Source organism: Kryptolebias marmoratus, linkage group LG7, assembly GCF_001649575.2.
Source record: "Kryptolebias marmoratus isolate JLee-2015 linkage group LG7, ASM164957v2, whole genome shotgun sequence".
Lineage (NCBI taxonomy): Eukaryota > Metazoa > Chordata > Actinopteri > Cyprinodontiformes > Rivulidae > Kryptolebias > Kryptolebias marmoratus.
In genome coordinates this window covers 7466823-7530133 of record NC_051436.1, presented here as the reverse complement: position 1 = coordinate 7530133, position 63311 = coordinate 7466823, and the positions used below count along the sequence as shown (strand labels likewise).

At 40.3% G+C, this 63311-nt stretch overlaps 1 protein-coding gene across 4 annotated transcripts; it reads right to left on the bottom strand.

The window, feature by feature from the left end:
- Positions 1-2727: 2727 nt before the first annotated feature.
- Positions 2728-50044, bottom strand: ppargc1a (peroxisome proliferator-activated receptor gamma, coactivator 1 alpha). 4 transcript variants are annotated; one of them, XM_017414481.3, is made up of 13 exons: positions 49789-50044; positions 46789-46968; positions 29893-30084; positions 26973-27098; positions 25222-25564; positions 23305-23350; positions 23027-23100; positions 18432-19650; positions 16277-16369; positions 14372-14492; positions 11987-12108; positions 10358-10509; positions 2728-6070 (listed from the first exon to the last, which is right to left on the bottom strand). In XM_017414481.3, exons 1-13 carry the CDS (start codon positions 49834-49836, stop codon positions 5967-5969), a joined length of 2820 nt encoding a protein of 939 aa, XP_017269970.1. In that variant the 5' UTR covers positions 49837-50044; the 3' UTR covers positions 2728-5966. The 4 variants fall into 4 exon arrangements, 3 of the variants coding, with proteins under 3 accessions (XP_017269970.1, XP_017269969.1, XP_037832513.1); XM_017414480.3 differs by having other exon boundaries at positions 29893-30087; positions 49789-50043; XM_037976585.1 differs by lacking the exons at positions 25222-25564; positions 26973-27098; positions 29893-30084; positions 46789-46968; positions 49789-50044 and adding an exon at positions 24262-25215.
- Between the last annotated feature and the right edge of the window lie 13267 nt (positions 50045-63311).

Genomic DNA, 63311 nt, shown 5'->3' with positions numbered 1-63311 from the left:
GCGGGTTTTTGATGTTTGTCTCTTTCTTACTGTTTATTCATTGTCACATGCTGTTTTTATTTTGTTTTTTAATTATGTAAAGCACCTTGAAATGCCTTGCTGCTGAAATGTGCTATACAAATAAAATTTGATTGATTGATTGATTGATAACATTAAATCTAAAAGATAATGGAATTGGTGGCACATAGACACTGCTGCTCCCATGTTTGTAGGGCGTGGCATCCCCTCAGGCAGGGATACAAGGGAAAACTCACAATGATGGCTGGTGTGGAACAGTAATACAGGTATTGTAATATCTTCTGTGGCAAGTCAACCCACAGCTGTTGTAACTGACCCCTGAGATTTGGATTGAAGTTAATACCTGAGTTGAACCCAGCAATTGGTTCATAATTTGGCAGGCATTGTCTTGTTGATGCTGTACCAGATTGTTGTTTCAGGAGGGGTAAGACACGTGAACACAGGATGTCACTGACATAGCGCTATACCACTGGAGTCCTTGAATGGTTTGTTATTATGTACAATTTATTATTATTATTATACACATTAACATATATATATATTTATATATATATCTTTTTATTATTATTATTAGATTTATTCATTTCTTTTTTGTCATTGTCACAAACTTTTATTTTTTTATCTGTTTTTGGCAATTGGTAATCTTATCAATATTCTCTCTGCCTGCCTTTTAGTCAGACACAAGTGTCAGCTAATTTTAATTATTGAAATAGAATCTTTTATAAATGTTAATTCAACATCATAAATGCTGCGTTTTTATATATAAAGAAGAAACTGGAATATTTAAATAGGAAATCTTCTAGCAAGCAGAAATTTAAGAATTCAGAAATCTTTATAGTAAAGTACCAGTAGGGTTCCTCATGTTCCACCCTGCGGGTTTTAATTAACCAGGCTCCGCTAGTTTAATCTTATTACCAAAAAGTCTGATTTTTCTTTTCCTCCCCCCCACACCTTGCCTTGCTTACATAATACTGAGACAGACATGAGGGGGAACAATGCCTCTGAAAGAGGATATCTTCATGAAAAAGCTGTCGGAACTGAGCAGGCTTTTCATTTTTACGTTGCTCTCAACTGCCTGGCCGCTGAAACGCAAACATTTACAGATTCTTGTCACAGTGCTGGAAACTAAGGCTGTATAATCAGTGCCATTTTGAGGATTTCCTCAGCATCCAACGATGCAGCTGCAGTTAGATGCCAAAGAAAATATAGAGATGCAAAACTCAGCAGCAGCAACATTTCAGTGTTTGTCCCACAGAGAGCCCGACCCCATCAAACCGTATTATCTCCACTTACTTCCAACTGGAGAAGAGATAGCTGCTTATCTACTGGTTAAAAATAAAAAAGACACATAACAGATAAAAAAGGTAACCTATCATGATGGAAAGAAGGGAGAGGTGGGGTGGGGGGCAATGGGGACCATAAGGATTTCCAGGGACAGTTTCATTCTGTGGAAAGGGCAAACAGAGGGAGACCTCCTGCCACAATTCAGCAGCCAAGCTGAAATGAAAGCCAGACGCTCTCTTCTCTGGGGCTAAACAGCGGCCTTAATAAAAAACACAATCAGACCCCCAACCTTAAAGTTTAATGTACATTCTTCCCATATTTCTCTTTGCACCTGTAGAAAAAGGACACAGTGGAGGCTCCGGATGTGATCCCAGCTTCCAGGCTGGAATATGCGGGTTATAGAGGGGGGAGAAAAAGTGGGGGTCATTATCGCCATAATGAAGCCCCACAGAATATCAAGCGCACCATCAAGTTGCTATAGCTCTCCATCGTGGTAATGAAATTGTTCCCTCCAACTTTTTTAATTAACTTCCATGCTCTCGATGTGGAGTCAAATTGTGGGCACAAAGACTGTGGTGTTCTCTCGCAGGTGAATTTCAAAGAGGCAAATGACACTGAATTAGGCAGAGTTAATTTTTTCAGATAGACACTCCGGAGAGACAGATGTTCTGAGGATGGGATTGTGTCATTGTTCTTTATTATTTACCTTTCATTTAAGACTCAGTTGCAAAGTGAGCCTAGGAGGGGGAGATAAGACTTAAATGGATTGCTGCAGTCTTATAAAACAACTCCAAACTCAAATATTTCATAGCGGTATTTTATAAACCTATACATTACCATCACTTTGGCATTTGGATTCTTTCAGATATAAACTGAATGTGCTTTAGATGTAGAGCCAAGAGCAGGGGATAAGGTCAAACACATGGGCTACAAACTGGCGTTGGTTTCTTGGAGATTTAAACTGAATCTGGAAAGTAGCTTTTTTATTTTTTTTATTTTTTTTGCTGCTGCAGCTTGAATGCTGCATGAATCTGTTAGATTGTCAAAGAAAATCTCTGACTTCACATTTACTGACAAAGAGGAGGAACTAAACAGGAGTGTTTGTTAATAATACCCTCAGAGTTCAGAGATTTTAAGGTATTTTACCTACAGTGTTTGTACAACTGCCTCCATGCTTATTTCAGACTTGACTAGAGAACAATGTGTTTGTGTGATGCTCTTTATTGAATGACTACTTTGAATGTTTTCTTTAACATAAATATTTTTCTTTGTTTATAGGAAAAAATATCCACATAACTCCAGAATTCAAACAAAAACATTAAAAATACCAATGTTGTGCCACTAGGTGGCGAGAATGTCCACATCAGTGACATATCAAATACATTTTTAGCTTGGCTAAATGTTTCCTCAAAAGAATTGTAGCCCTTTTTTATTTATTTATTTTTTTACATTGTTTATTGTTTTATCTCAGTTATTCTTTTCAGCACATGATCGAAATTTGATGGATAAATTAAGACAGGTGTCCAAAAAGTCGTAAAAACAGCTCCACCGTTTTTATTTTCTAGGGAAAAAAAGCTCACCAAAAATTAGGTTTTAAAAATCACCACCATGAGAAATGTCCGTCAAAATCTGTTTTTGTCACTAAAAATGTGAATGAGTCGGTGCAAATGGGGATAAAGCCTGAGTGAAATTTGTACAACGATGCTTGATGCAGATACCTTTTATCATATGAAGATAGAAAATGTAAAAGCCACTAAAGGATAAGCCTGTTTAGTTTTTTGTTTTTTTTTGTTTTTCAAACACATTTCCCTTTATTGGCATGGTGAGGCTGATGAGAATTGCACATAAAAAATAAAATTCACAAGAAAGTAGTACAATAGGTAGAACCACAAAGGCATTGGTAAGGACCTGGCAGAAGGCAACGTGGATAGGACACAGACAGGTAACAATCCAGAGCAACAACCCCCACCCCACATTCCCTGAAACACACATCTCTCTCTCACACAAACACACACACAAACACACACATTTACCAAAAAAAAAACATTTTGTCCTTCCAAAAGAAACATGATTACCCAACAAATGTTTAAGCAGTGGCAACATACTCAACAGTTCATATTATTAAAAAGTCCGCCCAAGTTGAAATTTGAACCAGGAGGTGTTATAATATATTGCTACTGGAGGCAATTTACAAAGCTTATTCTTTTTTTATTACAATGATTAAAGCCACATCTATCAAATGGGACACGACACCATTACCCAAACGCTATACAAACAGCAAAAATTAGGAAGAAAAACTATGTAATAAACAGGTAAAGGTTCTTTTTTTTAACCAATTTTTGTTTTCTTGCTTCACAAAACCCCTTTTTTTGTCTTCACAAACTAGCAAGCCTATGATCAGCAGAGCTTTTGTAGCTGCTTCTCTCATTACTTGGCTCGCGCTAAAAACAGGATATTAATTGAACCAGAAACCGCAAGGTTACCTTTTATGTCATGTTGGCGGTGCTGTGAAATCTGGACTTGGAGGGGGGGAGGAGTCGACAGGACGCGGAAGCCAAAATGTCAGTTAAAATTTGCCCGCTAGGAAATTCAAAGTAGTTGGGGCTGTAATCGAACGCCGTCCCATAAACAGCCATGCACTACACAACAATCAGTTTGGACTTGACAGTTTCACACACAGGTTGGAGTTAAGAATCAGTCACGTTTGCACAGATGTCACAACATGTGTGTGTTACAATCACACAGACTCCAATATACATCTTAAAGGGACGAGCAGGTGGGATCACTACGTGCAACATTCACCTCACGTCATGTAGTGATGAAATGGACTTTACTTTACTGGAATCATCCCAACAACCAGCGACTGGGTAATGGGTCAAGTCCAAAAAAAAAAAAGGAAAAAAAAGGAAAATAAAATAAAAATCACACAACATTAGAAGCTAAAATACAACTCTGAAAAATAATTTATTGCTTTTTATATACTTTTTTCTTTCATTAATATTATCACTGTTATTTATGTTCTTGTATTACTGTGAATAATATCAGTGGTATATATATATATATATATCTATATATCTATATATTCTTTTTTTTTTTACATCAAATACAAGATTTTTTTAAAAAGTTCAGAAAAAAGGAAACTGTAAACTTTTGTTTGGCATTCAAACAATCAAGCATGAGTGGAGTGATGATGATATTTATACAGTTGCACAAAAAAAAATAAAAAAATAAAAAATCCTGCAAAATCATTTTATTGCTTCATGTTTGGTGTAAGTTATGGAAACTCCTCCAGTCTTTTACAGCAGATCCATTTGAAATTGGAGACAGATGACCAAAACAAAACAAAAAAAGTCTGTTAGATCGATTAGCTGAATGTTTTGATTGTTTTGGAAGGCATAGAAGGTAAAATCATCCCCACCAAACCGTTTACTGTACACCCTGTCTCGTGATTGAAAATTAAATAACACAAATCAAATGTCCCAACATAAATAGGAAAAAAAAATTATGAGGTACACCATGTAAAATGGAGTCCATAAATATATATGTATATATTTTGATTAAAATCTTAAAATAAATACATAGATATGTCTGTGCTGATTTGAACATCTTAAATGTTGGTTTAATGCAATCACAGAAACTTTAAAAAGAAAATAAAATTAATATATTCTTTCAGAAAACAATTAAGTCATGATAAATAATTTTTAAAAATGGGGTCTTTTTTTATACAATCATGAAAAACGTGTTTAAAAATGTATTTTACACTGGCTGTATAAGCAAAACACTGATTATCAACAGAGAAAACTATACATGGTTGACTTTTTTCCCCCAACAAAATAACTTAAAAAAGGACTTGTTTACATGCTCCTGCAAAATGAGCAATGTCTTTACTTTTTTGTCTTATTATTATTTTTTTTACAATCATATCATGTCTTTCAAACATCATGTAGGTGTACAATATGTTTTACAGTATTGTAATTACTACAGATCAACATTCGGAATTAAGAAATTTTCTTTTTCTTTTTTAAAAAAAGGCTGCGTTTTACAGTGCATAGCTGTAACAAATAAAGAACTTTGATATGTACATAAAATAAAAAATATTCCTTTTTTTATAGTATTTGTAAATGCACAGCTACATTTTAAAAGAAAATGTAGACAACAATATTACCTTCACAAGTTTTTACCTCCAAGGTACAATTCCCTATATTCTTGTTTGTAATGTAACACCAGATCCAAACGCCAGACTTAAAAAAAAAAAAAAAAAAGAGGTAAAAATCAACAGCAAAGAAAACAAAATCTGGCTGAACAAGCTGCATGTCTTCACCCCAAAAAGAATTATGGGTATTGTAGTACTTGGAGAAAAAGAAATCCTAAAAGTCCTTCCTTCTTTCACTGGTTGTATAGCAGTAGAGTGCATTAAACCAGCTTCTGAGAATCCACTGGCTTTTCTCAGAACCGAATGTCTCTTTCCCAGCTCTTCAGCAGCCGTGTTCATGTAAACTTTATTTTTAATATATTCATTTCTACCGATGCAGGTCTATATATTCTCAGATGCTCTCGGGCAGAGCGTAAAACTTCTGGTAGTCTCGTTGTCGAAGGAGCGAGAAACAACAGTGAGGTATAAGAAGTTCCTCTTTGTGACGGACAGCGGGCGCCACAGAGCCGGGTTACCTTTTCAGGCTGCACTGGGCCTCCCTCAGCAAGCTGTCAAAATCCATGGAGTCATACTTGCTCTTTGTGGAGGCTGGATCAAAGTCGTCCGAATGGGAGTCTGGAGAGGGGGCAAGCAAGGTTGTGGTTAATGTTGAGCAGAACAGAGTTTCTTTGAAAGAAAACAAAGGCTTCACTTTGTTATTCTCAGAGGAGTTTATGGCCCGAGCTCAAAGAATATTCTGCCTTTACACCGATATTACTCGGTCATGTGGAGCTCCAGTCTCAGTTTGATAAGTTTCTTAACTGTTCAACCTGAGACCTTTACAGCCTCCTATTTGTCTTTGGCACTACAGGAAGTGCAGCGATGCCAAACTTCCACAAAATCATAAAGGGTGAAATGAAAACTTGACTAAATTACAGGTTAATGCACAACCCAATGTATACCCTCCTTGACCTAAAGGGTCTGGCTGGCTGCAGTAAACAGTTATAAAAGAATTGTTAATCAATAACTACAAGCTTCAGCGGCACCATAACTGTTTAAAATCAATTTACATGCTATATATTGAAGAATTTTGTCAAATACAAACACTGGAAAATGTCTGTAGCTTTGCTGAAATATCTTCAATGTATTTTGACTTGGTAAAGTCATAGTTTGTTTAATTGTTTAGGACTCTTTTGTGAAGACAGCTAGTTGGACATAATGAGTTCAAAACAATTTCTTCAAGGGGACAATGAAACATACCACTTACAAATTTTTAAAAGCATTTCTAAAACAAATTATGCAACACTGTTCATACACTGAGACAGGCTCACCATTTGGCAAAATAAAAATCAATAAAATCATAACAATTTAATTTGTTCAGCTTAAGTATATTTGTTTGCTAGTTGCTCAGCTTGGATTTATTTTTAAACTAAACAGGTTAATATGTCAATACAACCTATATCTACAGTCACTCATAGTGCTTACATGCAGGTAACTTCCTGACAAATGTTTGATATTTGAAATTGTAATTATGAAGGATACAGGTGAACAGTGGAAATGGAGAGTACAGATAAATGACTCCCTAGTTGGCAAGACACAAGTCAATATAGTTTGTTTTATATAATGCACTGTAACTCCTTACAAATGGTTTGTTAAGTGTTTGCAACCTAATTAATAACTGCATTATTAACTATTAGTAATTTAAAAAGTACCCATTTTGTAAAGTTGTACCAATATATTATTACAATATTATGTTGTATTATTGTGTTTTTCTGTTACTTCATAATAAATTCATAGCTGTTGAGAATTTATTCTGCAGTCACATTTGCACATTGCATATCTCACACAGTCGGGGAATCTGGATCTCATGCAGGACACAAAATGGCTCTAAGTAGTTTTTCTTTGGGTCAAACCACCAATTACCATGGTACCTTTGTTACACTTGCAATTTTCAGCCTCCCTGTCATCATGAAGTAATGAATTAAAGAAAACTAAAACAGATACATGGACATAAATATAAAGGGTCAAAGTGCTTTTAAATTACTGTACACAAAAATAGTAAGTCTGTATGCTTTGCATAGTATTGTATAGTATTGTATTGTATAGCTAATCATGTGATTTTTATCCTTATGTTTTTTTTTGTGAAGGCAACTATTGAGACAAAAACACTGAGTTCAATACAAATTTCCTCAAGAGAACTACGAAGTCTATCGTATCATGTTCGGTTATATTGGTTTGGGACATACTGCATTGTATTTGTCTAAATATTTATGGATCTTTTTGGTAGGTTTTTGGGACAACACTAAGTTCAAGATAATAAAATATATTGTATTGTATCATATTTGATCACAGTGATAATTACTTTTTTAATCAGTTAACTACTTCTCTTCTACACCTTGTGAAAGCATAGTTGTCAAATGTTTCATGTCTCCAACTGATAACAAAATTTGGTACACAAAATGTAATGCATTTTAGTTCATCTGGAACAATACATACTACAGAATATTCACTAAAATGAATGTTAAATGGGAGCACGCATGTTGAATATGAAGTGCAGGGCAAAAGCACGCAACCTTGGGACAAAGGCAACCGGTTCTAAACTGTTTCCCTCCCTCCCTCCGTCCATCTCCTGTATGTCCTGTTTATCTCGATCAACCTGATAATACATAAAAAGTATCTTATCTGACCCAACAGACAGCTTCACAAATGAGGCCCCTACAGGGCCCAGCAGCACACTTCACGAGCTTTGAGAAATGGGAATGACCATGGCAGCTAGGAGACGCCAGTTGTGATCTAAAGCATTGGCCGAGGGCTGGATTGTGTCTTGCCGCACACCTTGAGGGATGAAAAATACTCAGGTGCTCTACTTAAAACTAATGGACAGTGTCTCAGGGAAAAAAAAGAAAAAAAAGAAAAAAAAACGATGAAGAAGGGTTTGGATACCACAGTACTTGAAAATGCTCCTCTCAATCTCTTTATACTGTGATATCAATATGAGGGCGACCAAAATAGGCTGTTCTTGACAAAGAGGCAGCTGAATGAAGGCCTTTCCATTTCAGTAGACTGATTAGTCAATCTCAGTATAATGTCTGTCCTCAAGGCTTCAGGATTAGCAACTGTTTCTGCGTGTCATGTACTCTCTGAAAAGGCTAATGGCTTGAAGTATGTGCTTGGAGAAGGCATGGTAACTGCATCATTTATTTAGAAAAGTGCTCTTTTTTTCCAAAATCACCCACTGACCCTCTTAAAGCAGTACATTTTAGATTTCTGACCTCACATGTTGCTGCTAAAATGTCAATACTCATCTTATGTTCATCATCAAATGGAAGAGATGATCTTTTGTTGCTGTGCAAGAACCCATAATAATGGGGCCTATCTTATCACCTTAAGTCGTCACACAGCTAACAGAGGAAAAAAGAAAGTACTTGACTTTCTCCATATGTCAAAAGTGGGGCATCATGCAAAAAGAGGGAAAAAAGCCTCAATATTGCTGATTGCTTGCATTATTTATCAAATGCATCACTCAGCCTTCTGCCGTATCCTTTCCAGTTGGATTTCTCTTTGAGTGTTTGTGTATGTTTACCCCAGGGAATCAGATGAATTCTGCTGTGCGGCAGTCTGCCACGAGTCCTACACACCCAGTAAAGGCAGTAGGTTTGCGTAGGCAGAAGTACCTACCAGGTATAGAAGCAGTCAGAAGTTTACATTTAAGCACCATGGATATGAATGTCATATTAATTTTGTTTTTTATATGATTTATTTAAAACATCTTTTTTTCTATGGTGGAATTATTGCAAAATAAAACTTTAGTGATTTTAAAAACAAAAACTGGATGCACAAGTTTGAATTTATGTGGAGTTTCTCTAAACCACACAAGGTATAAAACATTCACCTAAATATTTTAATAAGTGGTTCTAAAGGTTGTCAAATGTCATTTAACTTCACAAGTCCAAGGCCTTTTAACTAGTTAATATTGATTAGAGCTGGTAGTTTATATTTGGCAGCATAAAGAGGACTTGTTTAACATCACTCAGTGAAGATCTAAGGAGTAGAAATCAGTTAAGATGTTCAAGAACCACCAAGGGTCAAGCCTGCCATGACCTGGAAACTGCTGAAACACTAGTGTCCCTGTCCACAGTAAAGCCAGTTTACAGCACCATGGACCACTTGCATTTCACGTCCAATTCTTGTTTCAACAAATTACTGAAGTTGCATGTTGTATAATCATTCTACCCTGGAAAACGAATGGTTAAAATGAAAATAAATCAATAAAAACACAAAATTAAGATGACATTCATGCCAATGTTGAGTGTATGCAGACTTCTGACAACTATATGTGTGACATCAAGGCTCAACTTTTAGACTTTCTCTTAACGTCATCCTTTTTACACCAGCTATATTCTTGACCTTTTTACCTCATCTCTTTCCATGTAATTTACCTCCTCGCTCTCCTAAAAGGATTCCCATATACGTGCTTATGTCGACACAAAAAACCACTATATACATGGAGGCACAGATGCTTTTAAGAGCTATCTTGCCCTCTGACGTCTTGATGCTTTTCATACCAACAAAGTAAAAACATGCATCCAATGTCCACGTGGGTAATGGAGTCTGCCTCATTTTTCTCAAGATACCATGGCTACTCACAGGGAGGAAATGGAGCTCTATTCTCAGCATGTTCACATGCTGACCTTTGCCCTTGCTTTGCAATCTTGAACCACAAATGCCTTGTGGAGACATTCAGTGCTGCACGAATTGGTTTCAGCACAGAGAAGGGGGTGTTTTGATCTGGAAGCATCACTTAAGGCTTTTTGCGATCTTATTTTGCCCATGCCCTTTTCCCTTTTTTGTTACTGACAGTATTCAAAGCACTCAAATATACAGCGCAGCAGCCAACAGAGTGAACAACAAAGCTGCACTTACCCAAGTCTGTGTAATGTGATTTGCAGAGCTGCTTTTGTCCGCCGAAACACAACTCAAACTGAGGTTCGTTTGACCTGCGTAAGGTGTGTCCGTTCTCAAGGGCGGCAAAGGCGTCACAAGTGTAGCGGTATGTGATGAAGCCGAAATTGTCCCTGGACAGGAATAGAAAAAGACACGTCAGTACGTTGCTGTGGGGTAACAATGACTCAACAGAAAGGCCTTGTCTTAGATGACGATCACACTATTTATATGCAAAAGAGAATCAATAAAGGTGTATCTGTTGAATCTCTTGTGGGCATACAAGTAGATGAATCAGGAGACACTGCAAGACTGCAAATATCTGTCTCTGTCATCCGCCTTAAAGTTTAGCAGGTACAGCAAAAGATATTTGTCAAATGCAATTAAAGCAATAGTTCAGATGTTTTGAAGTGGGGTTCTGTGGAAAGGTTATAAACAATTAGGAACCTATTTGTTGTCGCTAGCTTTTTGAACAACCTCAGTTTAGAGTTGCAGTTTAATTGTAACCAGATTGACAAGCTAATAGCTAGTCTGACTGGGACCCATACCAACTTCAATTTCCAAAATTTCCCAAAAACTTTTGGGACTTGTCAACATTCATTTTAGGGAATTCCTGCCTGTCTATTTTTATGTTTTTCTGACAGTAGTGAAGTCCTCCTGGGTCTTCTTCCATGGAGCCCGTTATAATTCAAAATGTGATGGATGGTACGATCAGAAAGTGGAGTACTTTGACTTAGAGTTCAGCCTAAATGGTTTTGGATGGTTTCCTTGGCTCTTTTTCGACCCACCACACTATCCGTCTGATCAACTTGGGGTTGCATTTCCTCTTGCATCCACATCCCGGGAGGTGCAGTCCCATGAACCTTGTACTTTTTAATAATAATGGCAGCTGTGGTCAGAGGAACATCAAGCTGCTTGGAAATAGTCTTATAGCCTTTACCTTTAACATGGATATCTATAATCTTCTATCTGAGCTCCTCAGATAGTTCTTGCCTTTGCTTTCCCTGCTCCATGTTCAGTGTGGTACACACAATACCAAACAGTGGCATGTTTCCCTTTAAAAAAAGCTGAACGCATGATGAAAACCTTAAAAGCACCTGTGATACTAATTAAAATCAAACTCTTAGTTTGAAGCATGAATATGATGCAAGGATTAATAGTCTCTTTAAGTGTACCTACAAACTTGTCAGTACAAGTGAGCAGATTAGCATTAGGTTATTATTGCAATATTATAGACACATCTCTCCAAATTATACAATAGATTTTTTAATGCCCATAGACAAGATGCCCTTCTAGTGTGCATTTTAATGCCTATATTTGGTTTTATGGGTTTTAAACGAGATACAAATTTACACATTCACACAGCAATCCCCCAAACTGAAACACGTTCCCATGACTATGGGTCAGAAATCAACTCTGCTTCTCTAAACTGATCCATCTACTACAGGTAAGATATTCAGTGTTCACAATGTTTCCACGGAGTCCTAATTCAAAAGATCAGAACTTGAAGAAATGAGGTTTTGTTAGTAAATCTAAAATAATCGTCACCCATCCAACCAACACTAATGCTAGACTGCAGTGAGGACGCAGGGAAAAATCCTGGGGCCTTACCCATCATCCCTTAAGTTCACTGCACATTCTTCAATTTCCCCAAAGACTTCAAAGCGGCGCTTCAACTCGGTTCGGCTGCAGTCGGACCTCAGTCGCCCCACGTACACCACCCGTCTCTCCTCCTGCTCGTTAAAGGGAAAGACAGAGGTGGGCAAGAAGATTAAAAAGGGGGGAGACTGTTTTTCCCCTTCCCCTGTCTCTTTCTTCTCCAGGCTTTAATGAATTGGTCTTGATCACTCCTGTGGATACTGCTGCTGCTGACTTTAGGACCCTGTTTTTTTTTTGTCCTCTCCTTGCTGTCTGCTTGCTTGTGTTCATCTGTGATTGGTTCAGTTTGCTTCCTCTTATCTGATGAAGTAGCAGCTCGGGAGCACCTTCAATCTACCTTGACAGTACAATTCCTCTTTCTCTCTGCAACTCATCAACCAGAGGCAGAATGATTTTTATCAAATGATGCCAAGTCTCAAGTTTGGGACTGCAGCTTCTTGTGTGAAGTCTAAAAATAAAGCCATGGGGGTGACTAAGTCATATATCAGAAAGGCTTGGCTTTTTTTTCCTTGCAACGTTGGATAAAATACAAAGAAATCTTGCTTGCAAAATGAGAAAGTCTGTTAATATTAAGAGAATATTCATACCCAGGAGAACGGAAGCATTTAAAAGCACTGAGCCACAAGGCAGAAAACCATAGATTTTCCTTGAACCTCAAAGGACGTGAGGGTCAAGTTGGAATAATTTTAGGAACAAACTGCAGAAGGCAGCAATTATGGCTTTTGAATGGTTTAATTGCATCTGCTAATCATCTAATACAGTTAAGCCCCTGGGCTATAGTCCATCACTAACATTATTTATTTATTCATTCATTCATTTACTCGCCACAAGTGGGGCAAGTCTTCCGAGGTCTGTTGCAAATTTTAAAAGCCGTCCTGAGAATAACAGTAACATATATGTAAATGAGTCGCCTTTCTCTAAACTCAAAGTTCACCTTTGTCCGCTCGGCTTACGGCTGAGAACAAATTAACCACAGATTAATGCTTTTCCCAGTCTTTTTTTACGCTTACGTACTGTTTTAGACAAAAAAAAAAAGTCTTTGCTGAATTAGGGGTTTTGTTGCTGACAAATGATAAATAAGTGGTCTTTTTTTGATGGCACCCTGAGGGCTGCTTATGTTTTATATATATATATATGTGTGTGTGTGTGTGTGTGAATGAATACAGAAGGAGGGGAGAAACGAGGCAAAAGCAAAACGAGCAAGACAGAGAGACACTTTCTCATCTCCAGCCTCCCAAATCTTGTTTGACAGCTTGAGCTTGACTGCTCATGATTGTTTGTCTCTCCGTCTCTGGGAAAAATATATGCACGCTGAGCCGAGCTGGCATTACTGTATCATTTAATGTGTGTTTTATCAACGGGTGGTAAGGAGCGTTAGCCCCACTGGAAACCTGAGTAATTTCCCACTGAGACAAGGAGAGCAGAGATAAGTCAGAAATTGTGATATTCACTGATTTGTTCTGAATTTGGAAACAGACACCAATGAAAAATGGTATCTGTTCCTTGAAGGAATGCATACCACCCACTTCCTTTTTTATGTTGGAAAATGACAGAGTTATAGTTGTTTTGGTCAAATGTTGGCATTATCACAAGATGTTATGCACAGAGTATGCACTGCGAATGACTCTCAGGTGCAACCACATAAAACTTTAGCTCAAAAACTGTAAAACTGACTGCATTATAGCCAGTTTTGTGTTTTCTAAGGTAAGTTGGCTGTAGCAGCCATCTTAAATCGGGTTGCCTCCAGAAGGAAATCAGTTTTAGATATACACCCAATAATTACTTTGTGCCAGTTCCAATGAAATTTGTCTAGTCATTTATGCAATGTTTTGATAAAATACAGACGCACACACAAGCACATATACAGACGTGGGCCTTTCACCTTTCAGCAGCGGGTGATAAAAAAGAAAGATCTCAAAGATTCAGTGACCATTTCCTCTTCCGTTTTTTTAACCTCTCTTTTTCTTGTTCTGCTATTTTCTATTTTCTGCTGTTTTAACCCCTGTGGTGTGATTAATACGAGTTGACAGTGTTTCCAGACGACAGAGATGTTAAAAATATACAACCCAGTGATAAAGAGGAAGGGCCTGTCGCCTGAATCATTCAGGAACTCACTTTGTATGTATTCTTTCAGTGGAGAAATGCTCTGGCACATGGCATGGAGCTTGAGGCTGTCTCATCCTAAGTGATCTGTGTGTGTCTGTGGGAAGGTTCTGTGCCACATCACTGATTACATGTGCTCCTTTATCAGCAGTGGTCAAGGAAAATAAGACGAGCAACAAAAAGAAGAAGAAAAAAACCCAGCTGTTAGAGAAAATGTGACTTTAGTTGACTCACTATTGCTTTTTGCCTTTGCTTTTCTCTCTGCTCAGCCCTTTCAAACTCCCGCTTCTCGTAATCCAGGCGGTACTCCTCCCTCTTCAGCCTCTCGTGCTGGTACTCCTCATAGCTGTCATACCTGCGGAGGAAAAAGATATGTACGACATTGATCACTGTCCTCCCCCGTCCTTTTTAAATGCGTCGTTCCTGTCGATGCTTATGAAGAACAATTGCTGGTATCCACCAAGGACCAAGTCCCGTGACGGCTGAGGAGTTGGTTGCAAAGTAAAGGAGATGGACGTGTTAATAAGATGTCTTTTTCGCCGTTTCTAAGAACGTGGAGCCTGCAGGACAGGCCCGCGGGAGTGCCGGCAAGCGGCGCAGTCGGGGACCCAGGCAGCTGCAGCTGTCAGCACAACTTCACATGTCATTACTTTCTGCTTAGTTAGGGCTTCATCAAGAAGGAAAAGTGCTACTTTCTCCTCCTCCCCCTCTCTGCCCTAGACTAGCACAAGACATGTCCACTAAGTTTTCCACTGATGAGCGACTCTCGGGCTTGTCGGGTGTCATTAGACACGTAGGAGCCAAATCAGCTCGGAGCGCTGAGATGGGGTCAGTCTGTGCCAGTACTTCTCTGCATATGAAATAGTCCTGTCTGCAGTTGCTCAAGGAAAACTACAGACAGACACTCAGATGAGTAGAAAGCTGGGAGCATCAACTCATGAGTGTAGCATGAAAGTGCAACAGTAAGATGGCAATTTTTTTCTTTTTTGGGGGGTTACAAGTTACATGATCTGCTTAAACAAATTTGCCATTAAGGGATGGTTTCATTCTGGCAGGATTGATGAGCTAAAGGCTAGTCTGAGCAAGGCCCAGACCTGAGTGGACTGCTGCCTCAACTCATCCATCAACACAGCCAATTTTCTATATTCTACATTCATGTTCAGGGTTGCTGGGAGTTGGTGCCTGCCCCCAACTGTCATTGGGTGAGAGTCAGGGTACATCATGCCAGGAGTTGAACCTGTGACCTTTTTGCTGAGAGGCAAAAGTGCTAATCAGATGCTCCACTGTGCAGTTCACAATAAAAACAGCTCCAGACTCAAAATTTTCATAGCTGTCCATGCCAATGCTATTTTATAAACTTTTACACTGTTGTCAATTTTGCATTACGCTGTTATTTCCCTTTTGTTGTCTGAAGTCATCTAATCAGAACTTTTTATTGGTCCCCAGTCTCTCTTCGGGACCAAAGTTTTCAAGCAGTAGCTTTTCTTTTTTGCAAAGTTTAGACACTGTGGAAACCTAAAAACCAGCCGAAGACATTTTTCCTCCAAGAAGCATTCAGTTAGACTTGGCCTTTTATAAATGGTAAATGGTGTTATGTAAATATACTTTTACTTAATTAGTTATTTACAAAGAATTTTATGGTTATTCGGAAACACAAATAGTGTCAGTGGCAGCTAGCTATAACACTTCTGGTGCAGCCCAGGATACTTCCAGCAAAAATATTATAATATTTCTAAAGGAATGATCATGCAATGCAAAATCATTAGTAGTGTAAAGATTTATAAAATAGCATTGGAATGAAATCTTTGAAAATCTTGAGAATTGAGTTGTTTTAAGTTTTTAAATCAACTTGTCAATACAGTCAGAATTAAACAATTTCCAAAACTTTAAGATGTCAGTTGTTGCTGTTACAGCATCTCTTGATGCTGTAATAGTAAAGACATTTGGAAAAAAAAAAAAAGTATTTTCTAAGTGATTATTAAAAAGAAATTTCATCACTTTCCTTCATACCATCATAAAGCTTTAGAATTCTGTCAGAAACCTGCGCACAAACATTTGCCCTTACCTGAAGCACATAACATACTAAGGTTAACAATGCATATTAAACAGCATGCTAAATAATTGATTTAAAACAATTACCTTGGCCTGCGGCTGTGAGGAGATCGAGACTGAGGGTGGGGGCTCTTTTGGATTCTGGAGCGAACAGTGTTCAAATCTGAGCTGTGATGAGACCTGAAGTAAAGTAGGAAGACACAAAAACAGGAAATATTTTTGAAAAGCACAATGATATTCATCTTTTCAGTTAGAAAACGTTCAGATATGTGCTTTCTATTACTTTACTTTTTAGGGTTTTTTGAGCTATGCAAGACATACTACCTCAAGTGTTAATACTACAGGAAGTGTTTTGACTACAACTCATGACTACAGTAGGTGTTCATGATTAATACCTGAGCCTTTTTTAAACACACCTGAACTGGCTTCTGCATGTACCTACTATCTATGTTGTATGAAGAAGTGGTCAATAGTTTAAACCCCGGCGGCCTGACTGTAGCGCTTATATGCCTGCACGCTTTGAGCTTCTGATGCTCAATTATTGAAGTGTTCCTGAAGAAGGAAGGCCTGAATAATGAAAAAGAAAAAAGTTTTGGAAGCTAAGTGAAGCAAAGCAACACCAGTTTTGAAAGCTAGAGGATTATATGCTGTGAAACTAAAACAAAGAACAGTGGTTTTGAGAATCAGTCTGCTGAAATGCTTTTTTCTGATTCTTGCATGACTTTGCTTCTTTACTTGAACGCCTATTCAGTGTTTTCACAAAGCTTGTCAGTGTCAGATTTTGATCGAATGCCTTGAGACTATTACTGCATAATTTGCGAGCACGTTGGTGTGGAATAAAGAACAAGGGTCTGAACAAGATGAAGTGATTCTATTGGCTCCGTGGAGTAAACTGACCTTTCAGTAATCATGCAAACAAAGTGAGTCACTGCAGTGGAGTCTGACACTGTGAGGGGCTCAATGAGCCGCTACTGACAAACTCAATTTATTCATATCATTCTCAGTAACTAGTGTTTGCTTTTTTTCCTTCTACCATAAAAAAGAAACTCCCTCAGCTCTGATCAAAGGGAAAGATGGGAAACGTAGTTCTCACAGAGGGCCATGTTGATAGAGTTTTTTTTTAAAGGTGTTTGGAGACTACATTCCCACAGACTGGATTTGGCTTTTATCTCTAGAGATGTAAAAGAGGAAGGTTTGCCACTCAGTTAAAACAACAGCTGCCGCTTAAAACTATAGCCCTGGCATCAAAGAAAAGGAAAAGTAAATGGGAGCAAGAGAGTGAGTGAGAAGGGACTGTTATTAGAGAGATGCTTAAAAAAAACTCCCTGCCTAGAGATGAAAACTCATCATGTTCAAACGTCTAGCGCCAGAAGCAACTTATAGTTGTTTTTTTTAATTTTAATTTTGATTGTACTTTTGATCCTTTCTTTTTCCTCGATTGTCAGAACAAATTTAAATATAACCTGTTTCAGATTTTAATAAAATAATGCCATTATGGTTAGGAAAAAAAAACAGAAAGTTAAAAACTCATGTCTGAAGTTGGATTATAGTTGCAGATTGAGTTGTTTAGAATAAAAGGGGGAAAAATTGCAAATCTTTTAAAAAGGTGTAGGTGAAAGAGTTCTTGATGCTAAACAACAACCTGATACCAAGTTTGAAAATGCAGTTAAAGAGTCTAAGTTCTATCACGCCTCATGCTATGTCTGAAAAATGATCAGACCCATGTTATGCTCTAGAACTAGACCCCCTGCCAGCTCATAGCCCCATGGAAATGGGATGTTTAGGGAGCAACTAAAGTGCAAGTGTGTGTGGTCCTGTGTTTCTTCATTTTCGGGTTTGTTTCTTGCTCACAGACACTTTGACACCTGGCCAAGCTGGAAAATGTAGCCCTATGTTTCCATAGAAAGTCAACACCTCTACCACTGAGGTGTTGCTGCTATCTGAGAGTAAAAACAGTATTTTGTTATGGTGAGAGTTAGGTTAGGATTTGGGATGGGTTCTATGAGTTCTTTATGTCAATCAACAGTTGTTATTTTCCTTTCAGCTGCTCTCTTCTTCAGGGGTTGCCACAGAAAGTGAACTTTGCACAAAAGATCTTTGCGCCAGATGCCCTTCCTGATACAACCTGGGCTCGAACCTGCAGTCTCAGGATTACAAGGCTGCAGTATTGATCACAACCTAGCGCAGCTCCCTATATGTCAACTGAGATTACCCCATAAAACAAGAAAAGATGCCAACTTACCAGGAAGAAGGACGTCTGTCTGGTGAGCTGGACAGAGAGCGTCTGCGGTACCGTGACGAGGAGCTGCGGGAACCAGAATGAGAACGAGAGCGGGAACGGGAACGGGACCCGCTGCTGGTCCAGCAGAAAGGTCTGCTGGGTGACAAGAGAAGGGAGGAAGGTGGGGAGACAGAGCCTCGTGAAGGGGAACAACTTGATGGCGGAGAACAGGAGGGAGAGCGGGGAGAGCAGTCGAAGAGTAGGTCAAGGGGGGTTCCCTCCCATGGAAAGACGAAGCGACTCTCATGGCCCTTGTCCAACTCTAGCTCATCATGAAAGGACAGAAATCCCGGGGGCAAGTAGCTTGAGCCAGACAGCCTATAGGAGTAAAAGTCATTCTCTCCCCCTGCAAAGGACTGAGGGGCTGTAGGCTTGCTTGATTTGTTGTTTGAACCTCTCTCCTGCTCACCCTTGTTGTAGAGGGCTTGTACGGGAGGGCCAAAGTGTTTGTTGAGTTCTGCTCTGATTTCCTGGTCACACAGGAGCTTCCGACTGGCTGCAGAAAGATGTAGTTGGTCCCTAACAGTGGTAGCACCTTGCGTGGGGATCTCAGTGGTTTGTGTAAGGGTTGACTCCCCTATGCCCCTGTCACAACCTCCTCCTCTTTCCATAGGGACAAAATTCTGCTCTTTAGTCAAAGGGCAAGGTGAAGATGATGATGTAGAACAAGAAGATGATGAATACGATGTTGAAATGGCTGAGTCCTTACATTCAACATGCCTGTTCTCCACTTTGCTAGCACTCGGTGTAAGAGCAGCAGTGGCACCTAGGGCGAATGTCATTTCCACAGCTGTAGTCATGGAAACGGCTGTTGTGCCCCCATCCTTCTTGGTACAAGCTGATGCCTGGCAATAGTCATGGTCGCTGTGGCGACGAGAAGCTGCCCGCTTATTGTTGCCAGTGCTGCAATGCTCCTCAAAACCACCTCCCACTGCAGGGAGGTTGGTAGATGCTTTGCTCAACTGCGCGTAGAGCTCAGTCTGTTCGGGACCCTTTCTGATGGGACCCCCGGCTGAGGCACCTGGGGCCGGGGCCAAAGCACCGGCACCCAACTCACTCAGCCTGGCTCTTTTGCATGTCAAGGCTGAGGAGGAACATGAGGACAACTTGGTTTTCAGAGATGCTTTGAAAGGATTCTCTTGACTGGCTTTGTGTGGGGGCGTGGTAGGTGGTGTCAGACCTGTGTGGAGGGAGGAAGAGACAGAGGTTGGGTGTGAGCAATAAAATGCAAATTGACTCATATAGACCCCTCACCAAGTAACCCACTCCTCCCATTCTTCCTTCACCCTTCTATAAACTCCCAGATCAGTTTATAGACAGCAGACACAGATACATGCCTGATTAAAATATTCACTTTTGCTTGGTCTAATCCTATTTTATTGCAATCTTGACGGATTAATGTAATGCTTGGTGTAACTTAATATGGCAGAGCTGTAATACGGATGACTTGCCATTGTCCTCATCTCTGACCTTGAAAAGATCTGTTTTAAAGAAAGAAAAACCACAGCGGGGAAATGTAATTCATCTGATAGAAAAAGACCCTAAATGTATGATATATTTTCCAAGAGCTACTTTGTTGTTTCAAGATTATCAAGCAACATCTGTATTTTCTGTTCAGCACCATTGGAGGACAATGAACATACTTTTCCTAATGCACATTTTGGCATTCCTGAAGATGTTTGCCATTTCATCGAAACATTGGAAGAGCTGGCGTTTGAGTTGACATTCTTCACAAATGTCCCTACTGCTCGCGTGCCCCCCCCCCCATTCCTCCATCTCTTCCCTCGCCTTCTACAGATTTATAACCAGACAGATGGCAGTTATATGGGAAGTCCTGAGATGAGCCCACTTTATAGCTTTGTTACCGCACTCACACAAACAGCCGACGCCATTACTTTTATTCTCTCGTTCCACCTCTTTCTTTCTTTAGTCTGGTGTTCCACCCTTTTTTCTCTTCCCGTGTCTGCCATCTTCCCTGGATCAATCTCCATCCCCCTCCCTTTCTGTCATTCTTCATCTTATCCCGTTTCTATCTCACACAGAACAAATGTGCCCACACACAGAGGCACACTTGTCACCAACAGTCTCTCACCGGAGTCAAACTCAGGCACTTTGAAACGCCTACGCTCTCCCTTCTTCTTTGCCATTCCTATAATCCACATTATTTTGCCGCCCTTGCTATTGAATTCCACCAAATGACAGCTATTAGTATCAAATCTAGTGTTAGAATATACACTGGTGAGACAGCTCGGTGTGAGAGCCTGACACATAAATGTGTTTGTGTCTGAAGTAACTAGTTTGAAATGCATGAGCCAATGGGTTATCATCATTGTCTTGATGTGACTGCGAGCACCTAATATCCCCCCCCCCCCNCTTACTTTTTTCCCTCATCAATCTCTTTTATCTCCCACAGCTGATTGTGACACTGTATATACGCATTATGCCAATTAAAAAAGGAGCTTGGAAAAAGGAAAAGCGGATGTTCGACAATGCCTGAAAAAAAACTGTTTCATCAACGAAGCACCATCTGTCCGAAACCATTTGTGCATGGGATCATAAACTAGGAGCCATTAGCAATGGCGGTGAAATAAATCAGAGTTAGATAAATATGTGCCTCTCAGTCAAACTTGCAACTGATGGATGATTTGCAGACACAAACACCAATCATGCAGACACCAGTGAGAAAACGGCAGAACGAGTGAGCGAGAAAGAGAGTTTTATACTCTCTTTTTATTTTTTTGTTCTTTCCAGTTATAAATCGCGAGGAGACCACAGAGCGAATAACAACTCCAGGCTTAAAGGGTTGATCCTGCAGTAAGCTATGCAAATAGCAACACACAGACCACCTCTGTCATGAGATACAGTAATTAAAGACAACACAGCAGTACAGAGTAAATCTATTAGCTAGGCAGAGATTAGACCTGAACAGTTGCATCCCAAGGGGCTTCTCTGCCTTTTGTAGCCTTTACAGTGCCTCTCTGAGAAGGGTCAAACACACACAAAGGCTGCAAACGTTACATTTATTTGCTCTTTAGCATAATTTGGCTTGTTATAATTTGTAATAGTTGAAACAACTACTACACCAACTGGTCATAAACACATAAACTATGTGCAATTGTCCTGCCATTAAAGTAGAACCATGCACTCTACCTCTGTCTGATTATCTGTAACACCACCCTTATCCCTATTGTGATGGAATGTTACTCTAAATCTGCAAAGGACGTGTAACAGCTTACACCAGCGGTTACTAGGATCTATATCCATCTGTCTCATACAGCATGAGCCTCAGAAGGTAATCTCTAACTACGAATTGGGGCTCAGTAACGCTAAGCTTTCTGGACTAATGACTTTCCTACTAATATTCAATCCCAAATTTGCCCAGAATAGAAAAAGTCAGGTGAAGGGCTTTATGTGGTTGAGCTTGTGAAATGGGTGATGAACAAATGCATAAATTTGGCCACAGGTCAAACAGACTCGCCCACAGGCAGTAAAACAAGTGGAAATATTAACTGAATGTGATTGCCCCATAAGCTTCAAGGAGTACTGCTCTTTCCCTTAAGTGTCAACAGGTATCCCGTTTGACTCTGAGAGCTTGTCTCTACAAAAAGGGGTTAAGCAACATTTTAAACAAAGACAGTTTAAACATTTTAAACAAAGACAGAAAGAAAGCGGGAAACCTCTTGGGTTTTGAGTTTCTACCCCCCACAAGAAAAAAGCTGCAGGGGACAGACACAAAGTAAATCCAGGGATCATTTCTCCATTAACTGGTAAATGAATACCCAAAAGGACCCGCTTCAAAGGCTAAAGGGCAGCCAGTTTATTGTTATTGACATTAGATGATTAATCATGGATAAATGTGTGGTTGGAACAAAATAATTTAAAAAGATAATTAGATCACTCCCAACTTTGCAACTTTTGGACTTTGAAATTTTATTTTAATTCTTCACAACTGCAATATGAAATTATATTGTCATGAGTTGTTTCTGGACCAAACCGTTATAAGGCCTCTCTGAGAATTATAGCAGAATTATAACAATGGGTCTTTTAGTCCCACTATGGACAACTATATGGACTTAAGTGTTTGTTTTAGTACTGCCAGGGGGACACTGATGTGAAGACTGATATGTCAGATCAATCTACTTTGTTACTGTCAACACTTTGTATAAAGCTTGCACAGTAAGACATGTACAAGGTCTTTACAATTACAACTGTGTGAGACATCTTTTACAAAGCAAAACAGGTTTTCCATTTTTATTTCAGTTTCCCTGTGATGTGTAAGCCAGGTAATTTGTCAGACAGAGAATATTAGGATCTCATAGAAGATAAAAAAAACATTAAAAAAAATATGTATGAATGTTCTGCTAATAAACCATGCAGAACATCAATAAAGAGGTGTATACAATTGATCTTTGTTTTCATTTTGAACTTTGATTTAAAACAAAGCTATCAAGATGTTGGAAAAGCTACTATTAACCTTTAAATATCCAAAAGATGCCAATGAAAATTTTATGGTATCAGTGGTTTAGATTTTAGACAACCAAAAAAAAAGTGCTTACCTGGGGTTCCAGCAATCTCCACACTTAATGTGCGTTCAATGGTTTTGTTCTCAAATGGTGATCCTTTGTGGTCACTGGAAGACATAAAAAAAGAGAGACTAAATTTGAGTTCTTGGAATAAAGTCTTTAAAACACTTTTGTGATCTAAGAAATGGAAATGAGTCACAAAAAATGCCTCAACTTGGATTTTAGATTATGTTTTTGTTGGCTTTGTCTGTTGCTGTACTTTGTTGTTGCTTTTTGCCTAGATAAATGTGGAAAAACTTTCTCACACTTACTTTGGAGACTCTGGGGTCAAAGGAAGTGGCAAGGTGGTTGGTTTGGCTGCAGAACACAAAGGAGCATGGGTAATTATTGATCTAACACTTATGGCAGAAGAGAAAAAGTCCACATTCTGCAACATTTAATCTCAAATTGGCTCAATAAATACACTTATTACTTCAGAAACACCAATCCCTGTCTTTTCCCTGACACTATTACACAAAGTAGAGTTGATTAAATTGACCCCATGTGAACAATTTACTCTCTTAGGACAGACTGTTGACTATGTGAGGCAGGGTGGACTGATGGTTTCACAGGTGTCTATACACAAAACAGACTGCGCTTGACAACGAACAGATCATAATGGAATAAAAAACATACAGAGACAAATGCTACAAAACAAAACACGTGACAGTGGGTGAGCCCCTCCCTACACAAAAAAAGTCATGATCGCATGCACCAAAAGCAGAAGGAGGGGGGAAAAAAGAAGGAAGAAAGGAGAGTCAAAGAAGCTTGTGCAGTTGCCCGAGGCTTTGGCTGACTTGTGGTTCAGCTGAGAAAATGTGGCTTTGGTAGCACAATGCTAAAGAGCAGCATCTGGGCTCTGAATCTGAATGTACATATTCAGAACACTCAGCTTGATCAGCCAAAGAAAGTTCAAGAATTCTCTGTAAATATAGTTTCTATAGCAGCAAGACAAGGCTCACCCCCTTTTTCCACCCCATCTTGTTTTTTATCCCCTAAAGTGCACTCTGAAAATTAAAGAAAAAATGCTTCCGGGGCTGGCACAAAAGCGTTGGCGAGCAGGCTGTTTGTGGTCATTGGTGTTTGCATCCTCAGAATGAATGTTAGATTCAAATTAGATTACAGGTTAGTGGTGAAATCAAACTCGGAAGTGGTTAAAGCAGCATAGGGAGAAAAAAAAGAGCAGAGATAAGGCCAGTGTTGGGTGGGGGGGATGCAGTCATGATTACCTAACAATGGGTGGCCCTGGTCATCGGGGTGCTCGCTGAGTGCCTGCCTGTGTGGGTGCCCTTGCCCTTGTATGACGCAGGGAGGGGTGGTTTCTGCAATGCTAGTTTCTGAAATGAGTGGGCTTGGTTGGCCCTGTGAGAGCACCACTGCCGGGCTGCCCATGACATGGTCATCATCAACATCATCAACAAAACCATCATCAGAATGGTCAACATCCTTCCCATAGCCCTCCTGATTTGGCCACCCCAGTGTTAGTTCAAAGCCAATATCTAGCCCTTGATCTAATAGGCTGTTCCAGCTTTCTAGGTCTAATGCAAAAGGTGACAAGAGTTCCGGCTCTTCAGCCTGCTTTCTGTAATTAGTGGTCCTTCTGACTTCCTTCTTTTCTATCTTAGAAAAAATCTGAACAGGGTTCTTAGAACTCTTACCAGCTGACTTGCTCTTAGTGCTATGTAAAGGGTTAATTGAGGTTTGGGGTAGTTGGGCCCGATATTGAGTGGGCCTCTGTTTGGAGGTGAGAAGCTGACTAAGTAAAGGGTGCCCCGGCTTAATGCCTCTTTTCTTAATTGTCACTGAGATCTGCCGATGTGGTGCACGGCCGACACCACTACTGTTACTGCGGCCTTGTCTGCCAAAGCCTTCACTCGCCTGAGTGGCGCCTGCAGCCTCTCGGCAATGCTCACAGCTGTGACTCACCTCTCGGGGAGGGAGGGAATAAGAATGCATATACCTAATAAAACTAGCGGCGGCCAGGCGGCCAACATCGCCTGGCGGCCTTCCTTCTTCACTGGGTGGCCCATGCTGTGGTTTGGGGCAGGTGTGACCACAGGTGTAGGTTCTGCGGCCAACAGGGAGAGAGGCACCCTCCGACTCCTCAACCCCGTCATCGAGAGTGCAACGCAGCCATTTCCCATCCCCATGACCAGCCATACTACACTCGCCTGCAGCCCGGCTCTCACCTCGCTGGTGATGCTGCTGCGGCGACTGCTGCTGCTGCTGCTGCTGTTGAGATGTTGACTTCTTCTTGGAAGTGGCAGAGGAAGAGGAGGTGGAGGATAAGGAGGAGAACGAGGAGGTGGATGACGAGGATGGCGAGGAGGAGGAAGAGACACAGAGACCCAGGCCACTCTTGTCCCTGCTATTGGAACCTCCCCAGGTGCTCTTGGCTTCACTGGCTTTGGTGTTGAGCAGGATGTCATCTGTGGCTGTTAGGTATTTCAGCAGCTCTGTGCACGGCCGCCTCACCGGGCGATTTTGTTGGCTAGAACCCCCTCTTGCCTTGCCATTCCAGGGGCTCTCCATCTATGCAAAACAGCAATAAACAGAAACAAAAGCTAAGTTTGCTTGTATTAAGACTTTTACTCACTGTTTTTTTGCAGGAATGTAATGTTACACATACATCATGGTATATACCTCAGGTCACAGTTCAATATGGGTTTGGTACAACAAGAAAACAATACTTGAGTTGCTTTGGTGTAGTGTACTTTAGATAGCATCTTCCTCTACAACAATTTAAAATAATGTGTGCACCCTCCTAAAGATGAGAGTGGTGATCTCCTGTAATTATTGTACTCTGTCTGATTGCAGCGATGGTAAGAATACATGTACTCCTAGTTGTTAATATTGTACAGCTGATTCAAATGTACATACTTTATTTGGCAAAAATATAAACATACAACTAGAAAGAGATGGAGCCACAGTGAAGCTACAACACTGACTCTGATGGGTCTGAGTACAGTAGTCACCCCTAAGTCTGGGAGGTGATGGCGGGAGGGTTGTCTGCCCATCATCCTAATTGTGTGCCCCCACCTCGAGCACCACCACATCACTCTGTATGCGCACTGTGTCCTCCAGGGAGTCCTCATTCGCTCTGCTCCAGAAATGGATGACTCAAAGGCACGGTATGAAAATAGACTCAGTAAGGAAGGTTGACTCACTGAATATCCAAACATAGCATGTAGATAACCTACAAATCTTTCTGTGTGTGTTTACCATACAATGTCACCAAATGCAGATGTTTTTTTTTATTTTAATAATTTAAAGGTCTCAGTAAATGAAGATGTTTCTGCCAAGCAAAAGCAAACAAGTGTGATAGATTGATATGACAGTCAGCATACACTGTGCTGGATTCGGACAAAAATTAAATCTCATATTCAGTTTTTTTACCTTCACATACTAATGATACTTATGCATGCTAAATTTATAAATTAATTAACCCATCCCTATTGAATAAAAATCACTCTTCAAACCATCCAATGAGAACATCACATCTGATGTTTTGAACTTGTCATCTCCAGACATCAATCTTGCTTCAAAAGTGCCTGTCGCTGTTTTTTTTCTTTATTCCCTTCTTTCTTCTTCTTTTTTTTTAACAGGCACTACACCAAGTCGTATAAGTGTTGGAGCTAATGAGACAACAGTGCTGATTCCTTGCCTGCAAAGCCCAACAGCAATCAGCCTGTTTTCATTACGAGACAGCCTCCTGAGATAGTAGACTGCTTAAGCAGTAGCCTAACATCTTCTAAAGCGGCCACCAAAACAAAAAATATGTGACAAGGCGAGAGGGAGAGAAAGAAACAAGACAGAGAGACCGAGCGGAATGAGAGAGATAAACAAACAGAAACAAAAACTGTACATACAAGACTGGAAAAACCTGCAAGGCAATACGGGAATTGTGTGAGTGTGTGTGCGCATAAGTGTGTGTCCCCACCTTGACGACGGCAGGTGGTGGTCTGATCCGGTGGTTGCTGCTGGCTGCATGGTTCTGTGCTTTGCCACCTGTGTATTGATTATAGCTGAGCTGGGAGTTTGCGGGTGCCAGAAGGAGCTTCTTCAGCTGCAAATGGACCCAAACAGATTCGGAAAGGAGGGGAGAAGGAGGGGGAAATGAGGGGGGAGAGAAGCCTTGGGTTATGCAAATGACCATTTCCTTTCAATTACACAGCCTGCATTTTATAAATGTGCGATAATTAAACTGATGCTACGGTTAAAAAGTATATATAAACTATGACACGTTTAAAAGACGAGACAGTTGTAGGTAGTTTATAGAAAAAAATATATATATTTTTTTTTTTTCCTTCCTGCATGGGTGTTTTTTGTCTACACATAATCATGTGTTCCCTGTGTGATTGAGTAAACACAATCAGGCATTTTGCTAAATGTCATTTGGAAAGGAACCGGCATGGAATAGAACGGACTATAACGAAAAAAAACATAACATTTTAGGTTAAAGCACTGAAGCCAGAAAAATATCCAGGTTGTAACATCATGAGTACAAATAATAGTACAAATATGGGTGGGTCCACAATGAAAGGTCTGTTTCTTTTCTTTGTCCTTTTATCAAAAACTAAAAATCAGTTAAGATTCGCTGGGAAGAGATGGGGTGCTATGGATTTCTAATTTTCTTTACTATTATGATATCGCTTTTATTCAGTTTCTGTAGTAGTGTATACACTGTTGGCCCCACTATAGCAGAGAAAGGACAATTTATTGGCCAGGTTAATTAAGCAAATATTTGTCATTTTTAAATTAATCATCCGTTGGCTGTGATTGAGCAAGCAGGTAAATCTGTGGGCAGCACAGTGTTGCTGTTTACAATAAAAGTGTGAAATCTATGACACTACACCCTTATGTCAATCAAATAGTTACACCAAGACCTTGGATAGTCGGCAGGGCACCAGTGTCCATGTGCCAACTTTTAAAAACTATCCAGAAAAATAGTAGGACTTCCATTCTTATTTTTCAGAGCAACTTCAGTTTTTTTAAAAAAAGGCAGATAACTAGAAACTACTTTGGAACTATATTTATAGTAAACCTTCAATCAGTGGTACCATAGTCAGGAAAACGTTCTGAATAGCATGAAGGCCCAAAGCTAAATTATTAAAGAAGACCTTAGAGCCTAGAAGCCCTGACATTAGGTATTTGTAGACAAAACAGTTACAAGAACTGAGTCTCACTACAAGCAATTACAAATGTTTGCTTTCGAACCGCTGTGATAGTGCGACTCTCCGATGACGGTCCACTTATCCACCTCAATTATGCACGTGACAATCATCATGAACGACAGTAAGGGGCAAAATAGTTGGAGCTAAGTATTGAAGATCTTTGGTTTAATTTTTAGAGCAGAGTTTGAAAAAGGAATGTCCAAATGTAATACCTGCAGCCAACAGCCAAAAATGAAAAGAGAAGGAGACTACAAACATAAGGAGACCCCTGAAATGTCACCACCTTTAGATTTGTACAGAAACACTGAGAGAAAAAGAAGATGCAGATTCCGTTTTAGCCAGCTGACTGCACCCCACTGTACAGCCATTTTGCTAAGTTTTACTAAACGCTTCTAAAAATAGATGTTAATTTATGTTATGCAAAACAGTCAACCATATGTGCCTGAACACAATTTTTTTTAAAAATACAAATGGCGTTCAGATATTCCAAACACAAAATTTTCTTCGCACAACATTTGCCCACTTGGCACATGAGTCACCCCGCTGTGTGCCTCTCGCTACCCCCCACGTTGTTTTGTCACTACAGTAGGCCTGAGGTGTTGCTGCCACAAGAGTGCCGGGTCTCCTGTGGTGAACTTGGAGGCGTTCACTTCCAGTGCACCGTTTGGAGAAAAAAGGGCAAAGCTTTTGTGTGCAACATCACACAAACAAACCTGTTTCACACAGCATAAAATCTGTACTGTGACAATGTTATAGCATATTTTTAAGGCATTTAGAAGGCAGAAGCAAATGTCTATAGATTGATTTCTTGTGCCAATGGGATGTCAATGCTGCTGAAATGTTAGGCTGTTCAAAACTCCGTAGGATGGAAAGCACCCTTAATGATTTTCTTGAAGTCATAATGGAAGAGGATTCTCCTTCCAAACATTAACTGCTCCCACCTCCTCCACCCCTATGCTGCGTCTTCCGTGCCAGCCGCAATTCCTCAGAGAGGTGGGTGTCTAACAGAAACAGAGGTTCATTGACTTTATTATTTATTGTTTCATTAATTTTTCACCATACAATGCTTGTAGCGGTGTTATTAAGCAGGCATAATGTCTCTACTTTGCTGAAAATGACTGTGATTGTTAGTGTTGTGCATAGTTTGGGGAGGATTGGAACAAATTAGTTGTATTTTTTATATTCAATAGGAAATATTTGTTCCACACACAAATTTTCAATATACAATTAGCCTGTTAAAAGAAATCAATATCATTTTCAGAAGGTTGAATAAGTTAAATTTCTGTAAGATGAAAAAAAAACACCACTGGCAGCTCTGATTTTTAAAGATCCACATCAGTCATTCAAAGACTTTTAACAATTGACCTCTACTAAATCACAATGTTCATATCATTGACTTGGAAACACAATTTCACTTTCATGTAATTAGCTCTAAAGTAGCCAACACACTTGTCCCATTCTGTCTCTTCCCTGTATCTGCATGTCTGTTTGCACTTAACACACATATTGTCAACATATTGTGGGAAACTGACAACAGAAGTTCTAACAGACTATTGACCACTTTTGGTGCCAGGTTATAATTTGGTGACTGCTGTGGAGTAGCCAAAAAGTAAGACTGTGTCCAAATCTGGAGGTCATATCATGAAATAAAAAACTCTCTCCAAAATCAAACCAAGTTTAAGTTACCAAGGAAGGCTCCTCAGGCTCTGGGGTGCGTGGTGAGGCGTCTGGGGAGGAGGGACAGCTCCGGTCACTGGTATTGGTCACGTCCCCATCTGCCAAGGCCTCAAACGAAGGCAATCCGTCCTCATCCACCGGGATGCTGTCCAGCGTCTCTGTAAGCACTGCCAGTAAGTTGGCCTCATTTTCTTCATCTATCTTCTTAGAAAGGGGGAAAAGGAGGAACACGGAGACAAAACATAGAAAGACAAGAAAAAAAGGGGGATTTTAGTCAAGATAATTTGCATCTGATTTTTATTAGAGAGGTAAAAGAGGTAGATGGTTGCACAGATCCTTTTATTGTTCATGTAAAAGAACAGTTTCTGGTTAGTTGGATTTTTGTGCAACAGCTACCCTATTCTAAAATATTCAAGAAAACAAAATTAGTGCATATTTTAAGTACACACAACTGCCGATTAGCACAGAAGACAAAACGGTTTCGAGCAGGTTCTGTCCTTGAGAAGTTTATAATAGTAAAATATACAATGGGATGAAGTTGCTTTTTTCCTGTCTTCAGCTACAGAAAAGAACAATTGGATTGCAGACAAAAGATGCTCGAAAGCAACCCTCAATGAGGTGCTACATCCCACTAAATGCTAAAAAATGTGATTTAAAATGCTGTCTTGGCAGTTGATATTTAGGACAGGGAGTTCCTATCAACATTTTCTGATAAATAAAGCTTGTTCTTGCAGCTGACTGTTAAGTAGTTCAGAATTTAAATGTGCATGAGTCAAAGGGCAATAAATACATCCAGACAGATAGCGAGAAATGTAAGCTTGGAGTTTTATAAGCAATAAGAGATCTGCAAGTGTATGTGGAGGACAAAATATACAAAAGAAAGAATGTATGTATGCAGATGCATATAAAAAGTGACAAGGAGTTGAGATGCTGTACAGAAGTGTGTGTGTTTTGTACACACATTTTATCTGCCTTGTTTTACATTGACAACAAAAAGTGAAGGGGTCACAAAATCCCAAGGGACTTTAAAATAGTGTAAAGATAAACAGTATTTTTTGCAGGATATTCTGTGGTTATCCCAAATAAAGCAAATGTTTATGCACACATCAGGATTATAATCACTAGATGATGGCATATGGCCATCAATACAATCAATATTCATTGAAAAGACTGGTTTACTAATGTGACAACAGCCTTTTTAATACTTGAGATTTTAAATGTCCATTTAGAGCTGACACATACATCTTCAGCGAGCCAGCTAACAGTGAGGAAAATGTTAATTTGATGTTCATTGAGCAGATTTTCTCCTACCAATATAAACACTCAGTTATTATTAAAAAATGATAAAGGGGACATATTTCACAGAGATAACACGGTGTAGACTGGGGGCCATGCTGCATTGGCAAGCTAATGCCTTGCAGGAAATTGCTCAGTACGAGGTGGCATGCTGTTTAATTACTTGCGAGAAGCTTTAAAATCCACTGTGCTGGAACCTTCGTGCTATTGAAGCGCTCACCGTTTTCCAGCTTCCCAAATCATTACCTGAGCACTAAGCGAGTTGGTATGAACTGCTGATAGAGCTGGAGCCTCGGCTTAGCCCAAACATACATCCTTGCATGAGAAATTGAAATTTAGGATCCTTTTAGATTATCACAAATGAGTCTTTAATGAGTCAGCCATCTGTTTAGTCCATACTCATCAACCATCCAATCAATGCTGTGTTTAGGCGCAGCTTTATCCACTACTTCCATCCTCCTTAAACCCATAAATCTAAATTCTGTAAAAATTGTCGTGTATGCCGCTGTGTGATGGGAGTTACATTAAAAGCTGGGCTGCCTAACCATTATTATTATGTCATGCTTTCGAAAGAACTGTGTGATTTTTTTTTCTTTTTTTAGGTCACGGCAAGCTCAAACGTAGTGAGCTCAATCCTGTTTCAAAAACCTCCACCAATTCCACCAAGCTCCCACAGGTGCAGTGTATCCCAAAAGATAACTGAGAAGGGACTCTCATATTCTGAGAGACACTTGTAAAACCCAGAGTCGTGATCGTCAGTCAGCAACCGCTGCTGTGGCTTGAGTAGAGGCACTCATAGGCCAAGTGGGGATTTAGGAAACTGGGGTAAAGAGCAAACCTTAGTGATGGTTTCTACCCAAGAGAGAAAATGATATAATACCTCTGTCCAGGAGGGTGAGCTTTTCCATGCCAGCTTAGGGACCACACTGCACAGTTTCAGAAACAAAGTCACACTAAAGTGCTTCTTGGACATTAGCAAAAAAAAAAAAAAAAAAAAAAAGAAAGAAAAAAAAAACCTCAATGTGGGCGACTCTCAGGAGCTTTGGCACCAAAATGGCAGAATAACCCAACAACCAGCGGACGACCACGTCCATTCATATTGATCACTGCAGCAGCTGCTGAGAGGAAAGGACGGACAAAGAGAGGGGAGAAAAATTGTCTCGGTGGAGGCACTTTTCTCAGCCATCCCGCTTAATGGACCTCACAGAATTAAAGAGATCTTAACAATCCTGGGCTAATTGTGGGATCACTATATATTAACCCTGCTCCAATTCTAAAGGGTGCCATTTTGCTGCAGTTTTATTCCAAATGCCTCAATTAGCCATAAAACACACTGGCAAGAGCTGGCAGCAACCCCCATCAAACACACACATGCACAAAACCCCACTCTCCCCACCCCATCTGATATTCCCCACACCAGCAAAGTGAAAGCTAACCCCAGTTTTTCATTATTAGGCGAGACACTTTTCTTATCAGTCAGGCAGTCTTTCAGATTGTCCTTGCCTTTTACTCTTTTATTGGGTTCTACAGCTCACCATTGTGTTCTCGGAGATACTATTCACAGAGCTGATAACAGGAGGTGAAGGTGATGTTTTGAACAAACACTCACTCCGGGACACCAAGGCAAACAGCTAAATTAGATCCGCACATTGCTTCTTAAGAGTTCCAAGGTCCTGAGCAACTTTCAAGGGATCAAATATTAACAGTCTTTTGGCAGGGGACAATGTATTATTTATGTGTTAAAGGGAACCAAACATGTTGTGGAAGTACAGAATGATAGACCTGATAGCTGAATGGAGTATAGATTGGTCCCAGCTAGTTGAGTTAATGACAACCAGATTTATGTTTTGATTCTTTATTCTCAGTCAAGAAAGCTCCTTAGATTAGAATTGAAATGTCTTCAAGAAGCAACAAAAAGGTCAAATTAGCTTTGATTCAACTTGCAAGGAATACAATGTCCTGCAAGACTGAGAATCTACACCAGCATATAAAGTCTGATCTAAATTAACAACCCTTTTGCAATCACATGATGAGAGGCAAAACCTGATACAGATCTACAGGACGTGGTGAGATAAAGTACAGGGTCACTTGGTATTTTCAAGTAATACCTGTGGGGTACTTTTGTTCATTTTGACAAATAAAATGTGTGGTGGTGCTAAAGGCCTTTCCACAAAATCATTCTGAAATGGGGATGCAAATATGAGCAACTCTTTAAGCTGCCTTTGGTCATTGATAAATGGACCAAGAGAGCTGGCCCATGACAATTAACACAGTCAAACTGAAATGGAGATACAGAATGAAACTCAGTGGCTTTAATCTGGAGAGCTACACATAAATGTGTCGGACATCTCCCATTCTAAATCTCAAAGCTGAAGTCAGTCTGTCATCACTACATCATATTCTCGAATCGTGATGCTGGTTTAACTTTATATATATTGACTGTTTTGGAACTGTGACTACCTGCCTTAGTGGATCAGAGGTATAACAGTGACAGGTTGACTTCAACTCCTCATAGCACCTTGGTCCTTACATAAAGATGGGAAGAAGGCATCTCAGGTCAGGCATGAAAATACGTTGTGAAAGGGTCTAAAGTTGAAAAAGACCCCACTTTGCTCGATTTTAGTCTTTTTTCTACTGCTCCTGACTCTTTCAGGTTTCAAAGACGTTCTCTTTGATGAGGTTAAACACCATGCTAGACCTTGAAAAGATGGCACAATCAAACATTCTGGGGGGCATATGCTCGTATGGCATGTGGGGTGTTGGTATCAAGTCATCACATCTTGACTCTGCCAAGAAAAGCAGCCTTGGATTTGATAAACAAATAATGTCATTCTGTGTTATTACCCTCGGCCCCCAGATTTCAGAGGAAATAAATCAAAGTCAGCTTCGCCGTTAAGGCGTTAGTCAGGCCTGACACGTGGGCCAGTCACACAGGCACAACATATGGTGGCAGGGAAGGTGGGAGGAGACGGAGGGGAGGGGAGGGGAGGGTGAGGCACGGCACGATGCACGGCAGAGAGACAAATCATGGCAGCCGCCAGAGACGTCTGGTCATTTAGCATGAGCTTACTGAGATGGAGAGAGGGTGATTATGGCCTATACGGAGCGATGAAACCATACATAACACTGTTAAGTTCTTCTGTGAGTGTGTGTGTGTGTGTGAGGCAGTGGCGGCACAGTCCAACAGTGTTCCAAATCATAAAACTAAATGTTAAACCACCATTGTGGTGAGAGCTGTGAATGGCTTACAAGATGTAGCAGTGAAGACTCTTGTCATTTTCTATGCGTCTCTAGAATCAATCAAGTGGTCTTATTATTATAGCCAGCCACCACTTAGGTGGGTGATTATGTAATAGCCTATGTGTGTTTGATTATCTGATTGTTAGCAAAATATCTCTTAAATCACTGCACAAATTTTAGGAAAATGCTCAGAATGTAATCAATAAATGTGCATCTACAAATGATTAACTTGCAGAGTCAACCTAAGATGGCTGCCACAGCTAATGGACCTTTCCAAAAACAAAAATGGCTTTAACAGATAAATTTTGTTGTGGTAGTAGCTAAGACTTATCCCCAACAGATTCTCTGAGCGCTAACAGATCGTGAGAGATTTTTGTTTAAAACTTTAGTACGCAAGGCAGTGAGTAGTATGCATTCCTTCATAAAATGCTACTTTTATTTTGAAATAATTTCACAAATAAATTTTTGTGGGCTAAATTTGCTTGGACATTTCTGGACACAATCACATCTGTGGTAGAACTGTGGATATGTCCAATTCAACAGAGTGGGTAAACCTCCTATAATTGATTGCCAATTTTCAAACTAAACTCTTTTAGATTATAGTATCTGGTTTGGCAATATTGTTTACACTATATTATTTAATTCCTCACCCTATTAATGCAGATGAAGATAAATCAGCCAATACAACATCAAGATTCCTACACTATATCTGTAACACAATAACTTGCCTGGATAACAATATAATCACAGAGGAGTTTAGCATTTTGTGCTTTAAAGTCCCATTCGAAATTTGCAGAAGTTGCCAGCTGCATGTCTCGGTTTAGAAGTCAACCAGAGTTATAAATCAGTACGGAAACGATTCGAACCATCAATGAGGATTGGGATGTGTGGGTGCAGAGATCTCCTGGGAACCATTTGGGGCTGTTACAGCAACCGTGAGATGAGCTGACAGGGGAAACGAGAGAGGAAAATGATGTGTGAGTGAGCCAAACAGAGAAGGAGGACTGTTGTTGCACTTGCTGACACAGGCCAGATCCAATTGAGACACCTACTCAAGGGGATGTTGGCAATAGCTGTTCTTTTGAGTTTTCTGTGAAAAATCCTTTACCCTGTAAAGCCTGCTCATACTAACTGCCTGAACTCTGCCACCCATCTGCAGAGATCTGCTGAGGCTATCATATGCCATTTTTAACCTGCTCTGTCCAACATTGGGACAAATATCATCCTGTGGGCTTTAAAGATAAGTACATTAAAAGACCATGTAAAGATCTTTATCACCCTCCACAAAAGCTAAAAGGACAAAAATGTTTTTGCCCTGTCTGTGCATCTGTTTCTGTATCAATCCAAAAAATACCTCATGAATCACCAAACAGATTTTAATGACACTTTCAGAATATAATCATTGGGTTGACATCTACAACTCATTAACGTTTGAAGTCAAACCAATTCATTACGACTGCTACAGCAAACTTAAAAATAGATATAAATCAGTCAATTTTACATATTTTGAGCTAGAACTGGGTGTGGTAGTATGATAGATTCATCCACAACTTATACTATGAGCGCTAACTGATCACAAAAGATCTGTGTTTAACAATTGGAGTCAACTCTGTTTGTTAGTTAGCACAGTATGTCATAATCCACTGCTTAACTTCTGGAGCCCACCCAATTCAAGATGACCGCTACAGGTCAGTCTAAAACTCTGTCATGAAAGGCAGTGGGCAATATCCATTCCTAAGTAAGTAAGTAAGTAAACTTTATTTCTATAGCACCTTTCACAGACATAAAATCACAAAGGGCTTAACAGAAATGGAGACAACAATATAAAAATCAGTGAACAAAATTAACAAAAAGCCAAACTAAAGAGATATGTCTTGAGACTTTTTGAAAAAGTCAGTAGATTCGGAGCAGCGCAATGCTGAAGGGAGAGCGTTCCAAAGCCTCGGGGCCTCCAAAAAGAATCTAACTTCTCTCTAAATGCAGCACAAAATGGCTGCACTTGTCTTTCAATAACCTCACGTTTTTGAATCCCAATGACTGATAAGATCGCAGTTTGTGGCGTGTCTATCTACTGTCCTGCCACAAGATGCTATTGTTTTCCTTCTCCAGCCGTTCAACAGATGGCCCAAGCAACCGTTTCCTAACACCACCAAATCACACACCGTCGTAATGACCGGACGCGCAATCTTTTGTTTTGGCAGCTACTTCCCAATGTGCTTGGCATGAGGAAACACTGATTGCTGTGATTGCTCTGACTGTGCCTTGTTCTGACGGTCGCAGCAGGAGCGGGGGAGAGAAAAACAGAGATTTGGAGGCTCGAATAAAAAATATTCAGCTGGATGCAGCATTTGGATGAGAAATGGTGCTTCCCTCTGCTTTTTTCCCTCCTAATGGCATGCAAATAGCTGTTTGCTTAAGTCGGCAGCTCTGAATGTGCACTTCTAAGCAAGGGGCCTTTGAACCTACTGTTACACTGCTGATAATGTGTCGGAAGAACACAGGGAGGACGACAGATTAGAGATGGACAGGAAAAAAAAGACAGATTTAACTGTCCATCTTGCTGGAATTTAAAGGGATAGTATTGTCATTTTAGAAATAGTTTTGTCAAATAGCTTTCAGTGATTAATACCTGATCAGATGTGACATCAGTCATAGAGCACAGAGTGGAGAGAAAGAGGCAAAAGTCCAACAACTTGCCAAATAAGTGCAATTTTTTATTGTTTTTCAGGCTTAAGAAACAACTTTTTATCAAAAATGACATACCAATGTTAAAGGATGCTTCATTCGCTAATATTAAAGCTCTACTCTTTTGCATTGCTTAGTCTGTTGTTGTTTTCTCAACTGAACAATCTCTGCGTTTCCTACATGAATGTATGGTGCTGAGTGGCTGTGAATGTATCAGTCCACCTTATCAGGGCATCTAGTTCAAAAGTTTATTCAACTCCTGATGGACTAATTATTATTATGTAAGTAGAGTTCTTTTTTTTTGGTTATTTTGTATGTCAGTTTGGAGAAAGAGTTGTTTTATAAGCCTGAAAAAGATTAAAAACAAAAGATGGCACTTATTTTGCTAGCCAATGGACTAGCCTGGACAAAGACTTTTGTCTCTTTCTCCATGCTACATGACTGATTTCACTGCTGATAAAGTTCTAACTATTGATAGCTATTTGACAAAACATCAATTCAAAAATGACCCGACTATCCCTGTTAAATCTGTCATTAGCAGTCAAGTGCAGCTATCTCTAAAACATTTACAAACCAAAAACGAGATAAAGGCTGGTCATTTTTGTCTTGACATTTACATAGATCTGCGACAAAGCTAAAATGGACCAGAAGTTCTTGTTCATCTCTGCTGCTGACACCATTTCAACACACAAACACACAAAACCACCCGCAAAATCAAGCTTCTGACCTTTCAGGCCCTGCCAAGCTCATTGAGGCTTTATGACGTTTCATTTGTCATAGTAATGTCTCTGTCGGAGCAACGCCAATATGTGCGGAAAGCTGGGACACAGTGGACAAGATACAGCGGCAACAGTGTTTCTGACAATAGACACAAAAACGTGTCTTTAATTCTGAATATCCTATTAAATAGCTGACACACAGCGGCATGCTTCATAATGGGACCAATAATGCAGATAGTAAGCAGTCAACCTTAGCAAACACAGACGTGGCTATAACTCATTTAATTTTACAAATATTTAGCTGAAGTTTGGTGTGTCAGTAGCTGAGGACTGTGCTAAACACATACTTTAAGATCGTGTGAGATCTTTATTGAAACTTGGCTCTCTATTATGCATTTCTTCAAGGAATGCTCGTTTCATTCAATTTACTTCCATTACCAAAGAGGTGCAACAAGAAAACAAGTGGAAAAAAAAAAAAATCATATCAAAGTCTCACAACATTCACTCGCTCCATAAATGCAATTTGCTGATCACTACACAAACACCTTGCATGTGTGTGTTTCCTCTGGATGCAGCCGTGACTCTCAGCAATTTCTTTTTTCTTTTTTTTCTTTGCACACCTTCAAGTGCCATATGTTTTTGAGAACGCTCGTGAGGTAGCTTCGGCTGAACAAAGAGGACTTCACAAGATTGTTCTGTGAGTGGTAACGATGTAGGGCTGCACATATCTTTACTAGAAAAAAAAAAAAAACACACATCAAAGGAACTGTACACATAAGTCAATTCGATCCCTGCTCGTTGATGTAAGGCAGGGATACTCTGAGAAGAGAGGAGTCTTTTTTTTTTGTAGCTGCAACGTTGAATGTTAAGCTGAATTTCACCGTAATCTTGGAACTGTTCTCTGTGGAATACTGATATGTTGCTTTTCAGTTCGGATAGGCTTTAGCACCTTCATCTGAAGATACACACACCACACCTGCACACACTACAGGACTGTGCAGCATCTGGAAATGCAGGATGATCAATGGCTGTTTGGCCACTTGATGACGAGCATCAAACACTCCAAACCCCTTCCACTCTGAGCGTCACGTTATTATACAACAAAGCCTTCTGCAATATGAAAAGAGGTTTGGTTGGCCTGTGTAAAGAGCCAGAATAGTCCTCTGGAAGGAGCAGATCAACAAGCAGATGATTTCAGGGCCCTCGAGTTCAACAGCACTGATATGCAGTCGATTTATCACAGATAGGTCACTTTATGGATTCACAGTGCTCCAGAAATTAATTAAAACGTGCCTCTGATTTGTGTTTATGCCAAAGAAATCCTGCTTGGTTTCATAATTATCACCAGCAGCTGAAAGACAAGGGATAATGTTTTTGCATGTCTCTTTGTGTGCATGTTTTCATTTGTCCAAAGGCAAATTAACCCATGAACCACTGAATGGATTGTGTTCAAACTATCAGATACTGAGCTAAAATTTGAAGTAGTAGTGGCTGAGTCCATTCAACACATACTCTGAGCTCTGCCACACTGAGCCACATCTTTGCTTAAAACCTTTGGCGTTACTTTAGGAGTCAACTCTGTCTGTCTGTTACCGAAATATTTCATGAACTGCAAAACAAACAGTAGAGAAACTCACAGAAAGTAATCACTGGATATACATCTATAACTGATTACCTTTTGGAGTTATCCTGATTAAAGATGGTCACCACAGCTACACAAAAATAACTATAACTCAGTTTTACAGATAGTAGGCTGAGATTTGGTGTGGCAGTAGCTGAGAGTTATTCACAATACATACTGCAAGCCCGAACAGATTGCACATAACGTTACTTTTCTGACCAAAACAGCTAAAACTCCATCATTTCTGAACATAAGATGATCTTAGTTTAAAACTCTAGTATAAAAGTTGGTGGGTAATGTGGATTCTTTCAAGCAATGCAATGCCTTTCATTTTATGCAAATTCATTAAAATTAAATAATTATCTACAATTTAACATAAAATGAGTTATAAAATTTCAAATTCTTTTTGGTCCGAATCCGTTCTCAAATCTGTCTGTGCCTTCTGCCTTTCCTTTAAGGTTGAACTTTTCTCTATTCTAACACAAAAAAGAAAAAAAAACATTTTTAAAATGAAAGTAATCTTTTCTATCTACTGTGAGAAAATGTCAGGAAAAAAAGCTTTTACTTTACACTCAGGAGCTACTGATTAGGCAGCAAGTGAGTCATCTAAGCATCCAGTCACTCATGCATCAGCAGAGCCTAAGAGAGCCTCTTGAACTATTTGAGGCCTGTGCAGACTTAAATGCTTCAGGAGGGGGGATAAGCTGCAGCTATAGGCATGCAGTGCACATCATGAAGCTTAGCTAGAATAAGGTGGGGTTTTATTTTTCTTGATAAAACTAAAACTGACTCTCAGTCAGAAAAAAAATGGTCCTTTCTCAGGCACAGAACTGGACTGCAATTAGTAGAGTTAAAAAAAAAAAAAAACAGATACATTGTTTACACAGAAACACAGTTTTTCTAAATCTTTCTTTTTATTTGCTGCTTCTAAAGATATATTTTTAAGCAAGGTATCATTTCCAGAATTGTATTCATCCGCACAAAATCACCAAAAATGACTGAAATCGCTGTAGGAACTATGCCAGGTCTGTATGTGGTGCTGTAATGCCGCCACAGAAATACACCAGAAACAGGAACGAGGCGTGGCGCATGTGCATAAAACTTACATGCTGGGTAGGAGCTGCAAACACCAAATTCAAAGGTTCCTCCCACTTCTCTGTCTAGTTCTTTGCTGTGAATGAAGTATGTGGTGGAAGTTATTGTTCATCAGCCCTGTCTGCTGACATTAATGGGGTCTTAGGTTAGGTTAGAGGCAGGGCTATGATGTAAATGTTATAAAAAATTGTTTTGCCCGTCTACACAAAAACACAATGGTGGCCTTACAAGATTTTTTTCACTCCTCTGGAACTTGTTTCCAAAAAACACAATTTCAGGGCTCCTAAAATGCTGTTTCTGTGTGGACGCAAGGCTGAAATAATTTTTAAACAACTGTGTTGTCACAAAACCCCATTCCCACGTGGACAAACCAAGAGAATGTTCCAAATGTTTTACAACTGACTCGCTATTTTTCCCAGCTTCTCCCATTGTTATTTACAATATATTTGAACGTGTAGCAATGAAAGATCTAAAGAACCTGTATGAAAACATAACAGGCAGAAGGACTGGTCCACTACACTGGCATAGAATCTACACACAACTGGGACTGATCAGCCTTTACCAAAGAAGAAAAGATCTCTTGTTTAATTCTGGTCTGCCGTGAATCACATCACGCACTGACTAAAAGCTGCTTTTCACCCTCTTCTCATCTCCCGGTTTCATTTCTCTGGACTGTTATTCATCTGGTTTTCTTTCAATTAGCTGTTGCTTTCACCTCTCTGCCATGTGTTTTCTTTTTTTATAAGTGTGTTTTATCTCTTGGCTTACACCACCCTGCACTTCCTGCGTCTCTTCCTTGCTTTGAAAGAGGAGCATCAAAGCGTTCTAGGAACCGTGTTTTTACCATCCTACTCTAAAGTACAAACTATTAAATAATACAAGGGAGGATGGTCTTATCGCAGAGCATCGTTGCAACATGTTATTAGGTGATGGTGTTGGGAGGGTTGGCGGTGGATTATTGGCTTAGTGTTATAGTCAGGTTAAAGTGAAACAGGCCTGAAAGGGTCTTAACAGAGATTACCCTAGGTACTAAAAATAATAGTTTTGGTTCAGTTCAGTCACAAAACTGAAAAAGTGTCCAACCAGAGAAGAGGAGGATCTGATCTTTCTCTCAAGCTTTGTTTACACGGAACTACAGGTTTTCCAAAACGATCAGCTCTATTTGTTGTACCCTTGTAAATGCATCACTGATTCTAGAAATGTCTTCAACCACACGAAAACACAGAAAACAACCGAAAGTCACTGTGCTGCAACAGTTACCAATAAATCTGAAGACATTCAGGAGGGCGTCTTCAAAAAGTCTCAATGTTCCCTGGGATTGTTTTCTTGTGCAATTTTTTTCTCTCCAAACAGTCATAGTGTTGTCACAGGCATCTGGAATCCATTCTAAACCTTTTTTAATGTAGTTTTTGTAATTCTAAAGTGATGGAGCTGTATTGTTTAGTCATCATGTTAAATTTGGGCTTAAACATGCTGGGAGTTTGCGCAAATGTGACATTTGGTGTGATTCCAAGTAAATTTACACATTTTGGTGCAGTTTTCTGTCTCCATCACCAACAGTCTCAGCCCCATGAGATACTACCTTATAGTCACTATGCCAGGCATGTACATGGTGCTGTAACGCTGCCATAAAAATACATCAAAAACAAGAAAAAAGGATCTGTAAACACAGGAAGAAGAAGAAAGTGTTGCTGCAGTTGAGCAACTATGTTCGGTACCATTTACAGCACAAACACGCCATTATTGTCCGTCTGACTTGCTTGGGGTGGTAGGTTAGTTTAAAGGGCGATGATGCCATTCAGGACAGAGAGTTTAGGCTGTCCACATAAAAGCACAAAGGTGACATTTCAAGATTTTTTTTTCGATCTGGAACTTTGTTTTCAACTAACTACTGTTTCAGGGCTCCTAAAATGCTGCTTCTGTGTGGATGCAAGATTGAAACAGTAAAAAAAAACTTTTCTGTAAAACACAAAAAGCCTCTCCCGTGAGGACGGCCCCTCATTTACACACAGACACACACCAATCCACACATTGTGGTGGCTCCGCTGTGATGACAGAGAAGGGTATCCACAGGAGGCCATGGGATCAACTGGAGCAGCAACACCAAACATGCATCAATCAGCAGCAACCGCCCAATGGGACGGTGATTTGAGTGTGTGTGAGAGAACAAGACATGCAGCCAAGCAGCCACCATCAGACCAGAAGATGTTCCCTTGCTCTTTTTCCAAACATTCCCCAGGGGGGACTTTTTTTGTTGGCCACATCCACCCTCTCTGTTTACTATCCTTTTATTTCCCACCCCCCTCCTCACAGCGCTCTCTTCTCCCTTCCAGACGTTCTTTCCAGAAGCGACTGTTGCGGGCCAGAATATATTTGTTTTGCCACTGCTGCTCCAACTTCCCATCAGCCAAGAACAAATGCTTTGCCTTGGGAGCGAGAAGACAGAGAGAGGATGGTGGGGGGGAAAGAAGGAGAAGAGAGCCCACAGCGGGTTGGGAGCTCTTGTTGTGGAGTGGATCTGACAGACGCTCTAAGATGACACAGGCTTGGACAGCCGATGTCTGCATCTCTCCCTGCTATACATCTGCGCCTATTTGTCTACACTCCCTCTCATTTGTGCATCTCGGAGCAGCATGACTGCGGGTCTGAAAATGCGCTTCGACAGTGATTTAGGATTTCTTCCATCAGACAGTGCAAACAATGTATCAGCACGGTGAAACTGCGAAAGAACTTGAGATGAGGAAAGCATGGTGTATTCTAATAAGACTCACTTGAGAAAATCATATTATACAGTTGGAATATGATAATTCATACACCCTTTGCTGGAGCGGTGAACTGGTGCGGGTGGTGTACTCTCAAATGTCAGCATAAATTTGCAAAATAAACGCAACCCGGCATTCAGCAGGGAGTAGGAGCAGGGACAATAAGGGTTTCTGCTGTTTTTGCGTGTTATTTGTGTGCGCGGGCATGACGATCGCTGTGAGAGGGGGTGTGTGTGTGACTTTCTGCAAACTCCTGTTTCGGCTCACAAGAGTATATCGCCAACAAGTGTTTGAGCTAATTTACGCTTACATGTGTTTGCAAGAAAGGCACGAGGGCTTGAGGAAAACGCTGAATCCCTGTAGCATTAATCGTTCCAACCTGCCTTAACTTAAGAATAGACACATCTGTCCAGTAAGACAAATAAATCAATGCACAGCTTTATAATGCTGTTTGAAGACCGAAACCCATCTGAAATCATGTTGGAGTGAAATAAAAAGTTTAAATAAAGACCCACACATGTGTGCTCACATGCGTACACTAACATGTCCGATATCACAGTAATGCTTTAAGCCTCAGCATCTTATTTTACTACCTACTAAGCCTACAACCTTTTATTTCCAATCCATGGGCTTTAGTTCTGACTGGCCTAAATCCAAGCTTCTCCTTGTCCATGTGACTTTTCCTCTATCCATCTGTCCCAATGTCTCTTTGTGTTTTTGTCTTGTCATTTGCTGGCCTTTTCTATCTTTTGCATCTCTCTGCTTTGTGTGCTCTACCTGTCCATCTATCATCAGCGTATCTTGGGAAAAAAAAAAAAAAAAAAAAGACGACAGAAGCATGTCAAAAAGCAAACTGAGTGCCAATTTTCTTTCAAATCACACTATGCTGACTCGCAGCCTACAACAGCTGTAAATGCCTTCATCTGCATATCTGTGATGTGGTCGTGACCGCCACCAGGACGTCCATACTGGAATCCGAATAAGTCCGAGCCGTGGAGGCGCATTTCCATCAATCAAACGGCTGAAGCTCGACATGAAATCTGAGAGGAGACCCGCGGTTAAAAAGACGTCGGGTCACACTTCTACGCTGTTATCTTTGGCTGTACACGGGGAACTTATTGGACTAACTACCCCTTAACAACTGCAGTCAAAAATAGACTATGGACTTTCACGGTCGGCTCGTTTTTGAATAGGTGTCAAATACGCCGGGCCAGGAGCGATAGCTGCCATGCATGTGTGTGTTTGTGTGTGTTAAAAGACTGGGGGAGTGGTGTGGTGGACCATTCTCCACATTTTGTGTCGGGGACAGTTGGGACAGTGGCAGGGAATGAAGCTAAAGTCCAGCCAGGGGACAGTTTGTGATCTAAGGCTGCCTACTGAACAGATCACACAAATGTACACAGATAGAAACATGGACTAACGGGCATTGATACAAACACTTAAACTGCTCGAACAGGGTGTAGATGATTTCCATTCTCCCATGTATGATCTGCAAGACATTTGTAGCTGCAAAGTCAATATTTTCAGGCCTTACTTTGCTCTATAACCAAGTCAAACCTTGTTTATTCATTTGCTACTATGTGACATGGAACCTGAATAAAGGTTCAAGAGAAACCAGCAGGTGTTTGTCTTTCTGTCAAAGCTGCAAATCATTTCTTTAACCGGTAAATGCAGGTACGTTCTTCCTAGGAGAAGATTGTTTGATGGGGGACATATAAAAGGGGGCAAGTCAGTGTGACAGCTGCACCCAGCTGTTACACATGTTACGCCAAAGAGCCTTGATAATCTGCTTCCTGCTGGATTGCTGAGAGCAGGTTTATGCAAAAAAAGGGAAGGTGAGATTCAACAAAAGGAAGGAATACTCTTGCAGGTTTTTTTTTTTTAAATCTGGGCAGTTATTAACACTTTCTCTAATCTTGAACTTTCCAGCGGATGTTTCTCTGTTCCATGCAGAGGCCAATCACGGGGGCGCAGGAAGTACAGCTGCTGCCACGGACTTCTGATTCTTGCCGCGCAGCAAACTTTCCTCTGTCAGATTAAGTAGGATTAACTGGGTCTTGCCGTATGATGAACTCCGAACTTCATATGGCGACTTTCAAATATTGGGGGGAAAAAAAAAAGTTTAAAACTCCAGTTTGCACAGCTTAATTAGAAGCCTCTCCATGCCCTCAGCATTATACAATAGCTGCTGGCTTGTCGAGTGTGTGAAAACATCACCCGCTTACTGCAATTTACACAATTTCTATGGAGGCAAACACGTGCTGTGAAGTGCCGAAGCATGTACACGTGCAGGTGCAGGTGCACAGACATAGGCTCCATCCCACATTGCAACTCGCGCACGGCTTCACGCTCAGAGCAGGTTTCCTCATCAGGGGATGCTGAGTTCCATTGTGTGTTAAAATGGCACGCATACAGACACACAGATACACACAAGCACATGCATACACTCTCATTGGTATTTTTATCCTTCCCTAGAGCCACTCGGTGGCTGCAAGCCATATCACTCTCAGACTACAGAGAAGCAACGGTCACACCAGCTCGTACTTAAGACCCCCCCCTTGTTGTGAGGGTGACTGTTTGGGGTAATCCAGAGAAGTAGAATGTGTGGTGATATAAAGGGACTCTAAAAAAGGTGGTGGATGTTAGGGGTGGGGGGGGTGGGGGGGGGGCAAACACGGAAAGAATTTAGTCTGTTATCAGCAGCAGTCTGCAAAGACCACTGAGGACACAACACACAGCAGAGACCCTGGAAATGTGAGCACATGACAGGGCCAAAGGCGTGCACACACACCGGCTCCTCACGCAGGGTTTTTCCTCCCGAGGCGAGGCTAAAGCATCCAATCTCAGTCTTTCTTGTCTATCTCTGGCACTGATAAAGGCTTATAATGAACTGGGGACTGGAACTCAGTCCCAAGACTGATGGCTTTATGGCCCCGGCCAGATCATCACCCTCTGTGGACTTCGCTTGCCACCGGGTGAGAACAGAAAAATAGTGCCAGAGGGAAAGAAAGGAACAGGAAGGGGGAGAGAAAAAAGAAAGGAGGACGGTGGGGGTGGGGGTGCAAAGATTAAAGTTTTACACTCCAACCTTTGAGAAGCATTTTGCAACACAGCCTCCGTGCCCACAGTTTACTACGGACACGTTTTCTTAGATCTGTGCCGACAGCCTAGCGTCGTGGCCAAAAGCCAAACAAGGGACAAAGGTCCTCCTGAGCTTATCGTTCTTTACCTTATCTCCTCTTTTTGTACTACGGTGCAATGTAAAATTGTATTTATAAACTAGTAACAGTCGTAAAATTTGTTTGGGTTGCATTCAAGAATGTGATAAGGTACTGTGCTTGCTGGGGGGGGGGATGTTGTTATTTTAGCTCACTCCCTACCCTTTAGAGTAATGATATCACAATAGGTGCAACTATGCTTCATAGCAGCAGTAGCAGCAGCAACTTGCCATGTTATAAATGATCCAATTTCTCAAAGCTTTACTTACCTCAAAAAAATTGGAGGCTTCATTTCCGTACTGAGAGGAGATGATCTCTGATTGGTCACTGTACCATTTAAGGCCACCCAGGAAGCTGTCGGCATCGAGGTCACTGACATCCAGCTCTGAGAGGTCAAGTTCAGGGAGGTCCGGGCAGAGGGGCTGGTCTTCACCAACCAAGGCAGCACACTGGAGAAAATGACAGAGAACGAAGATGGTCAGGAAGACATCGAATGTTTTGTACCTTAAATTATTCCAGTCAGATTGGGAAAACGGTTCTTTTTTAAACCCAGTTTGATGAAGTGTCTGCCACTTTCATATGCGATAACGCTTGCAAGCCATAATTAATCTATAACTGTTCTTACTACGCCCATATTTAATATTAACATGGCAGATACGACAGGCTGCAGATCAGCAGAACGAGCAACCTGTTTCCACTTAGCTTCGCTCGACCTCCAGCCCACTGTGTACACTGTTGTTGCTGGTGGCCTCTTGACTACTGAATGCTGCCTGTTGACATTTTGTTATTCATCAGCCTCTTTTATGTAATCTAGCCAATGTGTACTGTTTGTAGCAGCTGTTTCTGCTTCCTCCACACGCAAATCAACAGCCCTGGCCTGGCTGCGAAGGAGAGTGGTGAACCGGAGCTGGATAGGTCCCTTGATAAGAGGAGGAAACAAGTTCACAGATCGCTCACCATTTCCTACAGATGTATGCTAGTATGAGTGGTGTGCACAGTATTAGTAAAACATCAGTTGCAATAAACTCACATTTTTCTCTTTTTTTATTTTTGATGTTTTCACAACACTCACAACTCTCTCCATTTTGGCCATTTTTATCTAAACTAGACATGAGCATTTAGAGCAACAAGATTCCACTTGACTATTAAATGCATTTATTACAAATCCTTTAGGATATTAATCTTTTGCACAATTACATTCAATGATAATACATGACAATATGAAGACAACACATGTTGCATTGACCTTTGACCTAACATGATATTATGGTGACAATACATGACATGTATCATGTAACTATCGATAATATGTGAACGAGACATTATATGATATTATGACATTGTTGTGATAATATTTTTAATATATTGTGCAGCCTTTGTTTAAACCCTTTAAAAATCAGTTATTTTCAATGTGTAATCCAACAGAAAATAAATAAGCAAAAGTAAAGAAAGAAAAAGAGTCCCAGAACTTTACCAGCCCTAAAGTCAATGCTTTTAAAAACATAGGGTAAAAAGAAAAGAAAAGAAAAGAAAAGAAAAGAAAAGAAAAGAAAAGAAAAGAAAAGAAAAGAAAAGAAAAGAAAAGAAAAGAAAAGAAAAGAAAAGAAAAGAAAAGAAAAGAAAAGAAAAGAAAAGAAAAGAAAAGAAAAGAAAAGAAAACATGTTTAGGCTCTTTGCTCACACTCTCAATTATAAATCAAAGCCTTTCTTCCTGCTGTTGAAACACACTCATAATTTAGCAGAGGACCACATCAGTCGTTTAGGAACGCCACAGGGAGGCGTAAAGAAAGATATAAGACACATATCCCCGGGCGAAGCCATGAGCTATTTGGCCCACAGACTTTTGGGTTCGGGTTCGACTTAGGGCAAAGCCGAGAGAGAGAAGGATGCTGTGCCAAGTGGGGGAGAAAACCCGTCCAGACATCGGTGTCACAGTTCATACGTCCTCGGAATGCGCCAGCACCACACGGTGACTGCGATAAGGCGAAAAGGCAACCGTGACATTCTCTAAGGGCTCTGATCCCGTCAGACGGGACACAGCTGCAATCGAACCGTCCAGGTATTTACTGACTGGACGTCCTGTGCTCTGTTATCTCCCGATTTTCTTGGGCAAACTAATGAAATAGCGCCGCCAACCAGCTCCACAGACCATCAGGATGCAGCACGCAGCGCAGCGCTCCGGTGATTTACGCGCAGCGCCGCACATGAAAACACCTGCTTGGATGAAGCCCCGACGGCAGCTTTTCTTTTATTTCGCAAACGTGCTTAAAAGCAAACAAACAAATCTAAGAACCGATTTGAAAATAAGCTTTCAGATCAAACTCCCCTGAAGCTGAATTATGGCGAACATTTCCAAAAACAAAAAACAGATCTGGATGATGCAAGTTTGTTCCTTACGCTCCTAATCAGAAACCAGACTGCAGCCATTTAATGACAGCTGTCTGAAACATCAGAGAACTCGTGCTGACAAAACCTCAGGGGTAAAAAAGGGGGGGGATTAATCCTTTACCTTCAGCCAGGTAAGACAAGATAAATCAAAAGTCGATTGGAGCCAATAACTTGATTGAACACGAAAGAAACCGATATAAAATCGCACACACAAACATAAAAAATAAAAAGCACCGACTTTATTTGGATGCTGCTGCTCTCCGACGAGGCAGCGCTCCATGCGCCGCTCCGGATGTTGGCTGGCACAGCCCGCTCAGAAACGATGATGCTCCTGCGCAAAAATACGCCTCGCCGTGCCGAAAAAGCTCCAAAAACAACAAGAACTCTCCGGGCCAGGCTCAGCAGAGGAGGATTGATCGTCCGTGGGTACCTTACTTTGTGACATTTCGGCATGAAAACACCTTTTTTTTGCACCAGGAGCGCGGCTTTGCAAACACACACACACAAACACACACACACACGGTGATTGGGAAGATCCTCTAAATGAGAGGAAAGAGATGGTCTTGAACCCTCGTGGCAACTACATCATAAAGATTCCCTCTTGTCAGATACGGATACGTGTGTGTGTGTGTGTGTGTGTGTGTGTGTGTGTGTGTGTGTGTGTGTGTGTGTGTGTGTGTGTGAGGATAGATCCCTCGCATCCTCAGCCGCGTCCAGACGCGCACTAACACCGGCGAGCCCCGAACAGCAGAGACTTGTCCATGATTCCATAAAAATAAAAATAGAAAAATAGAAAATCTCCAAAGAACTACAGGGATGATGGTGTGTGTGTGTGAATGTGTGTGTGAGTGAGTGTGGAAAAAGTCGGATTATTTTCTCACCTCTAATTCTCTCCACACAGAGTCCTGGTTACACCTGTCCCACGCCATTCAGCCACTGTGAATGACGGTCCCCGAAAAACCCAAAAAGAAAAAAAAAAGAAAAAAAAAAAGAAAAGAAAAGAAAAAAAAGAAATCAAGTAAAAAAAAAAAACAAATCCACACGCGCTTCCCACTCGCTCTCACGCAGGCGACTGCTGCCCCTCGCCGAGAATGAACCGAGGGCACCTGTCTTACAACTGCTTTCCATCACATGACAAAGCTATTAAAAGTAGGCAGGGGAGTGACTCCGCGTCCGCTCCGCTCGGCCCGGTGACGCGCGGGGAGCGGGCGGAGTCTGGCAGGAGTAGAATCCTCCTCACACACACACACACACACACACACACACACACACACACACACACACACAGGATGGAAAAAAAAGTTCCATCTTAAAACCAGCTCAGGATCTGTCCGTGTAAGGCACAGCGTGTACATAAACACAACACATTCTGTCAAACGTCAGTTTAGATATTTAAACCCGGCCTAGATGTTCCTCAGTCTGTCTGTTAGCAAAAGATCTCATGACCCACTGGACGGATTTTCATGAAACTTTCAGAAAGTAATTATTTTATGGATATCTAAAAAAGGATTTCCTTTTGGCAAGAACTCAATTTAAGATGGCCACCAGAGCTGATAATCCTCAGGAAACACATGAACGATTATGATCCGGTCAACTTCACAGATTTTCAACTAAAAATCGGTGTGGTAGTAGCTGAGGTTGGTCCGCAGCTTAGACCCCGAGCGCTAACGATCACACGAGTTCTGTGTTTAAAACTTTGTTGTTAGAGATCAACCTTTGTCTGTCTGTTAGTAAAATATCTCCTGAACCTCTCTGAAGATTTTACTGAACCGTTCAGAAAATAGTGATTGGACGTACCTCTACAAGTGATAAACTTTTAAAGGCTGTCCAATTCAAGATGGCCGTCACTGACCAACTGCCCTTAGAAAACACAAAACTTGCTATAATTTGGTCACTTTTACAGACATTGTGCTAAAATTTGGTGTCGTTGTAGCTGAGAGTCATTTACAAGACATACTCCAAGTGCCACTCATTGCACAACATCTTTGCTTAAAACTTTAGCAATGATTGTTGGAGACAACTGCATGTTAGCAAAATATCTTATGAGCCACTGGAGGAATTTAATTGAAACTTTCAGAAAGTGATCAAACCACCTGTTTAAAGCAATAGTTTTAAGTGTGGTCGGAAAGATTATGAACATTTATTATCTTACCTGTTTGATGAACCTCAGTTTGAACAAATAGAGTTTATTTTGAGCAGGTTGACGAGCTAACAGCTAGCTTACAGCCACATCAGCTTCAGCTAACGGCTAATCCCCGCAAGATTAGACTAAAGAGGATGCCGCTGTGCTAAAACAATTCCAGTCTCCAAAATTTCATAGCCGTTTACCAAAATCGCTATTTTATAAACCTTTACTCTGCTGTCAGTTTCAATTATACATTTACTTATATAGGATTCTATGATTATTTTCAAGTGCAAATAAAAGTAGAGGCTGGGGTTGTTTTAAGTTGGCATCAATCCACTTTGGTCTTGGCCCTGCCGTGACTAGCCGTTAGCTCGTCAAGCAGGTCACAATTAAACTAGTTCTTCAAACTGAGGTCCTTTAGAAAGCTATCCATAACACACAAGATATAAATAGCTCCTAATCTTTTCACAGACCTCGTGAAAAAGTCCTGACTCATCCCTTCTAGTTAATTCCAAATAAGTCACAGGAAAAGAAGAAGTATTCTCCTGTTGGAGCAATTTACCCCCAGCCAAGACAAGAACATTCATTTTTCTTTTGTTTGGGGTGTAAAAGTTCAAACAAGTTGACTCGAGTCCTTTGGGCCAAATTTCTTTGTCTATTCAGAGACAATAAAAAGGACAGGTGGTAGTATGAGTCATGTATACAGTGTCAACAGGATGTGTATAGGCAACAGGGCCTCCGTGAAATAAAAACAAAAGCTTTGTGGATATTTCAAACAGGGGTGGCTTTTTTCTGTTGGGCGGACTGACGGGTTTACTGCTGGAGTAATTGTCTCTTGCTGCTAAATGTTATTGTCTCCGTTATTTGTCTTTGTTATTGGTCACGTTGGGATTTTTTCTGGCGATTCGGTTAATTGTGCAATCAGATTCAGAACAAATAGTGCTTGTTAAAAATAATAGTTCTTTTTTTCCTGCGCGGACACCGGTTTTATGAAGGTAAATTCTGACAATACATTCCTGTAATGAGAGACTCACTCCATGGAATATGCTAACCCCAATCCAATTTTTACTCTTGTAAGCCCATTAAGTCCACCTGAGCATGCAAAGAGCAATTGTCTTCCTAAATTAGTGAACCACATACAGTAAGTCTCATTAAACACAAAATTGCACAGAAACCCATAAAAAGGTTCTGGGACTGGAAACGTTAAGTTGTACAGATTGTGTGAGAGCGAGCCAGTCATTCGCTCACTGCGTGCCGGAATACAACACATCACATAATGTGTATGTGTGTGTATGTTTATGGACATCTCAGGGCGTTTGTAGCACTAAATCTATACATCTGCGTCTCTCCACGTGCCCAGAGATGCCACCCAGAATCCGAGGCGAGAACCTGATCGGAGCAGGTGGCGTGTGCAGTGACCTCACACGGCCCAGATGGAGCGGCACGGCACAGATCGGAATATAGGGGCAACATGGGCACTTCACTGTAGGTGGCTTTGTGGCTGGTAATAAAACACTAAATATCAAAAAGGTGGAATTTATTCTTTGATTTAAAGCAAAAAAAGCAGTTTAGTAGGAATTCTTTTGGTAACCGCAGGTGCAGCAGCTACGAGGCAGACAGAGACTTCATAATGAAGACATGCGTGCCAAAATAGGGAAAAAAATGAAGTCTTGGCAGGGAATATATGCTCATAAATGTTATTTCTGTCTCCCGTAAAGCTGCATGTAAGTCACGGTTTTACAGCTTATCAGATTGTACTTTTCATACCAATTAGGACAACAGAAGCTGAATATGAATATAACGTTATGATTCCCTCTCTTAAACGGTCTTTGATTCTAAAAACTTCACAATGGAAGATGGATATCTCTGCATGCAGATGTAGAGATTTATTGACAAAATCATTTCAAAACGGGGGAACCGCAGCCTGTCTGAACAGCTAATGTTTGAAACACCAAAGCTTTTGTTTTCAGAGCTGATAATAAATGGTTCGGGCTGAGTGTTGTTGTTTAGTGTTATCCCTAACCCATATGGTAACCCCCTTCACCCCCCTCAGTCCTGCGGTTTTATGTCAAAACAGGTAGTTCAACATTTTCACAACAAAATGGAACCCCAATTCCTTTTACGTAAACAAACGCAACATCTATGGAGCAGAAAACTAATTATCTACCCTGCAACAGACTTTGTCCTACATCGTTTCTTCTTTGTGCTCGTTAGAGAAGAACAATAATAAAACCCAACAATATTACATCAAAATACACTAAACTAGACATTAAAACATTCACTGGGACAATGGAATACTTTTATGGAGAAATGTGACTATTTTTTTACCATTTGTTTTACATCAAATTAAACATTATAATGGTTTTACTACAAGAAAAATGATTTTTAATTATGAAAATTTTTTGTTCATACACCTTTCCTTTGACGTTTGTCCCTGAAAAATACCAGTTTAAAGAGCTGAAAAGCCCTGAGCATTTGCATATCCCCTGAAAAAAAAGAAGAAAAATAATCAGGACACAATGCTCCCCAGAATTAACAGGTACAAAACGAGATAGTTCTGAAAAGTATGGGGACAGGGAGAAATGGAATTTGTTTAACTGTGTTGAGACTGTACAGAATGAGGAATAAGTCATGTTTAATGCCGAGGATAGTGAGGCTTAAACATTGCAATCTACAGGATCAAAATCCATGCATGTTTGATCATTCTAAAAATACCCTCAGGTCTTGATTTCATAGTGGCGTTACATTTAGCCACTCGTATAGATATCACCTTTCAAATGGGATTGAATCTATGGACCAGAAGGTTTTTCATACATACCATATAATGTTGAGTAAACTCAACTCTTCCAGTCCCCTTTTAAGCTTTTATTGCTGTGAACTGTCAAACGTAACCCTTTCAAATACAGTTCAAATGAAGCCATTTAAGAATAAATAAATCAAAGTGACCAAAGGGTTTGGGTGTAAACTTACAGCTGGGCTTTAAAATTCTCCTAATGATTACACAATTTCGAAAGAGAGTCAATTGTCAAGTGGAGTTCTCTGAGCCAAAACGAGACTAATCCACAGATGATTATCTTTGTTTGAATATTTAACATGGCCTGACTCATGGCACAGAGCCTCCTATTTGCATTTCTAGTTTTATTGAATCTGATAAAGAGCCAAATTTGCATCAGTTTTACGGTGGACATGATGTATACTGTAAACTAATGTTTGTTTGTTTTTAAAGCAGTGTTTATTTTGACACTATATTTGCTCTTGGGTGACTGCGTCTATTTTGCTTTTTCCTTAAATTGTGTCACCAGCTCTCTAAGAGTGTGTTGCTGCACCGCGTTGGAGTGGGGGGTGGGGGGGGGGTGATTCATATCACTTTGTTGCATGCCATTGCTCCCAACAGAATCCATCCTAGCATCTGGCCATTTTAATACATGGTGGCTGGATTCATGAGAATTAATTGAGGGCAGAGGTAAAACAGAGTGCTACATCTATTCATGTATCCTTCAGGACTATAATAAGACAGCTTATGCCTCGCTGTCTGGCTTGTCGTTTGATGTGCTTTCAGATCTTTGGCGCATGGCTCATTTTTCCACTTGATATGTCATATTGTTTTCATCCTGTTAGAGGACAGCAAAGGAAGTGGTTGCATTTCACAAAAGGCTTATGCTCTACAGTAACACAGGATGTAATGCCATATCAGACTGGCTCCAGGAAATGTAGATGGGCACACGGTGCAAGTAGGTGGTTTGAAAGTGGTGTCAAATGATCACCAAGGACTGCTTTAAAGGTACTCTTTAATTAGCTGAAATACCTAATTAAGTTGCATACTCTAATGTTACATTAAACACAATCCTTTGTTTCTTAAATTAAAGTTACAATGAGTATTTTTTAAATATTCCACTACAAAATCGGACTTTGCTTTAAGTAGTAAAGTGTGACATCCATCGCTAACACACCCTTACATAAATATGCACGTATATGCCACGTAACTATAGTTATCTAGCTTGCAACAGCTGATATATGGCATTGTTTAATGCATGTTGATCAAAGATGACGATGTAATGCAGAAGAATATTGGTCAAGAATGTTTTTTAAAGTCCAGTTCTGCCACATTCTGGGCTATCCTTTTCTTTCAATTAAGAAACTTCTGGGATGAGATGTAAAGCTTCTTAAAAAACTAATGAAGACGACCAGTTGCCTCTGATTTAACTCGCTAGGATTCCCAGATTTTGGATGACTAAATTAAAACCAGCAATGGTTTTAGAGAAACTCATTCATGTTGCATAGAACCAACAATGATACTAAACACGAGCTTTAGAATACATAAAACAATTACAATAGCTGTTTATTTATTTAACAGAAAAATATGACTATTTTTTTGCAATTTTTTTTTTTATTGCTGAGAAAATACCTACATTTGTGAATTTGTTTTGCAAGCTTACGCACAGCACTTTAGCCAGTGGCAGTTGTTTTTAAATGTGTTGCATAAATGCATTTGATTTGAATTGATTCATTTGACATGTGCCTCTAAAAATATCAGTTTGAACAGCCAGATAGCCATTACCCCTTTGCCTTGCCCTTTTATCACAAAAAGTATTTTGGGACACCCCTGCTTCACCAAGAGAAATGCCTAAAACATAGGTATAGGGCCAACTGGAAGGGGAAAAGTGTAAAATTGGTTTGTATAATTCATTTTCCATTATTACAGTAGATTCTCTCCCAATAACAACCCAAATGTATGGTATTTAGTTTAAATAACATGTAAATTACACCAACACTCAGCCTCTGACGTACAGTAAGCTGGTGAATTCTCCCTCTGTGAAGATTTTACATCGTCTCTCTTTGTAGTGCCCTTCAGAGAACTCGTCGCTTTGCCGCCCTGCGTGCGGGGTGTGTAATCCTTCCCATCAATGAACTCCACTGTGTCATTTAGCCGCTCTCAGGATGGCGGCTAGTTGTCCCCCACAGAGAGTCCGGCCCACATTATTAGGGCAAATGGCATGAAGAGGCTAGGGCCAGTTAGCTCTAGCAGGGAATTGGAATTTAAAAGAGCATCAGCCCCACACAGTGACTGGTAAACACAAAAAGGAGCCTGGGGCGCAACAAGGAACCCCCCGTTTCTGCACTCCGGCTCTGTTTTGGAAGAGCTGAGGAAAGGCGTTGGTCTCCAAAACCAAAGCTGAAAAATATCACACCATGAAGCGAGTCGTAGTTTCTTGTCTGAGCCACGAGTTGGGAGGCTGTTATTAGGCTTGTTTAGGATCACCAACAAGTCATGGAAAATGCATGTGGCAAAGGGGTGCCGGAGAGACGGGGAACAGTGAGTGCACGCCTGGTGTGTTATGCATCTTGAGGAACTTGGTGCAGCTAAACTAGCGCTCTGGGCAAGGGACTTGTGAGGCACTTTTTTTGTTGTTGTTTTGCTTGGGTATAGCACTCACAAGGAATATTAAAATTTATGGACCATGAGGGTTTGGGCTGCAAATACATAAACAAGCCCTTTGCACTGCCGGTGCTTTGAAATGCTACAAACCTTAACTTGAAAATTGCTGTAAAAATTTGAACAGATGCCACATGGCAATGCAACCAGAGGAAATGAGTGGCACTTGTGTGGAGGAGGTGCAGTTAATTTTTTTTTTTTTTTTTTTTTTACTGACAGGGCATATAAAAATAGTGCTTGCTGTTATGCTGAATTTCCACAGTAGTTTGTTATAAAATTAAAATTTTGTCAGTGGAAAAGAGAACCTCACAATACATCAAAAGTTTACAACAATATCAAGGTATGTGATATTATTATCACTAAAATAAAACATGCCGATTTGTTTATAATCATAAGCAGAATGATGATAGGAATAAAAAAAGACAAGAGTGGAGAAAATGAGTTTAATGCCGTTGATATTGTCACCACTATATGCAACAATATTATGCGTGCATGTTTTTCTAATATTGTGCAGCTATAATTTAAAATTTCCATGTGTGACCACCAGACACTTCTGGTACTTATAGTTCGAGAATAATTTTAGATAACTTAGTGTTTTCACACAACAACTGTTTGAGGCTTACTATTTCTGCCTGCTTTTCTTATTAAGAGTGCTATCAGGGAGTAACAGAGACAGGTGTGGTTACCATGGTGACCCTAATGAGCCACTGGCAGAAACTTAAACATTCTCTTTACACCGAAGTGTAGATATTTTCTTTTCAGTTCAGATTATTACAAGTCCCAAATTAATGTTGTGCTTTCTTAACGGGCAGTAGCTGGATCGTCACCCTTTAAAATCTCTTTCCAAATGCTCTATTTTCAATAATATTCCTACATTATTAAATTAAAAATGTAAACTGCATGTGAAATACACACACACACACACACACACACATATATATATATATATATATATATATATANTCACAAGAAATCTTTATTTTACTGATTTTGTTTGAAAGAAAAAGACAGAGAAAAGATGAAAATTAACTCCAAGATGTGAAAATTTCATTACTGAAACCTCATCATGAGCCACGGGCAAAATTAGGTGCATTTCTCTGCAAAGTGCAAAAAGCCTCCTGTGAGCCACGAAGAGGGCCCAGAGCACAACAGATGTTGCTTGATTTCTAAAATAATAGAGAGGCAAAGCTGGATACCTTGACAGTGCAGTCCTTATGTATACTCTTAGCACTGGAAGGGTGCCAGGGAAGAATTAGGTCAGCTAAAGTGCATTGTGCCTGGTGGAACACCATGCTAAAGCAGCATCACTGCAGAGAGGAAGGGGGTGACATGCAGGTAGAAATTTCTGGAGCAGCTCAACCTGTTTTTTTTTTTCTTTTTTTCTGTTTGTATCATGAAAATGCGAGCAGAAACATTACACCCAGGAGTCCAGATTGCAGCCTAATTATTTTCAGCAATGAAAAGAGAAGTAAAAAGGGGGAATGAGAGAGTGAAAAAAAATTGCATGCGAATTGCAATTCTTTCATAGAGCCTGCATACGGGGTGTATAACCACAACCCTGAAAAAAATCCTTACAGCACAATAAAACTGATTGTATCATCACCTTTTTTCCCCTTACAGGCGGCATTTCTACTACTCTTCACATCACCTCCTAAAAGGAGCATGTACTGCTGAAGTACATTGTGATGGGGGAGGGAAAAGGAGGAAAAAAAGCAGGGCAGGGATGAGAGGAAAGAGAAGGAGCAGTCAATACCCATTTTTGCCAAGACATCCTAGTGAAAAAGAGCAAAGAGACAAAAGGAGCAGATGGATGGAGATGGAGCTAATGCTGAAAGAGAGTGTGACAGGCAGTAACAAAAGCAAGAGGGAGCTGCTGTGAGTGATAGAAAGAGTTGGACAAAGATGGGGCATGAATCAGAAGCAGGAATGGAAAGAGGGGAAAGGAAGATGGAAGCACATGAGGGAGCGATTAGGGACAGGAAGTGTCGACTTTAACAAAAAGGGTCGGCAAGATTGGGGAGGCTAGCAAGCCACCTCTATCCCCATGCTCCGAGGCTGTTCCATCTCTCATCTGGAGATAACCCACCTCTAGGCATCCTGACATGGAAGGAGGGAGGATGTCACCAACCTGGTGCCAGCCCAACCACATCCACAATCTCAGTGTTCATCTCATTGTTACCATCTTCTCATTTCCCCACATATTCCGGTCACGGTCTGAGATCTTTCTGCTTACGATCTGTTTACAGTAATGTCTAGATATTCACACACAGATGAAACTCTCACCACCAGCATGAACTCATTGCCCCCCTTATGACTGTCACATTTAGAAAAACAAAACCTGAGCTGCACTTTCTTGTTTAGCGACTGTGAGAGATGATGAAACGGATAAACAACATTTTTAACTGGACGTTATATTCGAATGACTTCCATCCATCAACATGAAAGTGGATGTAAGCATGTTTCGGATTGTGCTGAGCAATAGCTCTAGCTTTTCCCTATAAGTAGGCATTGTTTTTGGCAGTGGCAGATTTTTTTTTTTCTGCCAACCAAATGCCTCAAGCAATTTCCACTATCTGTAAATAAACTGATTTCCAAAACTTATTTTCATGATATCTGATCATCTGTGGGTGAAATCTAGTGAACCGCGAGGAAGTCATTCAATCAGGCCTCCCTGTTCCTGCAGCCTTCTCCGGCTCCCCCTTCATAATCCCCCTGCTGCATTTTTTTCTTTTTTTTTTTTTTATGATGCTGCACGTCCACTGGGACTGTCATCGCTGCCACAATAAACAGGATTAATCAGCGCTGGCACTGGCCACTTTGGTCCAGATGACGCATGTAATTAAGAAGTAATTGGCATGTCATCTGTACATGAGGAAATATGACATGCGCAAGGCAGATGCACGCACGCTGTGCAGCCCCTGCAACGAGAGCTAGTCCAGCAACTATCTCGTCAAAGGCTTTTTGAAAAGAGACAACTTCCCCAACACTGCTGACACTTCCACTTCCTTAACATCTTTATTCACCCTGCAAACTCCCTCGCATTGTAATTCACTTGCCTGTTCATTTATTTACATGCTAACGCACTTAAACACTAATTTGCTAACTTATTCATTTATTTACATGCTAACCCACTTACTGCCGCTTGCATCCTGCAACTTATTCATTTATCCACATCCAGGATGACACAGTTACTTTCTTAAGTATTCATTTATGCTTGTGGGAAGTCACTGAAATTCTCACTCGCTTAATTAAGAGCCCCTTCTCTTTTTTTGCTTCAACACAAAAGGATGGATTTATGCAGTGCACAATGGTAGATAGCCAACATGCCCTTTTATGTTTAGGGTCAGACCGGCTGCAACAAAAGGTGTAAACTGGCCTTATCTTTGCTTGTAAATGGGAAGCTCCGGAAGAAGCCAGAGACAGATTTTATGGCTCACAGGGGGGACGTTAGAATGAACCTGAGTAAGGGTAGAGGGAGGCTTTTTTTATATTTATTTGCACATGCCACCTATGTTTCATCAAGTTCTGAGAAAAGTAAGTGATTAAAAAGCAAATCAATTTAAGATGATGCTCTAAGTTCTTTCTAAACGCAGCTCTTTATTATTCCGCTCCTATCTATCTGCAGCCATTTGTCTTTGTAAATGCAATCTTAAATTATATTAACGTAAGAAGTATCATTGATCCAAACTTGCATCGTCTCAACTCTGTGTCAAAGCAAAAAGATATTATAAATTATGCAGTAACAGAGTTTTAATCAAATAGCAGATTTGAAACAAAGTTTGGGTTAGGAGGTGCCTGTAGGCGAGACCTGTTAGAAGCAGAGGCTCTGGTTAATTTGCCCTCATGATTGAAAACCTAAAACCACACAGAGGAAACAGACAGTGGCCTTAGTGGTATAGTAAATGGCTCATAGAAGTATCCCAGTTGTTTTTCATCACGTCAATTTCACACCTGTGCAGCCAGTTTCTCAAAAAAGTGACAAGATGAAGATGACAAAAACAAAGGATGAAAAAGAGATAAAGGAGATAGTCAAAAAGAAAGAAAACAATGAGCTTGGAGTATGTTAGTGAACAAATTCTCATTTCATTCAAAAAAAAAAACTATAGGTAGCTAGACTTCTTTTCTTGTTTCATGATGTTTCATGTCACATCCAAAAGATTTCTTCAGTTCTCATTGTTGGAGACACCTACGATGCAGCCTTGGCACTTCTCCCAAGGAGGTTTCACAGTCATTCACTCCTTCAAACATGGAATGAATGATTGTGACTAAGTTCTTGGTCCTATTGGTAAACAAGTCATAGGGGGAAACGACCCAAATAATCCACAGGATGGATGAGTGGGTCAATAGGCCTTTTCACAAAACCATTCCAAAATGCAATATGTCTGCAAAAATAAGCCTTTCTTTAGGCTGCCTGTTGCCATTCATAATTCACCAACTGAGCTGGCCACATCTTGTGAAGATGAAACGTTTCACAAATTTAGTTAGCATTGTGGGAAAAGTAGGAAGTGTGTCATGTAAACTCAGCAGCGTTGGTCTGGAGAACTTTGCATAAAATGTGTTCAGGACATCACCTATTTTAAATTCCAAAACTGGCTGGTCATCACACCCTTGTGTGGAAGTATTGGCTTGACCTTAGACATACCAACTCTTTCAAATCTGTGACTACCTCTCTTTGCGGCTTAAAGATGTAACAGTGGTACGGTGACCTCAACCCCCCACCCCACCACGCTGCCTTGACCCTTACATAAATTACACCAAGACAGCATGAAGGTGCCCCAGACCCAGTTTGAAATTGTTCAGTAAAAGAGGCTAGTGGCTTGTTTTACTCCAATGACCCATTTACTGTGATGGTCCCAACATTGACTTAAAAACCTGAAACTCCCCATCCATAAACAGAACTTTAGTAGCCTTTCAGATGAAAGGTGGACTGAGCTTGGAGATATACAAAACTGGCAATAATGGTATCAGTGCCTGTTTTGAGTGTAAATGATTGGTCATGGATTCGGAAAGCTAATATCTTTACTCAGTGTTGCCTACTTCTCAATTTACTGATGCAACACAGGAATTTTCCCAGCAATTCAGTTAAATCTTTATGGTATGTTTGTAGATAATTGAGATAATCAACTACACCCTTGTTCATGCTGTAGCTTTCCAGAACCACTAAGGTTTGTTTTAACTCCAAAAAAAGAAAAAAAAAGGAAAGAAAATCACTTGCCTTTTTTAATCTGTACAATTTTCATTTAATTTAACATTTCATTTAAAAAAAATGTAGATACACTGAATTATTCTCACTTTTGTGCTGATGTTTTTTTTTTTGTTTTTTTTGACAGGTCTGGTGCTTGCATCAGACCTCAAAAGGAAAAGTACCTAGTCTATAAAAAAAAAAAATTCCACTATACTCCAAAAGGTGTTTTAGCTATAACATTTTATCTACGATACAAACGCCTATGTTTATATAGCTGAGATAGCAAATATTTAACCTGGGAATTACTTAATGGTCTCTAGACAAAACAGATTTTATTGCAGTTTGTATAACTCCCGACTTTCATCTGTTAAGCTTGAAATAAGCCGTGTTACGCAGCAGTGTGACTCAACACTAAAGCGTCAGCTAGTATTGCAGCACATTTAAGGCCTATACAGGACAGGATTATCTCTTAAAAATGTGAAGAAATAAATTATTAGTTCTTGATGTATCTAAATATCCATGGACCATGGAAAACAACAGAAAGTCCAGACTTGATAAAAGCTTCTTTTGTTTTCTACGAAGCGCCTGATTGAGCTCTTGCTTGGGAGGGAGATAGTCAACAACTCATTGGACAATCCACCATCCAATATAATTAATGACGGTACATTTTTAATTACCCCTATGCGGCAGGAGGCACTATGGTTTTTGTTTATCGAGCCCCACTGATACCCATATTAACAAAGTTAGGTTAATGATAGAGGTATTTTACTTAATAGCATTTTTATTACTCCCGCTAAGCATGAAGCAATTAATTAACAATGGACGAATTAAGTTCCACTCCTCTAATGGTCTACCAACACAGGACATCATTACCAATCGTCAAAATAATTCATAAAGCAATGACTCAGGTGACAGGACGGTTATGAGGGGGAAAAAATGAATATTCCCCGGCATACGTCTGGTTTTTCATTTTAGAACAGAATAAATTATGGATACGGTCTGTCAGTGGACAGGTTGGTGGTGCTGCATGCAGAGTAAGCTGCAGGATCAAAGATGCCCAGCGTTGTCACAGATGTGACATGGATTTATATTTTAAAACGTGTCAATATTACCGGGTGACTATTATTTGAACAGATAAAAGAGTGAATTAAAGATGCACGGAACAACTACAAAAGAGTTAAAGATAGGTAAAGTGTGAGAAAGCACCGAATATTCAGAAAAATGACATAGAATAATGGGACCTCAAAGACACATATGAAAGCACATAATCTTTTAAGCTTGCATTTGAAGGTAATCTCCCATTAAAGAACACTAGCTATTTCTTTGTGGGGGGAAAAATGCAAAGACAGCAGAACTGATGGGGACTATTGGTGTGACTTTGAATAAAGACTGAAATGGCAAAAGGTGCATTTTCTCAGGCACCGGACGTGTGTGGTAAATTCTTTCATTCCAAAAGAAAAACAGTGGCTGCTGGAGAAATATAATCCCCGTCCAACCCCCCAGCCCCAACCTACTCCTGCACGCGTGCAAACACATACTGAGCCACATGCAACAAAGAGGCAGAGATTAAAGCATTAATTCAGTGAGGGGGAATGGGATCCTGGCATAAATTTAGAATGAATGTTTTTGGGGTTATCTCTTACGCTGACTGCCGTTTTTA

Excerpts from the sequence above, each read along its gene's own strand:
- ppargc1a (XM_037976585.1), bottom strand. The coding sequence starts at position 25,192 with ATGGCTGGTCATGGGGATGGGAAATGGCTGCGTTGCACTCTCGATGAC. Across the intron at positions 12,109-14,371 it reads AGCAAAGGCAAAAAGCAATA|GAGGAGAGACGGGTGGTGTA; the intron begins GTGAGTCAACTA and ends TTTAACGAGCAG. Across the intron at positions 10,510-11,986 it reads GTGAACTTAAGGGATGATGG|GGACAATTTCGGCTTCATCA; the intron begins GTAAGGCCCCAG and ends ATTCCTGTCCAG.